Source organism: Pristiophorus japonicus, unplaced genomic scaffold, assembly GCF_044704955.1.
Source record: "Pristiophorus japonicus isolate sPriJap1 unplaced genomic scaffold, sPriJap1.hap1 HAP1_SCAFFOLD_45, whole genome shotgun sequence".
Taxonomy (NCBI): Eukaryota; Metazoa; Chordata; class Chondrichthyes; family Pristiophoridae; genus Pristiophorus; species Pristiophorus japonicus.
Window position 1 is genome coordinate 4,577,504 of NW_027254352.1, and position 72,089 is coordinate 4,649,592.

Here is a 72,089-nt window from a genome sequence, read left to right on the forward strand (position 1 = left end):
CAGATACACACTGGTCCTGGGGGATAGACTGGGGAGAAAGGTCAGAGAGAGTCCCATTGACTCAGATAAACACTGGTCCTGGTGATAGTCTGGGGAGAAAGGTCAGAGAGAGTCCCATTGACTCATATACATACTGGTCCTGGGGGACTGGGGAGAAAGGTCAGAGAGAGTCCCATTGACTCAGATACACACTGGTCCTGGGGATAGACTGGGGAGAAAGGTCAGAGAAAGTCCCATTGACTCAGAAGCACACTGGGCCTGGGGATAGCCTTGGGAGAAAGGTCAGAGAGAGTCCCATTTACTCAGATACACACTGGTCCTGGGGATAGACTGGGGAGAAAGGTAAGAGAGAGTGCCATTGACTCAGATACACACAGGTCCAGTGAATAGACTGGGGAGAAAGTCAGAGAGTGTCCCATTGACTCAGATAAACACTGGTCCTGGGGATTGATTGGGGAGAATGGTCAGAGAGTCCCATTGACTCAGATACACACTGGTCCAGGGGGTCTGGTGAGAAAGGTCAGAGAGAGTCCCATTGACTCAGATACACACTGGTCCTGGGGGACTGGGGAGAAAGGTCAGAGAGAGTCCCATTGACTCAGATAAACACTGGTCCTGGGGATAGAATGGGGAGAAAGGTCAGAGAGAGTCCCATTGACTCAGATACACACTGGTCCTGGGGGACAGGGGAGAAAGGTCAGAGAGAGTCCCATTGACTCAGATACACACTGGTCCTGGGGTTAGACTGGGGAGAAAGGTCAGAGAGTGTCCCATTGACTCAGATACACACTGGTCCTGGGGATAGACTGGGGGGAAAAGTCAGAGAATCCCACTGACTCAGATACACACTGGTCCTGGAGATAGACTGGGGAGAAAGGTCAGAGAGAGTCCCATTGACTCAGATACATACTGGTCCTGGGGATAGACTGGGGAGAAAGGTCAGAGAGAGTCCCATTGATTCCGATACACACTGGTCCTGGGGATAGAGAGGGGAGAAATGTTAGAGAGACTCCCATTCACTCAGATACACACTGGTCCTGGGGGACTGGGGAGAAAGGTCAGAGAGAGTCCCATTGACTCAGATACACACTGGTCCTGGGGATAGACTGGGGAGAAAGGTCAGAGAGAGAGTCCCATTGACTCAGATACATACTGGTCCTGGCGATATACTGGAGGGAAAGGTCAGAGAGTCCCATTGACTCAGATACACACTGGCCCTGCGGATATACTGGGGAGAAATGTTAGAGAGAGTCCCATTGACACAGATACACACTAGTCCTAAGGAAAGACTGGGGAGAAAGGTCAGAGAGAGTCCCATTGACTCAGATACACACTGGTCCTGACAATAGGCTGGGGAGAAAGGTCAGAGGGACCCATTGACTCAGATACACACTGGTCCTGGGGATAGACTGGGGAGAAAGGTCAGATAGAGTCCCATTGACTCAGTTACTCACTGGTCCTGGGGATAGACTGGGGAGAAATGTCAGTGAGAGTCCAATTGACTCAGATACACACTGGTCCTGGGGGACTGGAGTGAACGGTCAGAGAGAGTCCCATTGACTCAGATACACTCTGGTCCTGGGGGACTGGGGAGAAAGATCAGAGAGAGTCCCATTAACTCAGATACACTCTGGTCCTGGGGGACTGGGGAGAAAGGTCAGAGAGAGTCCCATTGACTCAGATACACTCTGGTCCTGGGGGACTGGGGAGAAAGGTCAGAGAGAGTCCCATTGACTCAGATACACACTGGTCCTGAGGATAGACTGGGGAGAAAGGTCAGAGAGAGTCACATTGACTCAGATACACACTGGTCCTGGGGGATAGACTGGGGAGAAAGGTCAGAGAGAGTCCCATTGACTCAGATAAACACTGGTCCTGGTGATAGTCTGGGGAGAAAGGTCAGAGAGAGTCCCATTGACTCATATACATACTGGTCCTGGGGACTGGGGAGAAAGGTCAGAGAGAGTCCCATTGACTCAGATACACACTGGTCCTGGGGATAGACTGGGGAGAAAGGTCAGAGAGAGTCCCATTGACTCAGAAGCACACTGGGCCTGGGGATAGCCTTGGGAGAAATGTCAGAGAGAGTCCCATTTACTCAGATACACACTGGTCCTGGGGATAGACTGGGGAGAAAGGTAAGAGAGAGTGCCATTGACTCAGATACACACAGGTCCAGTGAATAGACTGGGGAGAAAGGTCAGAGAGTGTCCCATTGACTCAGATAAACACTGGTCCTGGGGATTGATTGGGGAGAATGGTCAGAGAGTCCCATTGACTCAGATACACACTGGTCCAGGGGGTCTGGTGAGAAAGGTCAGAGAGAGTCCCATTGACTCAGATACACACTGGTCCTGGGGGACTGGGGAGAAAGGTCAGAGAGAGTCCCATTGACTCAGATAAACACTGGTCCTGGGGATAGAATGGGGAGAAAGGTCAGAGAGAGTCCCATTGACTCAGATACACACTGGTCCTGGGGGACAGGGGAGAAAGGTCAGAGAGAGTCCCATTGACTCAGATACACACTGGTCCTGGGGTTAGACTGGGGAGAAAGGTCAGAGAGTGTCCCATTGACTCAGATACACACTGGTCCTGGGGATAGACTGGGGGGAAAAGTCAGAGAATCCCACTGACTCAGATACACACTGGTCCTGGAGATAGACTGGGGAGAAAGGTCAGAGAGAGTCCCATTGACTCAGATACATACTGGTCCTGGGGATAGACTGGGGAGAAAGGTCAGAGAGAGTCCCATTGATTCCGATACACACTGGTCCTGGGTATAGACTGGGGAGAAAGGTCAGAGAGAGTCCCATTGACTCAGATGCACACTGGTGCAGGGTAGAGACTGGGGAGAAAGGTCAGAGAGAGTCCCATTGACTCAGATACACACTGGCCCTGGGGATAGAGAGGGGAAAAAGGTCAGAGAGAGCCCATTGACTCAGTAACACACTGGTCCTGGGGGACTGGGGAGAAAGGTCAGAGAGAGTCCCATTGACTCAGAAACACACTGGTCCTGGGGATAGACTGTGGAGAAAGGTCAGAGAGAGTCCCATTGACTCAGATACACACTGGTCCTGGGGGAGGGGGAAAAAAGTCAGAGAGAGTCCCATTGACTCAGATACACCCAGGTCCTGTGGGACTGGGGAGAAAGATCAGAGAGAGTCCCATTGACTCAGATACACACTGGACCTGGGGGACTGGGGAGAAAGGTCAGAGAGATTCACATTGACTCAGGTACACACTGGTCGTGGGGGACTGGGGAGAAAAGTCAGAGAGAGACCCATTGACACAGATAAACACTGGTCCTGGGGATAGACTGGGGAGAAAGGTCAGAGAGAGTCCCATTGACTCAGATACACACTGGTCCTGGGGATAGACAGGGGAGAAAGGTCAGAGAGAGTTCCATTGACTCAGATTCACACTGGTCCTGGGGGACTGGGGAGAAAGGTCAGAGAGAGTCCAATTGACTCAGATACACACTGGTCCTGGGGGACTGGGGTGAACGGTCAGAGAGAGTCCCATTGACTCAGATACACTCTGGTCCTGGGGGACTGGGGAGAAAGATCAGAGAGAGTCCCATTAACTCAGATACACTCTGGTCCTGGTGGACTGGGGAGAAAGGTCAGAGAGAGTCCCATTGACTCAGATACACTCTGGTCCTGGGGGACTGGGGAGAAAGGTCAGAGAGAGTCCCATTGACTCAGATACACACTGGTCCTGAGGATAGACTGGGGAGAAAGGTCAGAGAGAGTCCCATTGACTCAGATACACACTGGTCCTGGGGGATAGACTGGGGAGAAAGGTCAGAGAGAGTCCCATTGACTCAGATAAACACTGGTCTTGGTGATAGTCTGGGGAGAAAGGTCAGAGAGAGTCCCATTGACTCATATACATACTGGTCCTGGGGGACTGGGGAGAAAGGTCAGAGAGAGTCCCATTGACTCAGATACACACTGGTCCTGGGGATAGACTGGGGAGAAAGGTCAGAGAGAGTCCCATTGACTCAGAAGCACACTGGGCCTGGGGATAGCCTTGGGAGAAAGGTCAGAGAGAGTCCCATTTACTCAGATACACACTGGTCCTGGGGATAGACTGGGGAGAAAGGTAAGAGAGAGTGCCATTGACTCAGATACACACAGGTCCAGTCAATAGACTGGGGAGAAAGGTCAGAGAGTGTCCCATTGACTCAGATAAACACTGGTCCTGGGGATTGATTGGGGCGAATGGTCAGAGAGTCCCATTGACTCAGATACACACTGGTCCAGGGGGTCTGGTGAGAAAGGTCAGAGAGAGTCCCATTGACTCAGATACACACTGGTCCTGGGGGACTGGGGAGAAAGGTCAGAGAGAGTCCCATTGACTCAGATAAACACTGGTCCTGGGGATAGACTGGGGAGAAAGGTCAGAGAGAGTCCCATTGACTCAGATACACACTGGTCCTGGGGGACAGGGGAGAAAGGTCAGAGAGAGTCCCATTGACTCAGATACACACTGGTCCTGGGGTTAGACTGGGGAGAAAGGTCAGAGAGTGTCCCATTGACTCAGATACACACTGGTCCTGGGGATAGACTGGGGGGAAAAGTCAGAGAATCCCACTGACTCAGATACACACTGGTCCTGGAGATAGACTGGGGAGAAAGGTCAGAGAGAGTCCCATTGACTCAGATACATACTAGTCCTGGGGATAGACTGGGGAGAAAGGTCAGAGAGAGTCCCATTGATTCCGATACACACTGGTCCTGGGTATAGACTGGGGAGAAAGGTCAGAGAGAGTCCCATTGACTCAGATGCACACTGGTCCAGGGGAGAGACTGGGGAGAAAGGTCAGAGAGAGTCCCATTGACTCAGATACACACTGGCAATGGGGATAGAGAGGGGAAAAAGGTCAGAGAGAGCCCATTGACTCAGTAACACACTGGTCCTGGGGGACTGGGGAGAAAGGTCAGAGAGAGTCCCATTGACTCAGAAACACACTGGTCCTGGGGATAGACTGGGGAGAAAGATCAGAGAGAGTCCCATTGACTCAGATACACACTGGTCCTGGGGGAGTGGGGAAAAAAGTCAGAGAGAGTCCCATTGACTCAGATACACTCTGGTCCTGTGGGACTGGGGAGAAAGATCAGAGAGAGTCCCATTGACTCAGATACACACTGGACCTGGGTGACTGGGGAGAAAGGTCAGAGAGATTCCCATTGACTCAGGTACACACTGGTCGTGGGGGACTGGGGAGAAAAGTCAGAGAGAGACCCATTGACACAGATAAACACTGGTCCTGGGGATAGACTGGGGAGAAAGGTCAGAGAGAGTCCCATTGACTCAGATACACACTGGTCCTGGGGATAGACAGGGGAGAAAGGTCAGAGAGAGTTCCATTGACTCAGATTCACACTGGTCCTGGGGGACTGGGGAGAAAGGTCAGAGAGAGTTCCATTGACTCAGATACACACTCGTCCTGGGGAGAGACTGAGGGGGAAAGGTCAGAGAGTCCCATTGACTCAGATACACACTGGTCCTGGGGATAGACTGGGGAGAAAGGTCAGAGAGAGTCCCATTGACTCAGATACACACTGGTCCTGGGGATAGACTGGGGAGAAAGGTCAGAGAGAGTCCCATTGACTCAGATACACACTCGTCCTGGGGATAGACTGTGGAGTAATGTCAGAGAGAGTCCCATTGACTCAGATACACACTGGTCCTGGGGCTAGACTGGGGAGAAAGGTCAGAGAGAGTCCCATCGACTCAGATAAACACTGGTCCTGGGGATAGACTGTGGAGAAAGGTCAGAGAGAGTCCCATTGACTCAGATACACACTGGTCCTGGGGATAGACTGTGGAGAAAGGTCAGAGAGATTCCCATTGATTCAGATACACACTGGTCCTGGGGATAGACTGGGGAGAAAGGTCAGAGAGAGTCCCATTGACTCAGATACATACTGGTCCTGGGGATAGACTGTGCAGAAAGGTCAGAGAGAGTCCCATTGACTCAGATACACACTGGTCCTGGGGATAGACTGGGGAGAAAGGTCAGAGAGTGTCCCATTGACCTAGATAAACAATGGTCCTGGGGATAGACTGGGGAGAAAGGTCAGAGAGTCCCATTGACTCAGATACACACTGGTCCTGGGGGTCTGGGGAGAAAGGTCAGAGAGAGTCCCATTGACTCAGATACACACTGGTCCTGGGGGACTGGGGAGAAAGGTCAGAGAGAGTCCCATTGACTCAGGTACACACTGGTCCTGGGAGTCTGGGGAGAAAAATCAGAGAGAGTCCCATTGACTCAGATAAACACTGGTCCTGGGGATAGACTGGGGAGAAAGGTCAGAGAGAGTCCCATTGACTCAGATGCACACTGGTCCAGGGGTGAGACTGGGGAGAAAGGTCAGAAAGAGTCCCATTGACTCAGTACACACTGGTCCTGGGGATAGACTGGGGAAAAAGGTCAGCGAGAGTCCCATTGACTCAGATACACACTGGTCGAGGGGGCATGGGGAGAAAGATCAGAGAGTGTCCCATTGACTCAGATACACACTGGTCCTGGGGGACTGGGGAGAAAGGTTAGAGAGAGTCCCATTGACTCAGATACACACTGGTCCTGGGGGACTGGGGAGAAAGGTCAGAGAGAGTCCCATTGTCTCAGATACACACTGGTCCTGGGGGACTAGGGAGAAAGGTTAGAGAGAGTCCCATTGACTCAGATACACACTGGTCCTGTGCATAGATTGGGGGGAAAGGTCAGAGAGAGTCCCATTGATTCAGATACACACTGGTCCTGGGGGACTGGGGAGAAAGGTCAGAGAGAGTCCCATTGACTCAGATACACACTGGTCCTGGGGATAGACTGGGGAGAAAGGTCAGAGAGAGTCCCATTGACTCAGAAGCACACTGGGCCTGGGGATAGCCTTGGGAGAAAGGTCAGAGAGAGTCCCATTTACTCAGATACACACTGGTCCTGGGGATAGACTGGGGAGAAAGGTAAGAGAGAGTGCCATTGACTCAGATACACACAGGTCCAGTGAATAGACTGGGGAGAAAGGTCAGAGAGTGTCCCATTGACTCAGATAAACACTGGTCCTGGGGATTGATTGGGGAGAAAGGTCAGAGAGTCCCATTGACTCAGATACACACTGGTCCAGGGGGTCTGGTGAGAAAGGTCAGAGAGAGTCCCATTGACTCAGATAAACACTGGTCCTGGGGGACTGGGGAGAAAGGTCAGAGAGAGTCCCATTGACTCAGATAAACACTGGTCCTGGGGATAGACTGGGGAGAAAGGTCAGAGAGAGTCCCATTGACTCAGATACACACTGGTCCTGGGGGACAGGGGAGAAAGGTCAGAGAGAGTCCCATTGACTCAGATACACACTGGTCCTGGGGTTAGACTGGGGAGAAAGGTCAGAGAGTGTCCCATTGACTCAGATACACACTGGTCCTGGGGATAGACTGGGGGGGAAAGTCAGAGAATCCCACTGACTCAGATACACACTGGTCCTGGAGATAGACTGGGGAGAAAGGTCAGAGAGAGTCCCATTGACTCAGATACATACTGGTCCTGGGGATAGACTGGGGAGAAAGGTCAGAGAGAGTCCCATTGATTCCGATACACACTGGTCCTGGGTATAGACTGGGGAGAAAGGTCAGAGAGAGTCCCATTGACTCAGATGCACACTGGTCCATGGGAGAGACTGGGGAGAAAGGTCAGAGAGAGTCCCATTGACTCAGATACACACTGGCCCTGGGGATAGAGAGGGGAAAAAGGTCAGAGAGAGCCAATTGACTCAGTAACACACTGGTCCTGGGGGACTGGGGAGAAAGGTCAGAGAGAGTCCCATTGACTCAGAAACACACTGGTCCTGGGGATAGACTGGGGAGAAAGATCAGAGAGATTCCCATTGACTCAGATACACACTGGTCCTGGGGGAGTGGGGAAAAAAGTCAGAGAGAGTCCCATTGACTCAGATACACTCTGGTCCTGTGGGACTGGGGAGAAAGATCAGAGAGAGTCCCATTAACTCAGATACACTCTGATCCTGGGGGACTGGGGAGAAAGGTCAGAGTGAGTCCCATTGACTCAGATAAACACTGGTCCTGGGGATTGATTGGGGAGAAAGGTCAGAGAGTCCCATTGACTCAGATACACACTGGTCCAGGGGGTCTGGTGAGAAAGGTCAGAGAGAGTCCCATTGACTCAGATAAACACTGGTCCTGGGGGACTGGGGAGAAAGGTCAGAGAGAGTCCCATTGACTCAGATAAACACTGGTCCTGGGGATAGACTGGGGAGAAAGGTCAGAGAGAGTCCCATTGACTCAGATACACACTGGTCCTGGGTGATATACAGGGGAAAAAGGTCAGAGAGAGTCCCATTGACTCAGATACATATTGGTCGAGGGATAGACTGTGGAGAAAGGTCAGAGAGAGTCCCATTGACTCAGATACACACTGGTCCTGGGGATAGACTGGGGAGAAAGGTCAGAGAATGTCCCATTGACCTAGATGAACACTGGTCCTGGGGATAGACTGGGGAGAAAGGTCAGAGAGTCCGATTGCCTCAGATACAAACTGGTCCTGGGGATCTGGGGAGAAAGGTTAGAGAGAGTCCCATTGACTCAGATGCACACTGGTCCTGGGGGACTGGGGAGAAAGATCAGAAAGAGTCCCATTGACTCAGATAAACACTGGTCCTGGGGATAGACTGGGGAGAAAGGTCAGAGAGAGTCCCATTAACTCAGATGCACACTGGTCCAGGGGTGAGACTGGGGAGAAAGGTCAGAGATAGTCCCATTGACTCAGTACACACTGGTCCTGGGGATAGACTGGGGAAAAAGGTCAGAGAGAGTCCCATCGACTCAGCTTCACACTGGTCCTGGGGGCATGGGGAGAAAGATCAGAGAGTGTCCCATTTACTCAGATGCACACTGGTCCTGGGGGTCTGGGGAGAAAGGTCAGAGACAGTCCCATTGACTCAGATACACACTGGTCCTGGGGGACTGGGGAGAAAGGTCAGAGAGAGTCCCATTGACTCAGGTACACACTGGTCCTGGGGGCATGGGGAGAAAGATCAGAGAGTGTCCCATTGACTCAGATACACACTGGTCCTCGGGACTGGGAAGAAAGGTTGGAGAGAGTCCCATTGACTCAGATACACACTGGTCCTGGGGGACTGGGGAGAAAAGTCAGAGAGAGTCCCATTGACTCAGATACACACTGGTCCTGGGGGACTGGGGAGAAAGTTCAGAGAGAGTCCCATTGACTCAGATACACACTGGTCCTGGGGATAGATTGGGGAGAATGTCAGAGAGAGTCCCATTGACTCAGATACACACTGGTCCTGGGGATAGACTGTGTAGAAAGGTCAGAGAGAGTCCCATTAACTCAGATACACACTGGTCCTGGGGATAGACTGGGGAGAAAGGTCAGAGTGAGTCCCATTGACTCAGATACACACTGGTCCAGGGGATAGACTGGGGAGAAAGGTCAGAGATTGTCCCATTGACCTAGATAAACACTGGTCCTGGGGATAGACTGGGGAGAAATGTCAGAGAGTCCCATTGACTCAGATACACACTGGTCCTGGGGGACTGGGGAGAAAGGTCAGAGAGAGTCCCATTGACTCAGATAAACACTGGTCCTGGGGATAGACTGGGGAGAAAGATCAGAGAGAGTCTCATTGACTCAGATGCACACTGGTCCACGGGAGAGACTGGGGAGAAATATCAGAGAGAGTCCCATTGACTCAGATACACACTGGTCGAGGGGGTCTGGGGAGAAAGGTCAGAGAGAGTCCCATTGACTCAGATACACACTGGTCCTGGGGGACTGGGGAGAAAGGTCAGAGAGAGTCCCATTGACTCAGGTACACACTGGTCCTGGGGGCATGGGGAGAAAGATCAGAGGGTGTCCCATTGATTCAGATACACACTGGTCCTGGGGGACTGGGGAGAAAGGTCAGAGAGAGTCCCATTGACTCAGGAATACACTGGTCCTGGGGATAGACTGGGGAGAAAGGTCAGAGAGAGCCCCATTGACTCAGATACACACTGGTCCTGGAGATAGACTGGGGAGAAAGGTCAGAGAGAGACCCATTGACTCAGATATACACTGGTCCTGGGGGACTGGGGAGAAAGGTCAGAGAGAGACCCATTGACTCAGATACACACTTGTCCTGGGGGACTGTGGTGAAAGGTCAGAGAGAGCCCCATTGACTCAGGTGCACACTGGTCCTGGGAGACTGGGGAGAAAGATCAGAGATAGTCCCATTGACTCAGATAAAAACTGGTCCTGGGGATAGACTGGGGAGAAAAGTCAGAGAGAATCCCTTTGACTCAGATGCACACTGGTCCAGGGGTGAGACTGGGGAGAAAGATCAGAGATAGTCCCATTGACTCAGTACACACTGGTCCGGGGATAGACTGGGGAAAAAGGTCAGAGAGAGTCCCATCGACTCAGCTTCACACTGGTCCTGGGGATAGACCGTGGGGGAAAGGTCAGAGAGTCCCATTGACTCAGATACACATTGGTCGAGGGGTTCTGGGGAGAAAGGTCAGAGAGAGTCCCATTGACTCAGATACACACTGGTCCTGGGGGACTGGGGAGAAAGTTCAGAGAGAGTCCTATTGACTCAGGTACACACTGGTCCTGGGGGCATGGGGAGAAAGATCAGAGAGTGTCCCATTGACTCAGATACACACTGGTCCTAGGGGACTGGGGAGAAAGGTTAGAGAGAGTCCCATTGACTCAGATACACACTGGTCCTGGGGGACTGGGGAGAAAAGTCAGAGAGAGTCCCATTGACTCAGATACACACTGGGTCTGGGGGACTGGGGAGAAAGGTCAGAGAGAGTCCCATTGACTCAGATACATACTGGTCCTGGGGATAGACTGGGGAGAAAGGTCAGAGAGAGTTCCATTGACTCAGATAAACACTGATCCTGGGGATAGTTTGGGGAGAATGTCAGAGAGATTCCCATTGACTCAGATACACACTGGTCCTGGGGATAGACTGTGGAGAAAGGTCAGAGAGAGTCCCATTGTCTCAGATACACACTGGTCCTGGGGATAGACTGGGGAGAAAGGTCAGAGAGAGTCCCATTGACTCAGATACACACTGGTCCTGGGGGACTGGGGAGAAAGGTCAGAGAGAGTCCCATTGACTCAGGTACACACTGGTCCTGGGGGCATGGGGAGAAAGATCAGAGAGTGTCCCATTGACTCAGATACACACTGGTCCTCGGGACTGGGAAGAAAGGTTAGAGAGAGTCCCATTGACTCAGATACACACTGGTCCTGGGGGACTGGGGAGAAAAGTCAGAGAGAGTCCCATTGACTCAGATACACACTGGTCCTGGGGGACTGGGGAGAAAGGTCAGAGAGAGTCCCATTGACTCAGATACACACTGGTCCTGGGGATAGATTGGGGAGAATGTCAGAGAGAGTCCCATTGACTCAGATACACACTGGTCCTGGGGATAGACTGTGGAGAAAGGTCAGAGAGAGTCCCATTAACTCAGATACACACTGGTCCTGGGGATAGACTGGGGAGAAAGGTAAGAGAGAGTCCCATTGACTCAGATACACACTGGTCCAGGGGATAGACTGGGGAGAAAGGTCAGAGATTGTCCCATTGACCTAGATAAACACTGGTCCTGGGGATAGACTGGGGAGAAATGTCAGAGAGTCCCATTGACTCAGATACACACTGGTCCTGGGGGACTGGGGAGAAAGATCAGAGAGAGTCTCATTGACTCAGATGCACACTGGTCCACGGGAGAGACTGGGGAGAAAGATCAGAGAGAGTCCCATTGACTCAGATACACACTGGTCGAGGGGGTCTGGGGAGAAAGGTCAGAGAGAGTCCCATTGACTCAGATACACACTGGTCCTGGGGGACTGGGGAGAAAGGTCAGAGAGAGTCCCATTGACTCAGGTACACACTGGCCCTGGGGATAGATTGGGGAGAAAGATCAGAGAGTGTCCCATTGATTCAGATACACACTGGTCCTGGGGGACTGGGGAGAAAGGTCAGAGAGAGTCCCATTGACTCAGGTATACACTGGTCCTGGGGATAGACTGGGGAGAAAGGTCAGAGAGAGCCCCATTGACTCAGATACACACTGGTCCTGGGGATAGACTGGGGAGAAAGGTCAGAGAGAGACCCATTGACTCAGATATACACTGGTCCTGGGGGACTGGGGAGAAAGGTCAGAGGGAGACCCATTGACTCAGATACACACTTGTCCTGGGGGACTGTGGTGAAAGGTCAGAGAGAACCCATTGACTCAGGTACACACTGGTCCTGGGAGACTGGGGAGAAAGATCAGAGAGAGTCCCATTGACTCAGATAAAAACTGGTCCTGGGGATAGACTGGGGAGAAAAGTCAGAGAGAATCCCTTTGACTCAGATGCACACTGGTCCAGGGGTGAGACTGGGGAGAAAGATCAGAGATAGTCCCATTGACTCAGTACACACTGGTCCGGGGATAGACTGGGGAAAAAGGTCAGAGAGAAACCATCGACTCAGCTTCACACTGGTCCTGGGGATAGACTGTGGGGGAAAGGTCAGAGAGTCCCATTGACTCAGATACACATTGGTCGAGGGGTTCTGGGGAGAAAGGTCAGAGAGAGTCCCATTGACTCAGATACACACTGGTCCTGGGGGACTGGGGAGAAAGTTCAGAGAGAGTCCCATTGATTCAGATAAACACTGGACCTGGGGGCATGGGGAGAAAGATCAGAGAGTGTCCCATTGACTCAGATACACACTGGTCCTGGGGGACTGGGGAGAAAGGTTAGAGAGAGTCCCATTGACTCAGATACACACTGGTCCAGGGGACTGGGGAGAAAAGTCAGAGAGAGTCCCTATGACTCAGATACACACTGGGTCTGGGGGACTGCTGAGAAAGGTCAGAGAGAGTCCCATTGACTCAGATACACACTGGTCCTGGGGATAGACTGGGGAGAAAGGTCAGAGAGAGTTCCATTGACTCAGATAAACACTGGTCCTGGGGATAGATTGGGGAGAATGTCAGAGAGATTCCCATTGACTCAGATACACACTGGTCCTGGGGATAGACTGTGGAGAAAGGTCAGAGAGAGTCCCATTGTCTCAGATACACACTGGTCCTGGGGATAGACTGTGGAGAAAGGTCAGAGAGAGTCCCATTGACTCAGATACACACTGGTCCTTAGGATAGACTGGGGATAAAGGTCAGAGAGAGTCCCATTGACTCAGATACATACTGGTCCTGGGGACAGACTTTGTAGAAAATTCAGAGAGAGTCCCATTGACTCAGATACACACTGGTCCTGGGGATAGACTGGGAGAAAGGTCAGAGAGAGTCCCATTGACTCAGATACACACTGGTCCTGGGGATAGACTGGGGAGAAAGTTCAGAGCGAGTCCCATTGACTCAGTTACACACTGGTCCTGGGGATAGACTGGGGAGAAAGGTCAGAGAGAGTCCCATTGACTCAGATACACTCTGGTCCTTGGGGACTGGGGAGAAAGGTCAGAGAGAGTCCCATTGACTCAGATACACACTGGTCCTGGGGTTAGACTGGGGAGAAAGTTCAAAGAGAGTCCCTTTGACTCAGATACACACTGCTCCTGGGGGATAGACTGGGGAGAAAGTTCAGAGAGAGGCCCATTGACTCAGATACACAATGGTCCTGGGGATAGACTGGGGAGAAAGGTCAGAGCGAGTCCCATTGACTCAGTTACACACTGTTCCTGGGGATAGACTGGGGAGAAAGGTCAGAGAGAGTCCCATTGACTCAGATACACACTGGTCCTGGGGGACTGGGGTGAAAGGTCAGAGAAAGTGCCATTGACTCAGATACACTCTGGTCTTGGGGGACTGGGGAGAAAGATCAGATTGAGTCCCATTGACACAGATACATTCTGGTCCTGGGGGACTGGGGAGAAAGGTCAGAGAGAGTCCCATTGACTCAGGTACACTCTGGTCCTTGGGGACTGGGGAGAAAGGTGCGAGAGAGTCCCATTGACTCAGAGACACACTGGTCCTGGGGATAGACTGGGGAGAAAGTTCAGAGAGAGTCCCATTGACTAAGATACACACTGGTCCTGAGGGATAGACTGGGGAGAAAGGTCAGACAGAGTCCCATTGACTCAGATAAAAACTGGTCCTGGGGATCGACTGGGGAGAAAGGTCAGAGAGTCCCATTGACTCAGATAAACACTGGTCCTGGGGGATATACTGTGGAGCAAGGTCTGAGAGAGTCCCATTGACTCAGATACGCTCTGGTCCTGGGGGACTGGGGAGAATGGTCAGAGAGAGTCCCATTGACTCAGATACACTCTGGTCCTGGGGGACTGGGGAGAATGGTCAGAGAGAGTCCCATTGACTCAGATACACACTGGTCATGGGGATAGACTGGGGAGAAAGGTCAGAGAGAGTCCCATTGACTCAGATACACACTGGTCCTGGGGGACTGGGGATAAAGGTCAGAGAGAGTCCCATTGACTCAGATACAGACTGGTCCTGGGGATAGACTGGGGAGAAAGGTCAGAGAGAGTCCCATTGACTCAGATACACACTGGTCCTTGGGATAGACTGGGGGGAAAGGTCAGAGAGAGTCCCATTGACTCAGATACACACTGGTGCTGGGGGACTGGGGAGAAAGGTCAGAGAGAGTCCCATTGACTCAGGTACACACTGGTCCTGGAGGACTGGGGAGAAACGTCAGAGGAGACCCATTGACTCATATACACATTGGTCCTGGGGGACTGGGGAGAAAGATCAGAGAGAGTCCCATTGACTCAGATACACACTGGTCCTTGGGGACTGGGTAGAAAGGTCAGAGAGATTCCCATTGAATCAGGTACACACTGGTCCTGGGGATAGACTGGGGAGAAAGGTCAGTGAGTGCCCCATTGACTCAGATACACACTGGTCCTGGGGGACTGGGGAGAAAGGTCAGAGAGAGACCCATTGACTCAAATACACACTGGACCTGGGGGACTGGGGAGAAAGGTCAGAGAGAGTCCCATTGACTCAGATAAACAGTGGTCCTCGGGATCGACTGGGGAGAAAGGTCAGAGAGAGTCCCATAATCTCAGATACACACTGGTCCTGGGGGACTGGGGTGAAATGTCAGAGAGAGTCCCATTGACTCAGATACACACTGGTCCTGGGGATAAACTGGGGAGAAAGGTTAGAGAGAGTCCCATTGACTCAGATACACACTGGTCCTGGGGATAGACTTGGGGGAAAGATCAGAGAGTCTCATTGACTAAAATAAACACTGGTCCTGCGGATAGACTGGGGAGAAATATCAGAGAGGGTCCCATTGACTCAGATGCACACTGGTCCTAAGGATAGACTGGGGAGAAAGGTCAGAGAGAGTCCCATTGACTCAGATACATACTGGTCCTGGGCATAGACTGGGGAGAAAGGTCAGAGAGAGTCCCATTGACTCAGATACACACTGGTCCTGGGGATAGACTGGAGAGAAAGGTGAGAGAGAGTCCTATTGACTCAGATGCACACTGGTCCAGGGGAGCGACTGGGGAGAAAGGTCTGAGGGAGTCTCATTGACTCAGATACACACTGGGCCTGGGGATAGAGAGGGGAGAGAGGTCAGAGAGATTCCCATTGACTCAGATACACACTGGTCCTGGGGGACTGGGGAGAAAGGTCAGAGAGAGTCCGATTGACTCAGATACACACTGGTCCTGGGGATGACTTGGGAGAAAGGTCAGAGAGAGTCCCATTGACTCCGATACACACTGGTCCTGGGGATAGACTGGGGAGAAAGGTCAGAGAGAGTCACATTGACTCAGTTACACACTGGTCCTGGGGATAGACTGGGGAGAAAGTTCAGAGAGAGTCCCATTGACTCAGATACACACTGGTCCTAAGGATAGACTGGTGAGAAAGGTCAGAGAGAGTCCCATTGACTCAGATACATATTGGTCCTGGGGATAGACTGGGGAGAAAGGTCAGAGAGAGTCCCATTGACTCAGATGCACACTGGTCCTGGGGATAGACTGGGAGAAAGGTCAGAGAGACTCCCATTGACTCAGATACACACTGGTCCTGGGGATAGACAGGGGAGAAAGGTCAGAGAGAGTCCCATTGACTCAGTTACACACTGGTCCTGGGGATAGACTGGGGAGAAAGGTCAGAGCGAGTCCCATTGACTCAGATACACACTGGTCCTGGGGGACTGGGGAGAAAGGTAATAGAAAGTCCCATTGACTCAGATACACTCTGGTCTTGGGGGACTGGGGAGAAAGATCAGAGAGAGTCCCATTGACAGAGATACACTCTGGTCCTTGGGGACTGGGGAGAAAGGTCAGAGACAGTCCCATTGACTCAGATACACACTGGCCCTGGGGATAGACTGGGGAGAAAGGTCAGAGAGAGTCCCATTGACTCAGATACACACTGGTCCTGGGGGATAGACTGGGGAGAAAGGTCAAAGAGAGTCCCATTGACTCAGATAAAAACTGGTCCTGGGGATAGACTATGGAGAAAGGTCAGAGAGTCCCATTGACTCAGATACACACTGGTCCTGGGGGACTGGGGAGAAAGGTCATAGAGAGTCGCATTGACTCAGATACACACTGGTCCTGGGGATAGACTGGGGGGAAATGTCAGAGAGTCCCACTTACTCAGATACACAATGGTCCTTGGGCTAGACTGGGGAGAAAGGTCAGAGAGAGTCCCATTGACTCAGATACACACTGTCCCTTGGGATAGACTGGGGAGAAAGGTCAGAGAGAGTCCCATTGACTCAGATACACACTGGTCCTGGGGGACTGGGGAGAAAGGTCAGAGAGAGTCGCATTGACTCAGGTGCACACTGGTCCTGGGGGACTGGGGAGAAAGGTCAGAGAGAGACCCATTGACTCAGATACACATTGGTCCTGGGGGACTGGGGTGAAAGGTCAGAGAGAGTACCATTGATTCAGATAGACACTGGTCCTGGGGGACTGGGGAGAAAGGTCAGAGAGAGTCCCATTGACTCAGATAAACACTGGTCCTGGGGATAGTCTGGCGAGAAAGGTCAGAGAGAGTACCATTGACTCAGATGCACACTGGTCCAGGGTAGAGACTGGGGAGAAAGGTCAGAGAGAGTCCCATTGACTCAGATACACACTGGTCCTGGGGATAGAGAGGGGAGAAAGGTCAGAGAGAGTCCCATGAACTCAGATACACACTGGTCCTGGGGGACTGGGGAGAAAGGTCAGAGAGAGTCCCATTGACTCAGATACACACTGGTCCTGGGGATAGACTGGGGAGAAAGGTTAGAGAGAGTCCCATTGACTCAGATACACACTGGTCCTGGGGATAGACTTGGGGGAAAGGTCAGAGAGTCCCATTGACTCAAATACACACTTGTCCTGCGGATAGACTAGGGACAAATATCAGAGAGAGTCCCATTGACTCAGATGCACACTGTTCCTCAGGATAGACTGGGGAGAAAGGTCAGAGAGAGTCCCATTGACTCAGATACACACTGGTCCTGGGGATAGACTGGGCAGAAAGGTCAGAGAGAGTCCCATTGAGTCAGATACACACTGGTCCTGCGGATAGACTAGGGACAAATGTCAGAGAGTGTCCCTTGACTCAGATAAACACTGGTCCTGGGGATAGACTGGGGAGAAAGGTCAGAGAGAGTCCCATTGACTCAGATACACACTGGTCCTGGGGATAGACTGGGGAGAAAGGTCAGATAGAGTCCCATTGACTCAGATACACTCTGGTCCTGGGTGTCTGGGGAGAAAGGTCAGAGCTTCTCATTGACTCGGATACACACTGGTCCTGGGGATAGATTGGGGAGAAAGTTCAGAGAGATTCCCATTGACTGAGATGCACACTGGTCCTGGGGATAGACTGGAGAGAAAGGTCAGAGAGAGTCCCATTGACTCAGATACACACTGGTCCTGAGCATAGACTGGGGAGAAAGGTCAGAGAAAGTCCCATCGATTCAGATAAACACTGGTCCTAGGGGACTGGGGAGAAAGATCAGAGAGAGGCCCATTGACTCAGATACACAGTGGTCCTGGGGATAGACTGGGGTGAAAGGTCAGAGAGATTCGCATTGACTCAGATAAACACTCGTTCTGGGGGACTGGGGAGAATGTCAGAGAGAGTCCCATTTACTCAGATACACACTTGTCCTGGGGATAGACTGGGGAGAAAGGTCAGAGAGAGTCCCATTGACTCAGATACACACTGGTCCTGGGGATAGACTGGGGAGAAAGGTCAGAGAGAGTCCCATTGACTCAGATACACACTGGTTCTGGGGATAGACTGGGGAGAAAGGTAAGAGAGAGTCCCATTGACACAGATAAACACTGGTCCTGGGGATAGACTGGGGAGAAAGGTTAGAGAGTTTCCCATTGTCTCAGATACACACCGGTCCTGGGAATAGACAGGGGTGAAAGGTCAGAGAGAGTCCCATTGACTCAGAGACACACTGGTTCTGGGGATAGACTGGTAAGAAATGTCAGAGACAGTCCCATTGACTCAGATACACACTGGTCCTCGGGGTCTGGGGAGAAAGGTCAGAGAGTCCCATTGACTCAGATACACACTGGTCCTGGGGATAGACTGGGGTGAAAGGTCAGAGAGTCCCATGACTCAGGTACAATCTGGTCCTCGGGATAGACTGGGTAGAAAGGTCAGAGAGAGTCCCATTGACTCAGATACACACTGGTCCTGGGGATAGACTGGGCAGAAAGGTCAGAGAGAGTCCCATTGACTCAGATAAACACTGGTCCTGGGGATAGACTGGGGAGAAATGTCTGAGAGAATCCCATTGACTCAGATACACACTGGTCCTGGGGTACTGGGGAGAAAGGACAGAGAGAGTCCCATTAACTCAGATAAACACTGGTCCTGGGGATAGACTGGGGTGAAAGCTCAGAGGGAGTCCCATTGACTCCGATACACACTGGTCCTGGAGATAGACTGGGGAGAAAGATCAGAGAGAGTTCCATTGACTCAGATACACACTGGTCCTCAGGATAGTCTGGGGAGAAAGATCAGAGAGAGTCCCATTGATTCAGATAAACACTGGTCCTGGGGATCGACTGGGGTGAATGGTCAGAGAGAGTCCCATTGACTCAGATACAAACTGGTCCTGGGGATAGACTGAGAAGAAAGGTCAGAGAGAGTCCCATTGACTCAGATAAACACTTGTCCTGGGGATAGACTGGGGAGAAAGGTCAGAGAGAGTCCCATTGACTCAGATACACACTGGTCCTGGGGATAGACCGAGGAGAAAGGTCAGAGGGAATCCCATTGACTCAGATACACACTGGTCCTGGGGATAGACTAGGGATAAAGATCAGAGAGAGTTCCATTGACTCAGATACACACTGGTCCTGGGGGACTGGGGAGAAAGGTAATATAGAGTCCCATTGACTCAGAAACACACTGGTTCTGGGGATAGACTGGGGAGAAAGGTCAGAGAGAGTCCCATTGACTCAGATACACACTGGTCCTCGGGATAGACTGGGGAGAAAGGTCAGAGAGTGTCCCATTGATTCAGATACACAATGGTCCTGGGGGTATGGGGAGAAAGGTCAGAGAGTCCCATTGACTCAGATACAAACTGGTCCTGGGGATAGACTGGGGTGAAAGGTCAGAGAGTCTCATTGACTCAGTTACATACTGGTCCTCGGGATAGACTGGGTAGAAAGATCAGAGAGAGTCCCATTGACTCAGATAAACACTGGTCCTGGGGATCGACTGGGGAGAACGGTCAGAGGGAGTCCCATTGACTCAGATATACACTGGTCCTGGGGATAGACTGGGGAGAAAGATCAGAGAGAGTTCCATTGACTCAGATACACACTGGTCCTGGGAATAGACTGGGGAGAAAGGTCAGAGAGAGTACGATTGACTCAGATACACACTGGTCCTGGGGGACTGGGGAGAAAGGTCAGAGAGAGACCCATTGTCTCAGATACACACTGGTCCTGGGGGACTGGGGAGAAAGGTCAGAGAGAGTCCCATTGACTCAGATAAACACTGGCCCTGGGGATAGACTGGCGAGAAGGGTCAGAGAGAGTACCATTGACTCAGATGCACACTGGTCCAGGGGAGAGACTGGGGAGAAAGGTCAGAGAGAGTCCCATTGACTCAGATACACACTGGTCCTGGGGATGGAGAGGGGAGAAAGGTCAGAGAGAGTCCCATGAACTCAGATACACACTGGTCCTGGGGTACTGGGGAGAAAGGTCAGAGAGAGTCCCATTGACTCAGATACACATTGGTCCTGGGGATAGACTGGGGAGAAAGGTTAGAGAGAGTCCCATTGAATCCGATACACACTGGTCCTGTGGATAGACTTGGGGGAAAGGTCAGAGAGTCCCATTGACTCAAATACACACTGGTCCTGCGGATAGACTAGGGACAAATGTCAGAGAGAGTCCCATTGACTCAGATGCACAGTGTTCCTCAGGATAGACTGGGGAGAAAGGTCAGAGAGGGTCCCATTGACTCAGATACACACTGGTCCTGGGGACAGACTGGGCAGAAAGGTCAGAGAGAGTCCCATTGACTCAGATACACGCATTCCTGGGGATAGACTGTGGAGAAAGGTCAGAGAGAGTTCCATTGTCTCAGATACACACTGGTCCTGGGGATAGACTGGGGAGAAAGGTCAGAGAGAGTCCCATTGACTCAGATACACACTGGTCCTGCGGAACTGGGGAGAAAGGTCAGAGAGAGGTCCCATTGACTCAGATACACACTGGTCCTGCGGGACTGGGGAGAAAGGTCAGAGAGAGTCCCATTGACTCAGGTACACACTGGGCCTGGGAGACTGGGGAGAAAGATCAGAATGAGTCCCATTGACTCAGATACACACTGGTCCTGGGGGACTGGGGAGAAAGGTCAGAGAGAGTCCCATTGACTCAGATAAACACTGGTCCTGGGGATAGACTGGGGAGAAAGGTCAGAGAGAGTCCCATTGAATCAGATGCACACTGGTCCACGGGAGAGACTGGGGAGAAAGATTAGAGAGAGTCCCATTGACTCAGATACACTCTGGTCGAGGTGGTCTGGGGAGAAATGTCAGAGAGAAACCCATTGACTCAGATACACACTGGTCCTGGGGGACTGGGGAGAAAGGTCAGAGAGAGTCCAATTGACTCAGGTACACACTGGTCCTGGGGGCATGGGGAGAAAAATCAGTGAGTGTCCCATTGACTCAGATACACTGGTCCTGGGGGATTGGGGAGAAAGGTCAGAGAGAGTCCCATTGACTCAGGTACACACTGGTCCTGGGGATAGACTGGTGAGAAAGGTCAGAGAGAGCCCCATTGATTCAGATACACACTGGTCCTGGGGGACTGGGGAGAAAGTTCAGAGAGAGTCCCATTTACTCAGATACACACTGGTCCTGGGGGACTGGGGAGAAAGGTCAGAGAGAGTCCCATTGACTCAGATAAACACTGATCCTGGGGATAGACAGGGGAGAAAGGTCAGAGAGTGTCCCATTGACTCAGATACACACTGGTCCTGGGGATAGACAGGGGGGAAAAGTCAGAGAGAGTCCCATTGACTCAAATACACACTGGTCCTGGGGGACTGGGGAGAAAGGTCAGAGAGAGTTCCATTGACTCAGATACACACTGGTCCTGAGGATAGACTGGGGAGAAAGGTCAGAGAGAGTCCCATTGATCAGATACACACTGGTCCTGGGGATAGACTGAGGGGGAAAGGTCAGAGAGTCCCATTGACTCAGACACACACTTGTCCTGGGGATAGACTGGGGAGAAAGGTCAGAGAGAGTCCCATTGACTCAGATACACACTGGTCCTGGGGATAGACTGGGGAGAAATGACAGAGAGAGTCCCATTGACTCAGATGCACACTGGTCCTGGGGATAGACTGTGGAGTAATGTCAGAGAGAGTCCCATTGACTCAGATACACACTGCTCCTGGGGCGAGACTGGGGAGAAAGGTCAGAGAGAGTCCCATTGACTCAGATAAACACTGGTCCTGGGGATAGACTGTGGAGAAAGGTCAGAGAGAGTCCCATTGACTCAGATACAAACTGGGCCTGGGGATAGACTGTGGAGAAAGATCAGAGAGATTCCCATTGACTCAGATACACACTGGTCCTGGGGATAGACTGGGGAGAAAGGTCAGAGAGAGTCCCATTGACTAAGATACATATTGGTCCTGGGGATAGACTGTGGAGAAAGGTCAGAGAGAGTCCCATTGACTCAGATACACACTGGTCCTGGGGATAGACTGGGGAGAAATGTCAGAGAGTGTCCCATTAACCTAGATAAACACTGGTCCTGGGGATAGACTGGGGAGAAATGTCAGAGAGTCCGATTGCCTCAGATACAAACTGCTCCTGGGGGTCTAGGGAGAAAGGTCAGAGAGAGTCCCATTGACTCAGCTACACGCTGGTCCTGGGGGACTGGGGAGAAAGGTCAGAGAGAGTCCCATTGACTCAGGTACACATTGGTCCTGGGAGACTGGGGAGAAAGATCAGAGAGAGTCCCATTGACTCAGATAAACACTGGTCCTGGGGATAGACTGGGGAGAAAGGTCAGAGAGAGTCCCATTGACTCAGATGCACACTGGTCCAGTGGTGAGACTGGGGAGAAAGGTCAGAGATAGTCCCATTGACTCAGTACACACTGGTCCTGGGGATAGACTGGGGAAAAAGGTCAGAGAGAGTCCCATCGACTCAGCTTCACACTGGTCTTGGGGATAGACTGGGGGGAAAGGTCAGAGAGTCCCATTATCTCAGATACACACTGGTCGAGGGGGTCTGGGGAGAAAGGTCAGAGAGAGTCCCATTGACTCAGATACACACTGTTCCTGGGGGCATGGGGAGAAAGATCAGAGAGTGTCCCATTGACTCAGATACATACTGGTCCTGGGAGTCTGGGGAGAAAGGTCAGAGACAGTCCCATTGACTCAGATACACACTGGTCCTGGGGGACTGGGGAGAAAGGTCAGAGAGAGTCCCATTGACTCAGGTACACACTGGTCCTGGGGGCATGGGGAGAAGATCAGAGAGTGTCCCATTGACTCTGATATACACTGGTCCTCGGGGACTGGGAAGAAAGGTTAGAGAGAATCCCATTGACTCAGATGCAAACTGGTCCTGGGGTACTGGGGAGAAAAGTCAGAGAGAGTCCCATTGACTCAGATACACACTGGTCCTGGGGGACTGGGGAGAAAGGTCAGAGAGAGTCGCATTGACTCAGATACACACTGGTCCTGGGGATAGATTGGGGAGAATGTCAGAGAGAGTCCCATTGACTCAGAAACACACTGGTCCTGGGGAGAGACTGTGGAGAAAGGTCAGAGAGAGTCCCATTGACTCAGATACACACTGGTCCTGGGGATAGACTGGGGAGAAAGGTCATAGATTGTCCCATTGACCTAGATAAACACTGGTCCTGGGGATAGACTGGGGAGAAATGTCAGAGAGTCCCTTTGACTCAGATACACACTGGTCCTGGGGGACTGGGGAGAAAGGTCAGAGAGAGTCCCATTGACTCAGATACACACTTGTCCTGGGGGACTGGGGAGAAAGGTCAGAGAGAGTCCCATTGACTCAGATAAACACTGGTCCTGGGGATAGAAAGGGCAGAAAGATCAGAGAGAGTCCCATTGACTCAGATAAACACTGGTCCTGGGGATAGACTGTGGAGAAAGGTCAGAGAGAGTCCCATTGACTCAGATACAAACTGGGCCTGGGGATAGACTGTGGAGAAAGATCAGAGAGATTCCCATTGACTCAGATACACACTGGTCCTGGGGATAGACTGGGGAGAAAGTTCAGAGCGAGTCCCATTGACTAAGATACATATTGGTCCTGGGGATAGACTGTGGAGAAAGGTCAGAGAGAGTCCCATTGACTCAGATACACACTGGTCCTGGGGATAGACTGGGGAGAAATGTCAGAGAGTGTCCCATTAACCTAGATAAACACTGGTCCTGGGGATAGACTGGGGAGAAATGTCAGAGAGTCCGATTGCCTCAGATACAAACTGCTCCTGGGGGTCTAGGGAGAAAGGTCAGAGAGAGTCCCATTGACTCAGCTACACGCTGGTCCTGGGGGACTGGGGAGAAAGGTCAGAGAGAGTCCCATTGACTCAGGTACACATTGGTCCTGGGAGACTGGGGAGAAAGATCAGAGAGAGTCCCATTGACTCAGATAAACACTGGTCCTGGGGATAGACTGGGGAGAAAGGTCAGAGAGAGTCCCATTGACTCAGATGCACACTGGTCCAGTGGTGAGACTGGGGAGAAAGGTCAGAGATAGTCCCATTGACTCAGTACACACTGGTCCTGGGGATAGACTGGGGAAAAAGGTCAGAGAGAGTCCCATCGACTCAGCTTCACACTGGTCCTGGGGATAGACTGGGGGGAAAGGTCAGAGAGTCCCATTATCTCAGATACACACTGGTCGAGGGGGTCTGGGGAGAAAGGTCAGAGAGAGTCCCATTGACTCAGATACACACTGTTCCTGGGGGCATGGGGAGAAAGATCAGAGAGTGTCCCATTGACTCAGATACACACTGGTCCTGGGAGTCTGGGGAGAAAGGTCAGAGACAGTCCCATTGACTCAGATACACACTGGTCCTGGGGGACTGGGGAGAAAGGTCAGAGAGAGTCCCATTGACTCAGGTACACACTGGTCCTGGGGGCATGGGGAGAAGATCAGAGAGTGTCCCATTGACTCTGATATACACTGGTCCTCGGGGACTGGGAAGAAAGGTTAGAGAGAATCCCATTGACTCAGATGCAAACTGGTCCTGGGGTACTGGGGAGAAAAGTCAGAGAGAGTCCCATTGACTCAGATACACACTGGTCCTGGGGGACTGGGGAGAAAGGTCAGAGAGAGTCGCATTGACTCAGATACACACTGGTCCTGGGGATAGATTGGGGAGAATGTCAGAGAGAGTCCCATTGACTCAGAAACACACTGGTCCTGGGGAGAGACTGTGGAGAAAGGTCAGAGAGAGTCCCATTGACTCAGATACACACTGGTCCTGGGGATAGACTGGGGAGAAAGGTCATAGATTGTCCCATTGACCTAGATAAACACTGGTCCTGGAGTTAGACTGGGGAGAAATGTCAGAGAGTCCCTTTGACTCAGATACACACTGGTCCTGGGGGACTGGGGAGAAAGGTCAGAGAGAGTCCCATTGACTCAGATACACACTTGTCCTGGGGGACTGGGGAGAAAGGTCAGAGAGAGTCCCATTGACTCAGATAAACACTGGTTCTGGGGATAGAAAGGGCAGAAAGATCAGAGAGAGTCCCATTGACTCAGATACACACTGGTCGAGGGGGTCTGGGGTGAAAGGTCAGAGAGAGTCCCATTGACTCAGATACACACTGGTCCTGGGGGACTGGGGAGAAAGGTCAGAGAGAGTCCCATTGACTCAGGTACACACTGGTCCTGGGGGCATGGGGAGAAAGATCAGAGAGTGTCCCATTGACTCAGATACACACTGGTCCTGGGGGACTGGGGAGAAAGGTCAGAGAGAGTCCCATTGACTCAGGTACACACTGGTCCTGGGGATAGACTGGGGAGAAAGGTCAGAGAGAGCCCCATTGACTCAGATACACACTGGTCCTAGAGGACTGGGGAGAAAGGTCAGAGAGAGACCCATTGACTCAGATACACACTTGTCCTGGGGGACTGTGATGAAAGGTCAGAGAGAGCCCCATTGACTCAGGTACACACTGGTCCTGGGAGACTGGGGAGAAAGATCAGAGAGAGTCCCATTGACTCAGATAAAAACTGGACCTGGGGATAGACTGGGGAGAAAAGTCAGAGAGAATCCCTTTGACTCAGATGCACACTGGTCCAGGGGTGAGACTGGGGAGAAAGATCGGAGATAGTCCCATTGACTCAGAACACACTGGTCCGGGGATAGACTGGGGAAAAAGGTCAGAGAGAGTCCCATCGACTCAGCTTCACACTGGTCCTGGGGATAGACTGGGGGGGAAATGTCAGAGAGTCCCATTGACTCAGATACACATTGGTCGAGCGGTTCTGGGGAGAAAGGTCAGAGAGAGTCCCATTGACTCAGATACACACTGGTCCTGGGGGACTGGGGAGAAAGGTCAGAGAGAGTCCCATTGACTCAGGTACACACTGGTCCTGGGGGCATGGGGAGAAAGATCAGAGAGTGTCCCATTGACTCAGATACACACTGGTCCTGGGGGACTGGAGAGAAAGGTTAAAGAGGGTCCCATTGACTCAGATACACACTGGTCCTGGGGGACTGGGGAGAAAAGTCAGAGAGAGTCCCATTGACTCAGATACACACTGGTCCTGGGGGACTGGGGAGAAAGGAAAGAGAGAGTCCCATTGACTCAGATACACTCTGGTCCTGGGGATATTCTGGGGAGAAAGGTCAGAGAGAGTTCCATTGACTCAGATACACACTGGTCCTGGGGATAGATTGGGGAGAATGTCAGAGAGAGTCCCATTGACTCAGATACACACTGGTCCTGGGGATAGACTGTAGAGAAAGGTCAGAGAGAGTCCCATTGTCTCAGATACACAATGGTCCTTGGGATAGACTGGGGAGAAAGGTCAGAGAGAGTCCCATTGACTCAGATACACACTGGTCCTGGGGATAGACTGGGGAGAAATGTCAGAGAGTGTCCCATTGACCTAGATAAACACTGGTCCTGGGGGACTGGGGAAAAATGTCAGAGAGTCCCATTGACTCAGATACACCCTGGTCCTGGGGGACTGGGGAGAAAGGTCAGAGAGAGTCCCATTGACTCAGATAAACACTGGTCCTGGGGATAGACTGGGGAGAAAGGTCAAAGAGAGTCCCATTGACACAGATGCACACTGGTCCAGGGGATAGACTGGGGAGAAAGGTCAGAGAGAGTCCCATTGACTCAGTACACACTGGTCCTGGGGATAGACTGGGGAAAAAGGTCAGCGAGAGTCCCATTGACTCAGATACACACTGGTCGAGGGGGTCTGGGGAGAAAGGTCAGAGAGAGTCCCATTGACTCAGATACACACTGGTCCTGGGGGACTGGGGAGAAAGGTCAGAGAGAGTCCCATTGACTCAGGTACACACTGGTCCTTGGGGGCATGGGGAGAAAGATCAGAGAGTGTCCCATTGACTCAGATACACACTGGTCCTGGGGGACTGGGGAGAAAGGTTAGAGAGAGTCCCATTGACTCAGATACACACTGGTCCTGGGGGACTGGGGAGAAAGGTCAGAGAGAGTCCCATTGTCTCAGATACACACTGGTCCTGGGGGACTGGGGACAAAGGTTAGAGAGAGTCCCATTGACTCAGATACACACTGGTCCTGTGCATAGATTGGGGGGAAAGGTCAGAGAGAGTCCCATTGATTCAGATACACACTGGTCCTGGGAATAGACTTGGGAGAAATGTCAGAGAGAGTCCCATTTACTCAGATACACACAGGTCCTGGGGATAGACTGGGGAGAAAGGTAAGAGAGAGTCCCATTGACTCAGATACACACTGGTCTTGGGGATAGACTGGGGAGAAAGGACAGAGAGTGTCCCATTGACTCAGATAAACACTGGTCCTGGGGATAGACTGGGGAGAAAGGTCTGAGAGTCCCATTGACTCAGATACACACTGGTCCAGGGGGTCTGGGGAGAAAGGTCAGAGAGAGTCGCATTGACTCAGATCCACACTGGTCCTGGGGGACTGGGGAGAAAGGTCAGAGAGAGTCCCATTGACTCAGGTACACACTGGTCCTGGGGGCATGCGGAGAAAGATGAGACAGAGTCCCATTGACTCAGATACACACTGGTCCTGGGGGACTGGGGAAAAAAGTCAGAGAGAGTCCCATTGACTCAAATACACACTGGGCCTGGGGGACTGGGGAGAAAGGTCAGGGAGAGTCCCATTGATTCAGGTACACACTGGTCCTGGGGGCATGGGGAGAAAAATCAGACAGAGTCCCATTGACTCAGATACACACTGGTCCTGGGGGACTGGGGAGAAAAGTCAGAGAGAGTCCCATTGACTCAGATACACACTGGTCCTGGGGATAGACTGGGGAGAAAGGTCAGAGAGTGTCCCATTGACCTAGATAAACACTGGTCCTGGGGATAGACTGGGGAGAAAGGTCAGAGAGAGTCCCATTGACTCAGGTACACACTGGTCCTGGGGGCATGGGGAGAAGATCAGAGAGTGTCCCATTGACTCTGATATACACTGGTCCTCGGGGACTGGGAAGAAAGGTTAGAGAGAATCCCATTGACTCAGATGCAAACTGGTCCTGGGGTACTGGGGAGAAAAGTCAGAGAGAGTCCCATTGACTCAGATACACACTGGTCCTGGGGGACTGGGGAGAAAGGTCAGAGAGAGTCGCATTGACTCAGATACACACTGGTCCTGGGGATAGATTGGGGAGAATGTCAGAGAGAGTCCCATTGACTCAGAAACACACTGGTCCTGGGGAGAGACTGTGGAGAAAGGTCAGAGAGAGTCCCATTGACTCAGATACACACTGGTCCTGGGGATAGACTGGGGAGAAAGGTCATAGATTGTCCCATTGACCTAGATAAACACTGGTCCTGGGGATAGACTGGGGAGAAATGTCAGAGAGTCCCTTTGACTCAGATACACACTGGTCCTGGGGGACTGGGGAGAAAGGTCAGAGAGAGTCCCATTGACTCAGATACACACTTGTCCTGGGGGACTGGGGAGAAAGGTCAGAGAGAGTCCCATTGACTCAGATAAACACTGGTTCTGGGGATAGAAAGGGCAGAAAGATCAGAGAGAGTCCCATTGACTCAGATACACACTGGTCGAGGGGGTCTGGGGTGAAAGGTCAGAGAGAGTCCCATTGACTCAGATACACACTGGTCCTGGGGGACTGGGGAGAAAGGTCAGAGAGAGTCCCATTGACTCAGGTACACACTGGTCCTGGGGGCATGGGGAGAAAGATCAGAGAGTGTCCCATTGACTCAGATACACACTGGTCCTGGGGGACTGGGGAGAAAGGTCAGAGAGAGTCCCATTGACTCAGGTACACACTGGTCCTGGGGATAGACTGGGGAGAAAGGTCAGAGAGAGCCCCATTGACTCAGATACACACTGGTCCTAGAGGACTGGGGAGAAAGGTCAGAGAGAGACCCATTGACTCAGATACACACTTGTCCTGGGGGACTGTGATGAAAGGTCAGAGAGAGCCCCATTGACTCAGGTACACACTGGTCCTGGGAGACTGGGGAGAAAGATCAGAGAGAGTCCCATTGACTCAGATAAAAACTGGACCTGGGGATAGACTGGGGAGAAAAGTCAGAGAGAATCCCTTTGACTCAGATGCACACTGGTCCAGGGGTGAGACTGGGGAGAAAGATCGGAGATAGTCCCATTGACTCAGAACACACTGGTCCGGGGATAGACTGGGGAAAAAGGTCAGAGAGAGTCCCATCGACTCAGCTTCACACTGGTCCTGGGGATAGACTGGGGGGGAAATGTCAGAGAGTCCCATTGACTCAGATACACATTGGTCGAGCGGTTCTGGGGAGAAAGGTCAGAGAGAGTCCCATTGACTCAGATACACACTGGTCCTGGGGGACTGGGGAGAAAGGTCAGAGAGAGTCCCATTGACTCAGGTACACACTGGTCCTGGGGGCATGGGGAGAAAGATCAGAGAGTGTCCCATTGACTCAGATACACACTGGTCCTGGGGGACTGGAGAGAAAGGTTAAAGAGGGTCCCATTGACTCAGATACACACTGGTCCTGGGGGACTGGGGAGAAAAGTCAGAGAGAGTCCCATTGACTCAGATACACACTGGTCCTGGGGGACTGGGGAGAAAGGAAAGAGAGAGTCCCATTGACTCAGATACACTCTGGTCCTGGGGATATTCTGGGGAGAAAGGTCAGAGAGAGTTCCATTGACTCAGATACACACTGGTCCTGGGGATAGATTGGGGAGAATGTCAGAGAGAGTCCCATTGACTCAGATACACACTGGTCCTGGGGATAGACTGTAGAGAAAGGTCAGAGAGAGTCCCATTGTCTCAGATACACAATGGTCCTTGGGATAGACTGGGGAGAAAGGTCAGAGAGAGTCCCATTGACTCAGATACACACTGGTCCTGGGGATAGACTGGGGAGAAATGTCAGAGAGTGTCCCATTGACCTAGATAAACACTGGTCCTGGGGGACTGGGGAAAAATGTCAGAGAGTCCCATTGACTCAGATACACCCTGGTCCTGGGGGACTGGGGAGAAAGGTCAGAGAGAGTCCCATTGACTCAGATAAACACTGGTCCTGGGGATAGACTGGGGAGAAAGGTCAAAGAGAGTCCCATTGACTCAGATGCACACTGGTCCAGGGGATAGACTGGGGAGAAAGGTCAGAGAGAGTCCCATTGACTCAGTACACACTGGTCCTGGGGATAGACTGGGGAAAAAGGTCAGCGAGAGTCCCATTGACTCAGATACACACTGGTCGAGGGGGTCTGGGGAGAAAGGTCAGAGAGAGTCCCATTGACTCAGATACACACTGGTCCTGGGGGACTGGGGAGAAAGGTCAGAGAGAGTCCCATTGACTCAGGTACACACTGGTCCTTGGGGGCATGGGGAGAAAGATCAGAGAGTGTCCCATTGACTCAGATACACACTGGTCCTGGGGGACTGGGGAGAAAGGTTAGAGAGAGTCCCATTGACTCAGATACACACTGGTCCTGGGGGACTGGGTAGAAAGGTCAGAGAGAGTCCCATTGTCTCAGATACACACTGGTCCTGGGGGACTGGGGACAAAGGTTAGAGAGAGTCCCATTGACTCAGATACACACTGGTCCTGTGCATAGATTGGGGGGAAAGGTCAGAGAGAGTCCCATTGATTCAGATACACACTGGTCCTGGGAATAGACTTGGGAGAAATGTCAGAGAGAGTCCCATTTACTCAGATACACACTGGTCCTGGGGATAGACTGGGGAGAAAGGACAGAGAGTGTCCCATTGACTCAGATAAACACTGGTCCTGGGGATAGACTGGGGAGAAAGGTCTGAGAGTCCCATTGACTCAGATACACACTGGTCCAGGGGGTCTGGGGAGAAAGGTCAGAGAGAGTCGCATTGACTCAGATCCACACTGGTCCTGGGGGACTGGGGAGAAAGGTCAGAGAGAGTCCCATTGACTCAGGTACACACTGGTCCTGGGGGCATGCGGAGAAAGATGAGACAGAGTCCCATTGACTCAGATACACACTGGTCCTGGGGGACTGGGGAGAAAAGTCAGAGAGAGTCCCATTGACTCAAATACACACTGGGCCTGGGGGACTGGGGAGAAAGGTCAGGGAGAGTCCCATTGATTCAGGTACACACTGGTCCTGGGGGCATGGGGAGAAAAATCAGACAGAGTCCCATTGACTCAGATACACACTGGTCCTGGGGGACTGGGGAGAAAAGTCAGAGAGAGTCCCATTGACTCAGATACACACTGGTCCTGGGGATAGACTGGGGAGAAAGGTCAGAGAGTGTCCCATTGACCTAGATAAACACTGGTCCTGGGTATAGACTGGGGAGAAAGGTCAGAGAGTCCCATTGACTCAGATACACACTGGTCCTGATGGTCTGGGGAGAAAGGTCAGAGAGAGTCCCATTGACTCAGATACACACTGGTCCTGGGGGACTGGGGAGAAAGGTCAGAGAGAGTCCCATTGACTCAGGTACACACTGGTCCTGGGAGACTGGGGAGAAAGATCAGAGAGAGTCCCATTGACTCAGATCAACACTGATCCTGGGGATAGACTGGGGAGAAAGGTCAGAGAGAGTCCCATTTACTAAGATACACACTGGTCGGGGGGGTCTGGGGAGAAAGGTCAGAGAGAGTCCCATTGACTCAGATACACACTGCTCCTGGGGATAGACTGGGGAGAAAGGTCAGAGAGTGTCCCATTGACCTAGATAAACACTGGTCCTGGGGATAGACTGGGGAGAAAGGTCAGAGAGTCCAATTGACTCAGATACACACTGGTCCTGGGGGTCTGGGGAGAAAGGTCAGAGAGAGTCCCATTGACTCAGATACACACTGGTCCTGGGGGACTGGGGAGAAAGGTCAGAGAGAGTCCCATTGACTCAGGTACACACTGGTCCTGGGAGACTGGGGAGAAAGATCAGAGAGAGTCCCATTGACTCAGATCAACACTGGTCCTTGGGTTAGACTGGGGAGAAAGGTCAGAGAGAGTCCCATTGACTCAGGTGCACACTGGTCCAGGGGTGAGACTGGGAAGAAAGGTCAGAGAGAGTCCCATTGACTCAGTAAACACTGGTCCTGGGGATAGACTGGGGAAAAAGGTCAGCGAGAGTCCCATTGACTCAGATACACACTGGTCGAGGGGGTCTGGGGAGAAAGGTCAGAGAGAGTCCCATTGACTCAGATACACACTGGTCCTGGGGGACTGGGGAGAAAGGTCAGAGAGAGTCCCATTGACTCAGGTACACACTGGTCCTGGGGGCATGGGGAGAAAATCAGAGAGTGTCCCATTGACTCAGATACACACTGGTCCTGGGGGACTGGGGAGAAAGGTTAGAGAGAGCCCCTTTGACTCAGATACACACTGGTCCTGGGGGACTGGGGAGAAAGATCAGAAAGTGTCCCATTGACTCAGATACACACTGGTCCTGGGGGACTGGGGAGAAACGTCAGAGAGAGTCCCATTGTCTCAGATACACACTGGTCCTGGGGGACTGGGGAGAAAGGTCAGAGAGAGTCCCATTGTCTCAGATACACACTGGTCCTGGGGATAGACTGGGGAGAAAGGTCAGAGAGAGTTCCATTGACTATGATAAACACTGTTCCTGGGGATAGATTGGGGAGAATGTCAGAGAGAGTCCCATTGACTCAGATACACACTGGTCCTGGGGATAGACTGTGGAGAAAGGTCAGAGAGAGTCCCATTGTCTCAGATACACACTGGTCCTGGGGATAGACTGGGGAGAAAGGTCAGAGAGAGTCCCTTTGACTCAGATAAACACTGGTCCTTGGGATAGACTGGGGAGAAAGGTCAGAGAGTCCCATTGACTCAGATACACACTGGTCCTGGGGGACTGGGGAGAAAGGTCAGAGAGAGTCCCATTGTCTCAGATACACACTGGTCCTGGGGGACTGGGGAGAAAGGTTAGAGAGAGTCCCATTGACTCAGATACACACTGGTCCTGTGCATAGATTGGGGGGAAAGGTCAGAGAGAGTCCCATTGATTCAGATACACACTGGTCCTGGGGATAGACTTGGGAGAAATGTCAGAGAGAGTCCCATTTACTCAGATACACACAGGTCCTGGGGATAGACTGGGGAGAAAGGTACGAGAGAGTCCCATTGACTCAGATACACACTGGTCCTGGGGATAGACTGGGGAGAAAGGACAGAGAGTGTCCCATTGACTCAGATAAACACTGGTCCTGGGGATAGACTGGGGAGAAAGGTCAGAGAGTCCCATTGACTCAGATACACACTGGTCCAGGGGGTCTGGGGAGAAAGGTCAGAGAGAGACGCATTGACTCAGATCCACACTGGTCCTGGGGGACTGGGGAGAAAGGTCAGAGAGAGTCCCATTGATTTAGGTACACACTGGTCCTGGGGGCATGGGGAGAAAGATCAGACAGAGTCCCATTGACTCAGATACACACTGGTCCTGGGGGACTGGAGAGAAAAGTCAGAGAGAGTCCAATTGACTCAGATACACACTGGTCCTGGGGGACTGGGGAGAAAGGTCAGAGAGAGTCCCATTGACTCAGATACACACTGGTCCTGGGGATAGACTGGGGAGAAAGGTCAGAGAGAGTTCCATTGACTCAGATAAACACTGGTCCTGGGGATAGACTGTGGAGAAAGGTCAGAGAGAGTCCCATTGACTCAGATCAACACTGGTCCTGGGGATAGACTGGGGAGAAAGGTCAGAGAGAGTCCCATTGACTCAGATGCACACTGGTCCAGGGGTGAGACTGGGGAGAAAGGTCAGAGAGAGTCCCATTGACTCAGTAAACACTGGTCCTGGGGATAGACTGGGGAAAAAGGTCAGCGAGAGTCCCATTGACTCAGATGCACACTGGTCGAGGGGGTCTGGGGAGAAAGGTCAGAGATAGTCCCATTGACTCAGATACACACAGGTCCTGGGGATAGACTGGGGAGAAAGGGAAGAGAGAGTCCCATTGACTCAGATACACACTGGTCCTGGGGATAGACTGGGGAGAAAGGACAGAGAGAGTCCCATTGACTCAGATCAACACTGGTCCTGGGGATAGACTGGGGAGAAAGGTCAGAGAGTCCCATTGACTCAGATACACACTGGTCCAGGGGGTCTGGGGAGAAAGGTCAGAGAGAGTCGCATTGACTCAGATCCACACTGGTCCTGGGGGACTGGGGAGAAAGGTCAGAGAGAGTCCCATTGACTCAGATACACACTGGTCCTGGGGGCATGGGGAGAAAGATCAGACAGAGTCCCATTGACTCAGATATACACTGGTCCTGGGTGACTGGGGAGAAAAGTCAGAGAGAGTCCCATTGACTCAGATACACACTGGTCCTGGGGGACTGGGGAGAAAGGTCAGAGAGAGTCCCATTGACTCAGATACACACTGGTCCTGGGGATAGACTGGGGAGAAAGGTCAGAGAGAGTTCCATTGACTCAGATAAACACTGGTCCTGGGGATAGATTGGGGAGAATGTCAGAGAGTGTCCCATTGACTCAGATACACACTGGTCCTGGGGATAGACTGTGGAGAAAGGTCAGAGAGAGTCCCATTGTCTCAGATACACACTGGTCCTGGGGATAGACTGGGGAGAAATGTCAGAGAGAGTCCCATTGACTCAGATACACACTGGTCCTGGGGATAGACTGGGGAGAAAGGTCAGAGTGTGTCCCATTGACCTAGGTAAACACTGGTCCTGGGGATAGACTGGGGAGAAATGTCAGAGAGTCCCATTGACTCAGATACACACTGGTCCTGGGGGACTGGGGAGAAATGTCAGAGAGAGTCCCATTGACTCAGGTACACACTGGTCCTGGGGATAGACTGGTGATAAAGGTCAGAGAGAGCCCGATTGACTCAGATACACACTGGTCCGGGGGGACTGGGGAGAAAGGTCAGAGAGAGTCCCATTTACTCAGATACACACTGGTCCTGGGGGACTGGGGAGAAAAGTCAGAGAGAGTCCCATTGACTCAGATAAACACTGCTCCTGGGGATAGACAGGGGAGAAAGATCAGAGAGAGTCCCATTGACTCAGATACACACTGGCCCTGGGGATAGACAGGGGAGAAAGGTCAGAGAGAGTCCCATTGACTTAGATACACACTGGTCCTGGGGGACTGGGGAGAAAGGTCAGAGACAGTTCCATTGACTCAGGTACACACTGATCCTGAGGATAGACTGGGGAGAAAGGTCAGAGAGAGTCCCATTGATCAGATACACACTGGTCCTGGGGATAGACTGAGTGCGAAAGGTCAGAGAGTCCCATTGACTCAGATACACAATGGTCCTGGGGATAGACTGGGGAGAAAGGTCAGAGAGAGTCCCATTGACTCAGATACACACTGGTCCTGGGGATAGACTGGGGAAAAAGGTCAGCGAGAGTCCCATTGACTCAGATACACATTGGTCGAGGGGGTCTGGGGAGAAAGGTCAGAGAGAGTCCCATTGACTCAGATACACACTGGTCCTGGGGGACTGGGGAGAAAGGTCAGAGAGAGTCCCATTGACTCAGGTACACACTGGTCCTGGGGGCATGGGGAGAAAGATCAGAGAGTGTCCCATTGACTCAGATAAACACTGGTCCTGGGGGACTGGGGAGAAAGGTTAGAGAGAGTCCCATTGACTCAGATACACACTGGTCCTGGGGGACTGGGGAGAAAGGTCAGAGAGAGTCCCATTGTCTCAGATACACACTGGTCCTGGGGGACTGGGGACAAAGGTTAGAGAGAGTCCCATTGACTCAGATACACACTGGTCCTGTGCATAGATTGGGGGGAAAGGTCAGAGAGAGTCCCATTGATTCAGATACACACTGGTCCTGGGAATAGACTTGGGAGAAATGTCAGAGAGAGTCCCATTTACTCAGATACACACAGGTCCTGGGGATAGACTGGGGAGAAAGGTAAGAGAGAGTCCCATTGACTCAGATACACACTGGTCCTGGGGATAGACTGGGGAGAAAGGACAGAGAGTGTCCCATTGACTCAGATAAACACTGGTCCTGGAGATAGACTGGGGAGAAAGGTCTGAGAGTCCCATTGACTCAGATACACACTGGTCCAGGGGGTCTGGGGAGAAAGGTCAGAGAGAGTCGCATTGACTCAGATCCACACTGGTCCTGGGGGACTGGGGAGAAAGGTCAGAGAGAGTCCCATTAACTCAGGTACACACTGGTCCTGGGGGCATGGGGAGAAAGATCAGACAGAGTCCCATTGACTCAGATACACACTGGTCCTGGGGGACTGGGGAGAAAAGTCAGAGAGAGTCCCATTGACTCAGATACACACTGGGCCTGGGGGACTGGGGAGAAAGGTCAGGGAGAGTCCCATTGACTCAGATACACACTGGTCCTGGGGATAGACTGGGGAGAAAGGTCAGAGAGAGTTCCATTGACTCAGATAAACACTGGTCCTGGGGATAGATTGGGGAGAATGTCAGAGAGAGTCCCATTGACTCAGATACACACTGGTCCTGGGGATAGACTGTGGAGAAAGGTCAGAGAGAGTCCCATTGTCTCAGATACACACTGGTCCTGGGGATAGACTGGGGAGAAATGTCAGAGAGTCCCATTGACTCAGATACACACTGGTCCTGGGGGACTGGGGAGAAAGGTCAGAGAGAGTCCCATTGACTCAGGTACACACTGGTCCTGGGGATAGACTGGTGATAAAGGTCAGAGAGAGCCCCATTGACTCAGATACACACTGGTCCGGGGGGACTGGGGAGAAAGGTCAGAGAGAGTCCCATTTACTCAGATACACACTGGTCCTGGTAGACTGGGGAGAAAAGTCAGAGAGAGTCCCATTGACTCAGATAAACACTGCTCCTGGGGATAGACAGGGGAGAAAGGTCAGAGAGAGTCCCATTGACTCAGATACACACTGGTCCTGGGGATAGACAGGGGAGAAAGGTCAGAGAGAGTCCCATTGACTCAGATACACACTGGTCCTGGGGGACTGGGGCGAAAGGACAGAGAGAGTTCCATTGACTCAGATACACACTGGTCCTGAGGATAGACTGGGGAGAAAGGTCAGAGAGAGTCCCATTGATCAGATACACACTGGTCCTGGGTATAGACTGAGGGGAAAGGTCAGAGAGTCCCATTGACTCAGATATACACTGGTCCTGGGGATAGACTGGGGAGAAAAGTCAGAGAGAGTCCCTTTGACTCAGATACACACTGGTCCTGGGGATAGACTGGGGAGAAAGGTCAGAGAGAGTCCCATTGACTCAGATACACACGGCTCCTGGGGATAGACTGTGGAGTAATGTCAGAGAGAGTCCCATTGAATCAGATACACACTGGTCCTGGGGCTAGACTGGGGAGAAAGGTCAGAGAGAGTCCCATTGACTCAGATAAACACTGGTCCTGGGGATAGACTGTGGAGTAAGGTAAGAGAGTCCCATTGACTCAGATACACACTGGTCCTGGGGATAGACTGTGGAGAAAGGTCAGAGAGATTCCCATTGACTCAGATACACACTGGTGCTGGGGATAGACTGGGGAGAAAGGTCAGAGAGAGTCCCATTGACTACAGATCATACTGGTCCTGGGGATAGACTGTGGAGAAAGGTCAGAGAGAGTCCCATTCACTCAGATACACACTGGTCCTGGGGATAGACTGGGGAGAAAGGTCAGAGAGTGTCCCATTGACCTAGATAAACACTGGTCCTGGGGATAGACTGGGGAGAAAGGTCAGAGAGTCCCATTGACTCAGATACACACTGGTCCTGGGGGTCTGGGGAGAAAGGTCAGAGAGAGTCCCATTGACTCAGATACACACTGGTCCTGGGGGACTGGGGAGAAAGGTCAGAGAGAGTCCCATTGACTCAGGTACACACTGGTCCTGGGAGACTGGGGAGAAAGATCAGAGAGAGTCCCATTGACTCAGATCAACACTGGTCCTTCGGATAGACTGGGGAGAAAGGTCAGAGAGAGTCCCATTGACTCAGATGCACACTGGTCCAGGGGTGAGACTGGGAAGAAAGGTCAGAGAGAGTCCCATTGACTCAGTAAACACTGGTCCTGGGGATAGACTGGGGAAAAAGGTCAGCGAGAGTACCATTGACTCAGATACACACTGGTCGAGGGGGTCTGGGGAGAAAGGTCAGAGAGAGTCCCATTGACTCAGATACACACTGGTCCTGGGGGACTGGGGAGAAAGGTCAGAGAGAGTCCCATTGACTCAGGTACACACTGGTCCTGGGGGCATGGGGAGAAAGATCAGAGAGTGTCCCATTGACTCAGATACACACTGGTCCTGGGGGACTGGGGAGAAAGGTTAAAGAGAGTCCCTTTGACTCAGATACACACTGGTCCTGGGGGACTGGGGAGAAAGGTCAGAGAGAGTCCCATTGTCTCAGATACACACTGGTCCTGGGGTACTGGGGAGAAAGGTTAGAGAGAGTCCCATTGACTCAGATACACACTGGTCCTGTGCATAGATTGGGGGGAAAGGTCAGAGAGAGTCCCATTGATTCAGATACACACTGGTCCTGGGGATAGACTTGGGAGAAATGTCAGAGAGAGTCCCATTTACTCAGATACACACTGGTCCTGGGGATAGACTGGGGAGAAAGGACAGAGAGTGTCCCATTGACTCAGATAAACACTGGTCCTGGGGATAGACTGGGGAGAAAGGTCAGAGAGTCCCATTGACTCAGATACACACTGGTCCAGGGGGTCAGGGGAGAAAGGTCAGAGAGAGTCGCATTGACTCAGATCCACACTGGTCCTTGGGGACTGGGGAGAAAGGTCAGAGAGAGTCCCATTTATTCAGGTACACACTGGTCCTGGGGGCATGGGGAGAAAAATCAGTCAGAGTCCCATTGACTCAGATACACACTGGTCCTGGGGGACTGGGGAGAAAAGTCAGAGAGAGTCCCATTGACTCAGATACACACTGGTCCTGGGGATAGACTGGGGAGAAAGGTCAGAGAGTGTCCCATTGACCTAGATAAACACTGGTCCTGGGGATAGACTGGGGAGAAAGGTCAGAGAGTCCCATTGACTCAGATACACACTGGTCCTGAGGGTCTGGGGAGAAAGGTCAGAGAGAGTCCCATTGACTCAGATACACACTGGTCCTGGGGGACTGGGGAGAAAGGTCAGAGAGAGTCCCATTGACTCAGGTACACACTGGTCCTGGGAGACTGGGGAGAAAGATCAGAGAGAGTCCCATTGACTCAGATCAACACTGATCCTGGGGATAGACTGGGGAGAAAGGTCAGAGAGAGTCCCATTGACTAAGATACACACTGGTCGAGGGGGTCTGGGGAGAAAGGTCAGAGAGAGTCCCATTGACTCAGATACACACTGCTCCTGGGGATAGACTGGGGAGAAAGGTCAGAGAGTGTCCCATTGACCTAGATAAACACTGGTCCTGGGGATAGACTGGGGAGAAAGGTCAGAGAGTCCAATTGACTCAGATACACACTGGTCCTGGGGGTCTGGGGAGAAAGGTCAGAGAGAGTCCCATTGACTCAGATACACACTGGTCCTGGGGGACTGGGGAGAAAGGTCAGAGAGAGTCCCATTGACTCAGGTACACACTGGTCCTGGGAGACTGGGGAGAAAGATGAGAGAGAGTCCCATTGACTCAGATCAACACTGGTCCTTGGGTTAGACTGGGGAGAAAGGTCAGAGAGAGTCCCAGTGACTCAGGTGCACACTGGTCCTGGGGATAGACTGGGGGGAAAGGTCAGAGAGTCCCATTGACTCAGATACACACTGGTCGAGGGGGTCTGGGGAGAAAGGTCAGAGAGAGTCCCATTGACTCAGAGACAAACTGGTCGTGGGGGACTGGGGAGCAAGGTCAAAGAGAGTCCCATTGACTCAGATACACACTGGTCCTTAGGGACTGGGGAGAAATGTTAGAGAGAGTCCCATTGACTCAGATACACACTGGTCCTGGGGGACTGGGAGAAAGGTCAGAGAGAGTCCCATTGACTCAGGTACACACTGGTCCTGGGGATAGACAGCGGCTAAAGGTCAGAGAGAGCCCCATTGACTCAGATACATACTGGTCCTGGGGGACTTGGGATAAAGGTCAGACAGAGACCCATTGACTCAGATACACACTTGTCCTGGGGGACTGTGGTGAAATGTCAGAGAGAGCCCCATTGACTCAGATAAACACTGGTCCTGGGGATAGACTGAGGAGAAAGGTCAGAGAGATTCCCATTGACTCAGATACACACTGGTCCTCGTGATGGACAGGGGAGAAAGTTCAGAGAAAGTCCCATTGACTCAGATACACTCTGGTCCTGGGGATAGACTGGGGAGAAAGGTAAGAGAGAGTCCCATTGACTCAGATACAGACTGGTCCTGGGGGACTGGGGAGAAAGGTCAGAGAGAGTCCCATTGACTCAGGTACACACTGGTCCAGGGGGCATGGGGAGAAAGATCAGAGAGAGTCCCATTGCATCAGATACACACTGGTCCTGGGGGACTGAGGAGAAAGGTCAAGAGAGTCCCATTGATTCAGGTACACACTTGTCCTGGGGATAGACTGGTGAGAAAGGTCAGAGAGAGCCCCTTTGACTCAGATACACACTGGTCCTGGGGATAGACTGGGGAGAAAGGTAAGAGAGAGTCCCATTGACTCAGATACAGACTGGTCCTGGGGGACTGGGGAGAAAGGTCAGAGAGAGTCCCATTGACTCAGATACCCACTGGTCCTGGGGGACTGAGGAGAAAGGTCAAGAGAGTCCCATTGATTCAGGTACACACTGGTCCTGGGGATAGACTGGTGAGAAAGGTCAGAGAGAGCCCCATTGACTCAGATACACACTGGTCCTGGGGGACTGGGGAGAAAGTTCAGAGAGAGTCCCATTTACTCAGATACACATCGGTCCTGGGGACTGGGGAGAAAGTTCAGAGAGAGTCCCATTGACTCAGATAAACACTGCTTCTGGGGATAGACAGGGGAGAAAGGTCAGAGAGAGTCCCATTGACTCAGATACACACTGGTCCTGGGGATAGACAGGGGAGAAAGGTCAGAGAGAGCCCCATTGACTCAGATACACACTGGTCCTGGGGATAGACTGGGGAGAAAGGACAGAGAGTGTCCCATTGACTCAGATAAACACTGGTCCTGGGGATAGACTGGGGAGAAAGGTCAGAGAGTCCCATTGACTCAGATACACACTGGTCCAGGGGGTCAGGGGAGAAAGGTCAGAGAGAGTCGCATTGACTCAGATCCACACTGGTCCTTGGGGACTGGGGAGAAAGGTCAGAGAGAGTCCCATTTATTCAGGTACACACTGGTCCTGGGGGCATGGGGAGAAAAATCAGTCAGAGTCCCATTGACTCAGATACACACTGGTCCTGGGGGACTGGGGAGAAAAGTCAGAGACAGTCCCATTGACTCAGATACACACTGGTCCTGGGGATAGACTGGGGAGAAAGGTCAGAGAGTGTCCCATTGACCTAGATAAACACTGGTCCTGGGGATAGACTGGGGAGAAAGGTCAGAGAGTCCCATTGACTCAGATACACACTGGTCCTGAGGGTCTGGGGAGAAAGGTCAGAGAGAGTCCCATTGACTCAGATACACACTGGTCCTGGGGGACTGGGGAGAAAGGTCAGAGAGAGTCCCATTGACTCAGGTACACACTGGTCCTGGGAGACTGGGGAGAAAGATCAGAGAGAGTCCCATTGACTCAGATCAACACTGATCCTGGGGATAGACTGGGGAGAAAGGTCAGAGAGAGTCCCATTGACTAAGATACACACTGGTCGAGGGGGTCTGGGGAGAAAGGTCAGAGAGAGTCCCATTGACTCAGATACACACTGCTCCTGGGGATAGACTGGGGAGAAAGGTCAGAGAGTGTCCCATTGACCTAGATAAACACTGGTCCTGGGGATAGACTGGGGAGAAAGGTCAGAGAGTCCAATTGACTCAGATACACACTGGTCCTGGGGGTCTGGGGAGAAAGTTCAGAGAGAGTCCCATTGACTCAGATACACACTGGTCCTGGGGGACTGGGGAGAAAGGTCAGAGAGAGTCCCATTGACTCAGGTACACACTGGTCCTGGGAGACTGGGGAGAAAGATCAGAGAGAGTCCCATTGACTCAGATCAACACTGGTCCTTGGGTTAGACTGGGGAGAAAGGTCAGAGAGAGTCCCAGTGACTCAGGTGCACACTGGTCCTGGGGATAGACTGGGGGGAAAGGTCAGAGAGTCCCATTGACTCAGATACACACTGGTCGAGGGGGTCTGGGGAGAAAGGTCAGAGAGAGTCCCATTGACTCAGGTACAAACTGGTCCTGGGGGCATGGGGAGAAAGATCAGAGAGTGTCCCATTGACTCAGATACACACTGGTCCTGGGGGACTGGGGAGAAAGGTTAGAGAGCGTCCCATTGACTCAGATACACACTGGTCGTGGGGGACTGGGGAGAAAGGTCAGAGAGAGTCCAATTGACTCAGATACACACTGGTCCTGGGGGACTGGGGAGAAAGGTTAGAGAGAGTCCCATTGACTCAGATACACACTGGTCCTGGGGGACTGGGAGAAAGGTCAGAGAGAGTCCCATTGACTCAGGTACACACTGGTCCTGGGGATAGACAGCGGCTAAAGGTCAGAGAGAGCCCCATTGACTCAGATACACACTGGTCCTGGGGGACTTGGGATAAAGGTCAGACAGAGACCCATTGACTCAGATACACACTTGTCCTGGGGGACTGTGGTGAAATGTCAGAGAGAGCCCCATTGACTCAGATAAACACTGGTCCTGGGGATAGACTGAGGAGAAAGGTCAGAGAGATTCCCATTGACTCAGATACACACTGGTCCTCGTGATAGACAGGGGAGAAAGTTCAGAGACAGTCCCATTGACTCAGATACACACTGGTCCTAGGGATAGACTGGGGAGAAAGGTAAGAGAGAGTCCCATTGACTCAGATACAGACTGGTCCTGGGGGACTGGGGAGAAAGGTCAGAGAGAGTCCCATTGACTCAGGTACACACTGGTCCAGGGGGCATGGGGAGAAAGATCAGAGAGAGTCCCATTGACTCAGATACACACTGGTCCTGGGGGACTGAGGAGAAAGGTCAAGAGAGTCCCATTGATTCAGGTACACACTTGTCCTGGGGATAGACTGGTGAGAAAGGTCAGAGAGAGCCCCTTTGACTCAGATACACACTGGTCCTGGGGATAGACTGGGGAGAAAGGTAAGAGAGAGTCCCATTGACTCAGATACAGACTGGTCCTGGGGGACTGGGGAGAAAGGTCAGAGAGAGTCCCATTGACTCAGATACACACTGGTCCTGGGGGACTGAGGAGAAAGGTCAAGAGAGTCCCATTGATTCAGGTACACACTGGTCCTGGGGATAGACTGGTGAGAAAGGTCAGAGAGAGCCCCATTGACTCAGATACACACTGGTCCTGGGGGACTGGGGAGAAAGGTCAGAGAGAGTCCCATTTACTCAGATACACATCGGTCCTGGGGACTGGGGAGAAAGTTCAGAGAGAGTCCCATTGACTCAGATAAACACTGCTTCTGGGGATAGACAGGGGAGAAAGGTCAGAGAGAGTCCCATTGACTCAGATACACACTGGTCCTGGGGATAGACAGGGGAGAAAGGTCAGAGAGAGCCCCATTGACTCAGATACACACTGGTCCTGGGGGACTGGGGAGAAAGGTGAGAGAGAGTTCCATTGACTCAGATGCACACTGGTCCTGGGGTTAGACTGGGGAGAAAGGTCAGAGAGAGTCCCATTGACTCAGATACACACAGGTCATGGGGATAGAATGGGGGGGAAAGGTCAGAGAGTCCCACTGACTCAGATACACACTGGTCCTGGGGATAGACTGTGGAGAAAGGTCAGAGAGAGTCCCATTGACTCAGATACACACTGGTCGAGGGGGTCTGGGGAGAAAGGTCAGAGAGAGTCCCATTGACTCAGATACACACTGGTCCTGGGGGACTGGGGAGAAAGGTCAGAGAGAGTCCCATTGACTCAGGTACACACTGGTCCTGGGGGCATGGGGAGAAAGATCAGAGAGTGTCCCATTGACTCAGATACACACTGGTCCTGGGGGACTGGGAGAAAGGTCAGAGAGAGTCCCATTGACTCAGGTACACACTGGTCCTGCGGATAGACTGCGGAGAAAGGTCAGAGAGAGCCCCATTGACTCAGATACACACTGGTCCTGGGGGACTTGGGATAAAGGTCAGAGAGAGACCCATTGACTCAGATACACAATTGTCCTGGGGGACTGTGGTGAAATGTCAGAGAGAGCCCCATTGATTCAGATAAACACTGGTCCTGGGGATAGACTGAGGAGAAAGGTCAGAGAGATTCCCATTGACTCAGATACACACTGGTCCTCGTGACAGACAGGGGAGAAAGTTCAGAGAAAGTCCCATTGACTCAGATACACACTGGTCCTGGGGGACTGGGGAGAAATGTCAGAGAGAGTTCCATTGACTCAGATACACACTGGTCCTGGGGTTAGACTGGGGAGAAAGGTCAGAGAGAGTCCCATTGACTCAGATACACACTGGTCATGGGGATAGACTGGGGGGGAAAGGTCAGAGAGTCCCACTGACTCAGATACACACTGGTCCTGGCGATAGACTGTGGAGAAAGGTCAGAGAGAGTCCCATTGACTCAGATACACACTGGTCCTGGGGGACTGGGGAGAAAGTTCAGAGAGAGTCCCATTGACTCAGGTACACACTGGTCCTGGGGGCATGGGGAGAAAGATCAGAGAGTGTCCCATTGACTCAGATACACACTGGTCCTGGGGGACTGGGAGAAAGGTCAGAGAGAGTCCCATTGACTCAGGTACACACTGGTCCTGCGGATAGACTGCGGAGAAAGGTCAGAGAGAGCCCCATTGACTCAGATACACACTGGTCCTTGGGGACTTGGGATAAAGGTCAGAGAGAGACCCATTGACTCAGATACACAATTGTCCTGGGGGACTGTGGTGAAATGTCAGAGAGAGCCCCATTGACTCAGATAAACACTGGTCCTGGGGATAGACTGAGGAGAAAGGTCAGAGAGATTCCCATTGACTCAGATACACACTGGTCCTCGTGACAGACAGGGGAGAAAGTTCAGAGAAAGTCCCATTGACTCAGATACACACTGGTCCTGGGGATAGACTGGGGAGAAAGGTAAGAGAGAGTCCCATTGACTCAGATACACACTGGTCCTGGGGGACTGGGGAGAAAGGTCAGAGAGAGTCCCATTGACTCAGGTACACACTGGTCCAGGGGGCATGGTGAGAAAGATCAGAGAGAGTCCCATTGACTCAGATACACACTGGTCCTGGGGGACTGAGGAGAAAGGTCAGAGAGAGTCCCATTGATTCAGATACACACTGGTCCTGGGGATAGACTGGTGAGAAAGGTCAGAGAGAGCCCCATTGACTCAGATACACACTGGTCCTGGGGGACTGGAGAGAAAGGTCAGAGAGAGTCCCATTTACTCAGATACACACTGGTCCTGGGGACTGGGGAGAAAGTTAAGAGAGAGTCCCATTGACTCAGACAAACACTGCTTCTGGGGATAGACAGGGGAGAAAGGTCAGAGAGAGTCCCATTGACTCAGATACACACTGGTCCTGGGGATAGACAGGGGAGAAAGGTCAGAGAGAGTCCCATTGACTCAGATACACACTGGTCCTGGGGGACTGGGGAGAAATGTCAGAGAGAGTTCCATTGACTCAGACACACACTGGTCCTGGGGTTAGACTGGGGAGAAAGGTCAGAGAGAGTCCCATTGACTCAGATACACACTGGTCATGGGGATAGACTGGGGGGGAAAGGTCAGAGAGTCCCACTGACTCAGATACACACTGGTCCTGGGGATAGACTGTGGAGAAAGGTCAGAGAGAGTCCCATTGACTCAGATACACACTGGTCCTGGGGATAGACTGGGGAGAAAGGTCAGAGAGAGTCCCATTGACTCAGATACACACTGGTCCTGGGGATAGACTGTGGTGAAAGGTCAGAGAGAGTCCCATTGACTCAGATACACACTGGTCCTGGGGATAGACTGGGGAGAAAGGTCAGCGAGAGTCCCATTGACTCAGATACACACTGGTCCTGGGGATAGACTGTGGAGTAAGGTCAGAGAGAGTCCCATTGACTCAGATAGACACTGGTCCTGGTGATAGACTGGGGAGAAAGGTCAGCGAGTCCCATTGACTCAGATACACACTGGTCCTGCGGATAGACTGGGGAAAAAGTTCAGAGAGAGTCCCATTGACTCAGATACACACTGGTCCTGGGGATAGACTGGGGAGAAAGGTCAGCGAGAGTCCCATTGACTCAGACACACACTGGTCCTGGGGCCTGACTGGGGAGAATTGTCACAGAGAGCCCCTTTGACTCAGATAAACACTGGTCCTGGGGTTAGACTGGGGAGAAAGGTCAGAGAGAGTCCCATTGACTCAGATACACACTGGTCCTGGGGAGAGACTGTGCAGAAAGGTCAGAGAGATTCCCATTGACTCAGATACACACTGGTCCTGGGGATAGACTGGGGAGAAAGGTCAGAGAGAGTCCCTTTGACTCAGATACATACTGGCCCTTGGGATAGACTGTGGAGAAAGGTCAGAAAGAGTCCCATTGACTCAGATACACACTGGACCTGGGGATCGACTGGGGATTTTGGTCAGAAAGTGTCCCATTGACCTAGATAAACTCTGGTCCTGGGGATAGACTGGGGAGAAAGGTCAGAGAGAGTCCCATTGACTCAGATACACACTGGTCCTGGGGGACTGGGGAGAAAGGTCAGAGAGAGTCCAATTGACTCAGGTACACACTGGTCCAGGGAGACTGGGGAGAAAGATCAGAGAGAGTCCCATTGACTCAGATAAACACTGGTCCTTGGGATAGACTGGGGAGAAAGGTCAGAGAGAGTCCCATTGACTCAGATGCACACTGGTCCTGGGGATAGACTGGGGAGAAAGGTCAGAGAGAGTCCCATTGACTCAGATAAACACTGCTCTTGGTGATAGTCTGGGGAGAAAGGTCAGAGAGAGTCCCATTGACTCATATACATACTGGTCCTGGGGGACTGGGGAGAAAGGTCAGAGAGAGTCCCATTGACTCAGATACACACTGGTCCTGGGGATAGACTGGGGAGAAAGGTCAGAGAGAGTCCCATTGACGCAGACACACACTGGTCCTGGGGTTAGACTGGGGAGAAAGGTCAGAGAGAGTCCCATTGACTCAGATACACACTGGTCATGGGGATAGACTGGGGGGGAAAGGTCAGAGAGTCCCACTGACTCAGATACACACTGGTCCTGGGGATAGACTGTGGAGAAAGGTCAGAGAGAGTCCCATTGACTCAGATACACACTGGTCCTGGGGATAGACTGGGGAGAAAGGTCAGAGAGAGTCCCATTGACTCAGATACACACTGGTCCTGGGGATAGACTGTGGTGAAAGGTCAGAGAGAGTCCCATTGACTCAGATACACACTGGTCCTGGGGATAGACTGGGGAGAAAGGTCAGCGAGAGTCCCATTGACTCAGATACACACTGGTCCTGGGGATAGACTGTGGAGTAAGGTCAGAGAGAGTCCCATTGACTCAGATAGACACTGGTCCTGGTGATAGACTGGGGAGAAAGGTCAGCGAGTCCCATTGACTCAGATACACACTGGTCCTGCGGATAGACTGGGGAAAAAGGTCAGAGAGAGTCCCATTGACTCAGATACACACTGGTCCTGGGGATAGACTGGGGAGAAAGGTCAGCGAGAGTCCCATTGACTCAGACACACACTGGTCCTGGGGCCTGACTGGGGAGAATTGTCACAGAGAGCCCCTTTGACTCAGATAAACACTGGTCCTGGGGTTAGACTGGGGAGAAAGGTCAGAGAGAGTCCCATTGACTCAGATACACACTGGTCCTGGGGATAGACTGGGGAGAAAGGTCAGAGAGAGTCCCTTTGACTCAGATACATACTGGCCCTTGGGATAGACTGTGGAGAAAGGTCAGAAAGAGTCCCATTGACTCAGATACACACTGGACCTGGGGATCGACTGGGGATTTTGGTCAGAAAGTGTCCCATTGACCTAGATAAACACTGGTCCTGGGGATAGACTGGGGAGAAAGGTCAGAGAGAGTCCCATTGACTCAGATACACACTGGTCCTGGGGGACTGGGGAGAAAGGTCAGAGAGAGTCCAATTGACTCAGGTACACACTGGTCCAGGGAGACTGGGGAGAAAGATCAGAGAGAGTCCCATTGACTCAGATAAACACTGGTCCTGGGGATAGACTGGGGAGAAAGGTCAGAGAGAGTCCCATTGACTCAGATGCACACTGGTCCTGGGGATAGACTGGGGAAAAAGGTCAGAGAGAGTCCCATCGACTCAGATTCACACTGGTCCTGGGGATAGACTGGGGGGAAAGGTCAGAGAGTCCCATTGACTCAGATACACACTGGTCCTGGGGATAGACTGGGGAGAAAGGTCAGCGAGAGTCCCATTGACTCAGATACACACTGGTCCTGGGGATAGACTGTGGAGTAAGGTCAGAGAGAGTCCCATTGACTCAGATAGACACTGGTCCTGGTGATAGACTAGGGAGAAAGGTCAGCGAGTCCCATTGACTCAGATACACACTGGTCCTGCGGATAGACTGGGGAAAAAGTTCAGAGAGAGTCCCATTGACTCAGATACACACTGGTCCTGGGGATAGACTGGGGAGAAAGGTCAGCGAGAGTCCCATTGACTCAGACACACACTGGTCCTGGGGCCTGACTGGGGAGAATTGTCACAGAGAGCCCCTTTGACTCAGATAAACACTGGTCCTGGGGTTAGACTGGGGAGAAAGGTCAGAGAGAGTCCCATTGACTCAGATACACACTGGTCCTGGGGAGAGACTGTGCAGAAAGGTCAGAGAGATTCCCATTGACTCAGATACACACTGGTCCTGGGGATAGACTGGGGAGAAAGGTCAGAGAGAGTCCCTTTGACTCAGATACATACTGGCCCTTGGGATAGACTGTGGAGAAAGGTCAGAAAGAGTCCCATTGACTCAGATACACACTGGACCTGGGGATCGACTGGGGATTTTGGTCAGAAAGTGTCCCATTGACCTAGATAAACTCTGGTCCTGGGGATAGACTGGGGAGAAAGGTCAGAGAGAGTCCCATTGACTCAGATACACACTGGTCCTGGGGGACTGGGGAGAAAGGTCAGAGAGAGTCCAATTGACTCAGGTACACACTGGTCCAGGGAGACTGGGGAGAAAGATCAGAGAGAGTCCCATTGACTCAGATAAACACTGGTCCTTGGGATAGACTGGGGAGAAAGGTCAGAGAGAGTCCCATTGACTCAGATGCACACTGGTCCTGGGGATAGACTGGGGAGAAAGGTCAGAGAGAGTCCCATTGACTCAGATAAACACTGCTCTTGGTGATAGTCTGGGGAGAAAGGTCAGAGAGAGTCCCATTGACTCATATACATACTGGTCCTGGGGGACTGGGGAGAAAGGTCAGAGAGAGTCCCATTGACTCAGATACACACTGGTCCTGGGGATAGACTGGGGAGAAAGGTCAGAGAGAGTCCCATTGACTCAGACACACACTGGTCCTGGGGTTAGACTGGGGAGAAAGGTCAGAGAGAGTCCCATTGACTCAGATACACACTGGTCATGGGGATAGACTGGGGGGGAAAGGTCAGAGAGTCCCACTGACTCAGATACACACTGGTCCTGGGGATAGACTGTGGAGAAAGGTCAGAGAGAGTCCCATTGACTCAGATACACACTGGTCCTGGGGATAGACTGGGGAGAAAGGTCAGAGAGAGTCCCATTGACTCAGATACACACTGGTCCTGGGGATAGACTGTGGTGAAAGGTCAGAGAGAGTCCCATTGACTCAGATACACACTGGTCCTGGGGATAGACTGGGGAGAAAGGTCAGCGAGAGTCCCATTGACTCAGATACACACTGGTCCTGGGGATAGACTGTGGAGTAAGGTCAGAGAGAGTCCCATTGACTCAGATAGACACTGGTCCTGGTGATAGACTGGGGAGAAAGGTCAGCGAGTCCCATTGACTCAGATACACACTGGTCCTGCGGATAGACTGGGGAAAAAGGTCAGAGAGAGTCCCATTGACTCAGATACACACTGGTCCTGGGGATAGACTGGGGAGAAAGGTCAGCGAGAGTCCCATTGACTCAGACACACACTGGTCCTGGGGCCTGACTGGGGAGAATTGTCACAGAGAGCCCCTTTGACTCAGATAAACACTGGTCCTGGGGTTAGACTGGGGAGAAAGGTCAGAGAGAGTCCCATTGACTCAGATACACACTGGTCCTGGGGATAGACTGGGGAGAAAGGTCAGAGAGAGTCCCTTTGACTCAGATACATACTGGCCCTTGGGATAGACTGTGGAGAAAGGTCAGAAAGAGTCCCATTGACTCAGATACACACTGGACCTGGGGATCGACTGGGGATTTTGGTCAGAAAGTGTCCCATTGACCTAGATAAACACTGGTCCTGGGGATAGACTGGGGAGAAAGGTCAGAGAGAGTCCCATTGACTCAGATACACACTGGTCCTGGGGGACTGGGGAGAAAGGTCAGAGAGAGTCCAATTGACTCAGGTACACACTGGTCCAGGGAGACTGGGGAGAAAGATCAGAGAGAGTCCCATTGACTCAGATAAACACTGGTCCTGGGGATAGACTGGGGAGAAAGGTCAGAGAGAGTCCCATTGACTCAGATGCACACTGGTCCTGGGGATAGACTGGGGAAAAAGGTCAGAGAGAGTCCCATCGACTCAGATTCACACTGGTCCTGGGGATAGACTGGGGGGAAAGGTCAGAGAGTCCCATTGACTCAGATACACACTGGTCGAGGGGGTCTGGGGAGAAAGGTCAGAGAGAGTCCCATTGACTCAGGTACACACTGGTCCTGGGGGTATGGGGAGAAAGATCAGAGAGTGTCCCATTGACTCAGATACACACTGGTCCTGGGGGACTGGGGAGAAAGGTTAGAGAGCGTCCCATTGACTCAGATACAAACTGGTCGTGGGGGACTGGGGAGCAAGTTCAGAGAGAGTCCCATTGACTCAGATACACACTGGTCCTTAGGGACTGGGGAGAAAGGTTAGAGAGAGTCCCATTGACTCAGATACACACTGGTCCTGGGGGACTGGGGAGAAAGTTCAGATAGAGTCCCAATGACTCAGATACACACTGGTCCTGTGGATAGACTGGGGGGAAAGGTCAGAGAGAGTTCCATTGACTCAGATACACACTGGTCCTGGTGGACTGGGGAGAAGGGTAAGAGAGAGTCCCATTGACTCAGATACACACTGGTCCTGGGAGACTGGGAAGAAAGGTCAGAGAGAGTCCCATTGATTCAGATACACACTAGTCCTGGGGATAGACTGGGGAGAAAGGTCAGAGAGAGTCCCATTGATTCAGGTACACATTGGTCCTGGGAATTGACTGGGGGGAAAGGTCAGAGAGTCCCATTGACTCAGATACACACTGGTCCTGGGGGACTGGGGAGAAAGGTCAGAGAGAGTCCCATTGACTCAGATACACACTTTTCCTGGGGGACTGGGGAGAAAGGTCAGAGAGAGTCCCATTGACTCAGGTACACACTGGTCCTGGGGGCATGGGGAGAAAGATCAGAGAGTGTCCCATTGACTCAGATACACACTGGTCCTGGGGGACTGGGAGAAAGGTCAGAGAGAGTCCCATTGACTCAGGTACACACTGGTCCTGCGGATAGACTGCGGAGAAAGGTCAGAGAGAGCCCCATTGATTCAGATACACACTGGTCCTGGGGGACTTGGGATAAAGGTCAGAGAGAGACCCATTGACTCAGATACACAATTGTCCTGGGGGACTGTGGTGAAATGTCAGAGAGAGCCCCATTGACTCAGATAAACACTGGTCCTGGGGATAGCCTGAGGAGAAAGGTCAGAGAGATTCCCATTGACTCAGATACACACTGGTCCTCGTGACAGACAGGGGAGAAAGTTCAGAGAAAGTCCCATTGACTCAGATACACACTGGTCCTGGGGATAGACTGGGGAGAAAGGTAAGAGAGAGTCCCATTGACTCAGATACACACTGGTCCTGGGGGACTGGGGAGAAAGGTCAGAGAGAGTCCCATTGACTCAGGTACACACTGGTCCAGGGGGCATGGTGAGAAAGATCAGAGAGAGTCGCATTGACTCAGATACACACTGGTCCTGGGGGACTGAGGAGAAAGGTCAGAGAGAGTCCCATTGATTCAGATACACACTGGTCCTGGGGATAGACTGGTGAGAAAGGTCAGAGAGAGCCCCATTGACTCAGATACACACTGGTCCTGGGGGACTGGAGAGAAAGGTCAGAGAGAGTCCCATTTACTCAGATACACACTGGTCCTGGGGACTGGGGAGAAAGTTAAGAGAGAGTCCCAATGACTCAGATAAACACTGCTTCTGGGGATAGACAGGGGAGAAAGGTCAGAGAGAGTCCCATTGACTCAGATACACACTGGTCCTGGGGATAGACAGGGGAGAAAGGTCAGAGAGAGTCCCATTGACTCAGATACACACTGGTCCTGGGGGACTGGGGAGAAATGTCAGAGAGAGTTCCATTGACTCAGATACACACTGGTCCTGGGGTTAGACTGGGGAGAAAGGTCAGAGAGAGTCCCATTGACTCAGATACACACTGGTCATGGGGATAGACTGGGGGGGAAAGGTCAGAGAGTCCCACTGACTCAGATACACACTGGTCCTGGGGATAGACTGTGGAGAAAGGTCAGAGAGAGTCCCATTGACTCAGATACACACTGGTCCTGGGGATAGACTGGGGAGAAAGGTCAGAGAGAGTCCCATTGACTCAGATACACACTGGTCCTGGGGATAGACTGTGGTGAATTGTCAGAGAGAGTCCCATTGACTCAGATACACACTGGTCCTGGGGATAGACTGGGGAGAAAGGTCAGCGAGAGTCCCATTGACTCAGATACACACTGGTCCTGGGGATAGACTGTGGAGTAAGGTCAGAGAGAGTCCCATTGACTCAGATAGACACTGGTCCTGGTGATAGACTGGGGAGAAAGGTCAGCGAGTCCCATTGACTCAGATACACACTGGTCCTGCGGATAGACTGGGGAAAAAGGTCAGAGAGAGTCCCATTGACTCAGATACACACTGGTCCTGGGGATAGACTGGGGAGAAAGGTCAGCGAGAGTCCCATTGACTCAGACACACACTGGTCCTGGGGCTTGACTGGGGAGAATTGTCAGAGAGAGCCCCATTGACTCAGATAAACACTGGTCCTGGGGTTAGACTGGGGAGAAAGGTCAGAGAGAGTCCCATTGACTCAGATACACACTGGTCCTGGGGAGAGACTGCGCAGGAAGTTCAGAGAGATTCCCATTGACTCAGATACACACTGGTCCTGGGGATAGACTGGGGAGAAAGGTCACAGAGAGTCCCTTTGACTCAGATACATACTGGCCCTGGGGATAGACTGTGGAGAAAGGTCAGAAAGAGTCCCATTGACTCAGATACACACTGGACCTGGGGATCGACTGGGGATTTTGGTCAGAATGTGTCCCATTGACCTAGATAAACACTGGTCCTGGGGATAGACTGGGGAGAAAGGTCAGAGAGAGTCCCATTGACTCAGATACACACTGGTCCTGGGGGACTGGGGAGAAAGGTCAGAGAGAGTCCAATTGACTCAGGTACACACTGGTCCAGGGAGACTGGGGTGAAAGATCAGAGAGAGTCCCATTGACTCAGATAAACACTGGTCCTGGGGATAGACTGGGGAGAAAGGTCAGAGAGAGTCCCATTGACTCAGATGCACACTGGTCCTGGGGATAGACTGGGGAAAAAGGTCAGAGAGAGTCCCATCGACTCAGATTCACACTGGTCCTGGGGATAGACTGGGGGGAAAGGTCAGAGAGTCCCATTGACTCAGATACACACTGGTCGAGGGGGTCTGGGGAGAAAGGTCAGAGAGAGTCCCATTGACTCAGGTACACACTGGTCCTGGGGGTATGGGGAGAAAGATCAGAGAGTGTCCCATTGACTCAGATACACACTGGTCCTGGGGGACTGGGGAGAAAGGTTAGAGAGCGTCCCATTGACTCAGATACAAACTGGTCGTGGGGGACTGGGGAGCAAGGTCAAAGAGAGTCCCATTGACTCAGATACACACTGGTCCTTAGGGACTGGGGAGAAAGGTTAGAGAGAGTCCCATTGACTCAGATACACACTGGTCCTGGGGGACTGGGGAGAAAGTTCAGATAGAGTCCCAATGACTCAGATACACACTGGTCCTGTGGATAGACTGGGGGGAAAGGTCAGAGAGAGTTCCATTGACTCAGATACACACTGGTCCTGGTGGACTGGGGAGAAGGGTAAGAGAGAGTCCCATTGACTCAGATACACACTGGTCCTGGGAGACTGGGAAGAAAGGTCAGAGAGAGTCCCATTGATTCAGATACACACTAGTCCTGGGGATAGACTGGGGAGAAAGGTCAGAGAGAGTCCCATTGATTCAGGTACACATTGGTCCTGGGAATTGACTGGGGGGAAAGGTCAGAGAGTCCCATTGACTCAGATACACACTGGTCCTGGGGGACTGGGGAGAAAGGTCAGAGAGTGTCCCATTGACTCAGATACACACTGGTCCTGGGGGACTGGGGAGAAAGGTTAGAGAGCGTCCCATTGACTCAGATACACACTGGTCGTGGGGGACTGGGGAGAAAGGTCAGAGAGCGTCCCATTGACTCAGATACACACTGGTCCTGGGGGACTGGGGAGAAAGGTTAGAGAGAGTCCCATTGACTCAGATACACACTTGTCCTGGGGGACTGGGAGAAAGGTCAGAGAGAGTCCCATTGACACAGGTACAAACTGGTCCTGGGGGCATGGGGAGAAAGATCAGAGAGTGTCCCATTGACTCAGATACACACTGGTCCTGGGGGACTGGGGAGAAAGGTTAGAGAGCGTCCCATTGACTCAGATACACACTGGTCGTGGGGGACTGGGGAGAAAGGTCAGAGAGAGTCCAATTGACTCAGATACACACTGGTCCTGGGGGACTGGGGAGAAAGGTTAGAGAGAGTCCCATTGACTCAGATACACACTGGTCCTGGGGGACTGGGAGAAAGGTCAGAGAGAGTCCCATTGACTCAGGTACACACTGGTCCTGGGGATAGACTGCGGATAAAGGTCAGAGAGAGCCCCATTGACTCAGATACACACTGGTCCTGGGGGACTTGGGATAAAGGTCAGAGAGAGACCCATTGACTCAGATACACACTTGTCCTGGGGGACTGTGGTGAAATGTCAGAGAGAGCCGAATTGACTCAGATAAACACTGGTCCTGGGGATAGACTGAGGAGAAAGGTCAGAGAGATTCCCATTGACTCAGATACACACTGGTCCTCGTGATAGACAGGGGAGAAAGTTCAGAGAAAGTCCCATTGACTCAGATACACACTGGTCCTGGGGATAGACTGGGGAGAAAGGTAAGAAAGAGTCCCATTGACTCAGATACAGACTGGTCCTGGGGGACTGGGGAGAAAGGTCAGAGAGAGTCCCATTGACTCAGGTACACACTTGTCCAGGGGGCATGGGGAGAAAGATCAGAGAGAGTCCCATTGACTCAGATACACACTGGTCCTGGGGGACTGAGGGGAAATGTCAAGAGAGTCCCATTGATTCAGGTACACACTGGTCCTGGGGATAGACTGGTGAGAAAGGTCAGAGAGAGCCCCATTGACTCAGATACACACTGGTCCTGGGGGACTGGGGAGAAAGGTCAGAGAGAGTTCCATTTACTCAGATACACACTGGTTTTGGGGACTGGGGAGAAAGTTAAGAGAGAGTCCCATTGACTCAGATAAACACTGCTTCTGGGGATAGACAGGGGAGAAAGGTCAGAGAGAGTCCCATTGACTCAGATACACACTGGTCCTGGGGATAGACAGGGGAGAAAGGTCAGAGAGAGCCCCATTGACTCAGATACACACTGGTCCTGGGGGACTGGGGAGAAAGGTCAGAGAGAGTTCCATTGACTCAGATACACACTGGTCCTGGGGTTAGACTGGGGAGAAAGGTCAGAGAGAGTCCCATTGACTCAGATACACACAGGTCATGGGGATAGACTGGGGGGGAAAGGTCAGAGAGTCCCACTGACTCAGATACACACTGGTCCTGGGGATAGACTGTGGAGAAAGGTCAGAGAGAGTCCCATTGACTCAGATACACACTGGTCGAGGGGGTCTGGGGAGAAAGGTCAGAGAGAGTCCCATTGACTCAGATACACACTGGTCCAGGGGGACTGGGGAGAAAGGTCAGAGAGAGTCCCATTGACTCAGGTACACACTGGTCCTGGGGGCATGGGGAGAAAGATCAGAGAGTGTCCCATTGACTTAGATACACACTGGTCCTGGGGGACTGGGAGAAAGGTCAGAGAGAGTCCCATTGACTCAGGTACACACTGGTCCTGCGGATAGACTGCGGAGAAAGGTCAGAGAGAGCCCCATTGACTCAGATACACACTGGTCCTGGGGGACTTGGGATAAAGGTCAGAGAGAGACCCATTGACTCAGATACACAATTGTACTGGGGGACTGTGGTGAAATGTCAGAGAGAGCCCCATTGACTCAGATAAACACTGGTCCTGGGGATAGACTGAGGAGAAAGGTCAGAGAGATTCCCATTGACTCAGATACACACTGGTCCTCGTGACAGACAGGGGAGAAAGTTCAGAGAAAGTCCCATTGACTCAGATACACACTGGTCCTGGGGATAGACTGGGGAGAAAGGTAAGAGAGAGTCCCATTGACTCAGATACACACTGGTCCTGGGGGACTGGGGAGAAAGGTCAGAGAGAGTCCCATTGACTCAGGTACACACTGGTCCAGGTGGCATGGTGAGAAAGATCAGAGAGAGTCCCATTGACTCAGATACACACTGGTCCTGGGGGACTGAGGAGAAAGGTCAGAGAGATTCCCATTGATTCAGGTACACACTGGTCCTGGGGATAGACTGGTGAGAAAGGTCAGAGAGAGCCCCATTGACTCATATACACACTGGTCCTGGGGGACTGGAGAGAAAGTTCAGAGAGAGTCCCATTTACTCAGATACACACTGGTCCTGGGGACTGGGGAGAAAGTTAAGAGAGAGTCCCATTGACTCAGATAAACACTGCTTCTAGGGATAGACAGGGGAGAAAGGTCAGAGAGAGTCCCATTGACTCAGATACACACTGGTCCTGGGGATAGACAGGGGAGAAAGGTCAGAGAGAGTCCCATTGACTCAGATACACACTGGTCCTGGGGGACTGGGGAGAAATGTCAGAGAGAGTTCCATTGACTCAGATACACACTGGTCCTGGGGTTAGACTGGGGAGAAAGGTCAGAGAGAGTCCCATTGACTCAGATACACACTGGTCATGGGGATAGACTGGGGGGGAAAGGTCAGAGAGTCCCACTGACTCAGATACACACTGGTCCTGGGGATAGACTGTGGAGAAAGGTCAGAGAGAGTCCCATTGACTCAGATACACACTGGTCCTGGGGATAGACTGGGGAGAAAGGTCAGAGAGAGTCCCATTGACTCAGATACACACTGGTCCTGGGGATAGACTGTGGAGAAAGGTCAGAGAGAGTCCCATTGACTCAGATACACACTGGTCCTGGGGATAGACTGGGGAGAAAGGTCAGCGAGAGTCCCATTGACTCAGATACACACTGGTCCTGGGGATAGACTGTGGAGTAAGGGCAGAGAGAGTCCCATTGACTCAGATAGACACTGGTTCTGGTGATAGACTGGGGAGAAAGGTCAGCGAGTCCCATTGACTCAGATACACACTGGTCCTGCGGATAGACTGGGGAAAAAGGTCAGAGAGAGTCCCATTGACTCAGATACACTCTGGTCCTGGGGACTGGGGAGAAAGGTAAGAGAGAGTCCCATTGACTCAGATACACACTGGTCCTGGGGCTTGACTGGGGAGAATTGTCAGAGAGAGCCCCATTGACTCAGATAAACACTGGTCCTGGGGTTAGACTGGGGAGAAAGGTCAGAGAGAGTCCCATTGACTCAGATACACACTGGTCCTGGGGAGAGACTGTGCAGAAAGGTCAGAGAGATTCCCATTGACTCAGATACACACTGGTCCTGGGGATAGACTGGGGAGAAAGGTCAGAGAGAGTCCCTTTGACTCAGATACATACTGGCCCTGGGGATAGACTGTGGAGAAAGGTCAGAAAGAGTCCCATTGACTCAGATACACACTGGACCTGGGGATCGACTGGGGATTTTGGTCAGAAAGTGTCCCATTGACCTAGATAAACACTGGTCCTGGGGATAGACTGGGGAGAAAGGTCAGAGAGTCCCATTGACTCAGATACACACTGGTCCTGGGGGTCTGGGGAGAAAGGTCAGAGAGAGTCCCATTGACTCAGATACACACTGGTCCTGGGGGACTGGGGAGAAAGGTCAGAGAGAGTCCAATTGACTCAGGTACACACTGGTCCAGGGAGACTGGGGAGAAAGATCAGAGAGAGTACCATTAACTCAGATAAACACTGGTCCTGGGGATAGACTGGGGAGAAAGGTCAGAGAGAGTCCCATTGACTCAGATGCACACTGGTCCTGGGGATAGACTGGGATAAAAGGTCAGAGAGAGTCCCATCGACTCAGATTCACACTGGTCCTGGGGATAGACTGGGGGGAAAGGTCAGAGAGTCCCATTGACTCAGATACACACTGGTCGAGGGGGTCTGGGGAGAAAGGTCAGAGAGAGTCCCATTGACTCAGGTACACACTGGTCCTGGGGGTATGGGGAGAAAGATCAGAGAGTGTCCCATTGACTCAGATACACTCCTGGGGGACTGGGGAGAAAGGTTAGAGAGCGTCCCATTGACTCAGATACAAACTGGTCGTGGGGGACTGGGGAGAAAGGTCAGAGAGAGTCCCATTGACTCAGATACACACTGGCCCTTAGGGACTGGGGAGAAAGGTTAGAGAGAGTCCCATTGACTCAGATACACACTGGTCCTGGGGGACTGGGGAGAAAGTTCAGATAGAGTCCCAATGACTCAGATACACACTGGTCCTGGGAGACTGGGAAGAAAGGTCAGAGAGAGTCCCATTGATTCAGATACACACTTGTCCTGGGGATAGACTGGAGAGAAAGGTCAGAGAGAGTCCCATTGATTCAGGTACACATTGGTCCTGGTAATTGACTGGGGGGAAAGGTCAGAGAGTCCCATTGACTCAGATACAAACTGGTCCTGGGGGAATGGGGAGAAAGGTCAGAGAGTGTCCCATTGACTCAGATACACACTGGTCCTGGGGGACTGGGGAGAAAGGTTAGAGAGCGTCCCATTGACTCAGATACACACTGGTCGTGGGGGACTGGGGAGAAAGGTCAGAGAGAGTCCCATTGACTCAGATACACACTGGTCCTGGGGGACTGGGGAGAAAGGTTAGAGAGAGTCCCATTGACTCAGATACACACTGGTCCTGGGGGACTGGGAGAAAGGCCAGAGAGAGTCCCATTGACTCAGGTACACACTGGTCCTGGGGATAGACTGCGGATAAAGGTCAGAGAGAGCCCCATTGACTCAGATACACACTGGTCCTGGGGGACTTGGGATAAAGGTCAGAGAGAGACCCATTGACTCAGATACACACTTGTCCTGGGGGACTGTGGTGAAATGTCAGAGAGAGCCCCATTGACTCAGATAAACACTGGTCCTGGGGATAGACTGAGGAGAAAGGTCAGAGAGATTCCCATTGACTCAGATACACACTGGTCCTCCTGATAGACAGGGGAGTAAGTTCAGAGAAAGTCCCATTGACTCAGATACACACTGGTCCTGGGGATAGACTGGGGAGAAAGGTAAGAGCGAGTCCCATTGACTCAGATACAGACTGGTCCTGGGGGACTGGGGAGAAAGGTCAGAGAGAGTCCCATTGACTCAGGTACACACTGGTCCAGGGGGCATGGGGAGAAAGATCAGAGAGAGTCCCATTGACTCAGATACACACTGGTCCTGGGGGACTGAGGAGAAAGGTCAAGAGAGTCCCATTGATTCAGGTACACACTGGTCCTGGGGATAGACTGGTGAGAAAGGTCAGAGAGAGCCCCATTGACTCAGATACACACTGGTCCTGGGGGACTGGGGAGAAAGGTCAGAGAGAGTCCCATTTTCTCAGATACACACTGGTCCTGGGGACTGGGGAGAAAGTTAAGAGAGAGTCCCATTGACTCAGATAAACACTGCTTCTGGGGATAGACAGGGGAGAAAGGTCAGAGAGAGCCCCATTGACTCAGATACACACTGGTCCTGGGGGACTGGGGAGAAAGGTCAGAGAGAGTTCCATTGACTCAGATACACACTGGTCCTGGGGTTAGACTGGGGAGAAAGGTCAGAGAGAGTCCCATTGACTCAGATACACACTGGTCATGGGGATAGACTGGGGGGGGGAAATGTCAGAGAGTCCCACTGACTCAGATACACACTGGTCCTGGGGATAGACTGTGGAGAAATGTCAGAGAGTGTCCCATTGACTCAGATACACACTGGTCGAGGGGGTCTGGGGAGAAAGGTCAGAGAGAGTCCCATTGACTCAGATACACACTGGTCCTGGGGGACTGGGGAGAAAGGTCAGAGAGAGTCCCATTGACTCAGGTACACACTGGTCCTGGGGGCATGGGGAGAAAGATCAGAGAGTGTCCCATTGACTCAGATACACACTGGTCCTGGGGGACTGGGAGAAAGGTCAGAGAGAGTCCCATTGACTCAGGTACACAATGGTCCTGGGGATAGACTGCGGAGAAAGGTCAGAGAGAGCCCCATTGACTCAGATACACACTGGTCCTGGGGGACTTGGGATAAAGGTCAGAGAGAGACCCATTGACTCAGATACACACTTGTCCTGGGGGACTGTGGTGAAATGTCAGAGAGAGCCCCATTGACTCAGATAAACACTGGTCCTGGGGATAGACTGGGGAGAAAGGTAAGAGAGGGTCCCATTAACTCAGATACACACTGGTCCTGGGGGACTGGGGAGAAAGGTCAGAGAGAGTCCCATTGACTCAGGTACACACTGGTCCAGGGGGCATGTGGAGAAAGATCAGAGAGAGTCCCATTGACTCAGATACACACTGGTCCTGTGGGACTGAGGAGAAAGGTCAGAGAGTGTTCCATTGATTCAGGTACACACTGGTCCTGGGGATAGACTGGTGAGAAAGGTCAGAGAGAGCCCCATTGACTCAGATACACACTGGTCCTGGGGGACTGGGGGGAAAGGTCAGAGAGAGTCCCATTTACTCAGATACACACTGGTCCTGGGGACTGGGTAGAAAGTTAAGAGAGAGTCCCATTGACTCAGATACACACTGGTCCTGTGGATCGACTGGGGATTTTGGTCAGAAAGTGTCCCATTGACCTAGATAAACACTGGTCCTGGGGATAGACTGGGGAGAAAGGTCAGAGAGTCCCATTGACTCAGATACACACTGGTCCTGGGGGTCTGGGGAGAAAAGTCAGAGAGAGTCCCATTGACTCAGATACACACTGGTCCTGGGGGACTGGGGAGAAAGGTCAGAGAGAGTCCAATTGACTCAGGTACACACTGGTCCTGGGAGACTGGGGAGAAAGATCAGAGAGCGTCCCATTGACTCAGATATACACTGGTCCTGGGGATAGACTGGGGAGAAAGGTCAGAGAGAGTCCCATTGACTCAGATGCACACTGGTCCTGGGGATAGACTGGGGAAAAAGGTCAGAGAGAGTCCCATCGACTCAGATTCACACTAGTCCTGGGGATAGACTGGGGGGAAAGGTCAGAGAGTCCCATTGACTCAGATACACACTGGTCGAGGGGGTCTGGGGAGAAAGGTCAGAGAGAGTCCCATTGACTCAGGTACAAACTGGTCCTGGGGGCATGGGGAGAAAGATCAGAGAGTGTCCCATTGACTCAGATACACACTGGTCCTGGGGGACTGGGGAGAAAGGTTAGAGAGCGTCCCATTGACTCAGATACACACTGGTCGTGGGGGACTGGGGAGAAAGGTCAGAGAGAGACCAATTGACTCAGATACACACTGGTCCTGGGGGACTGGGGAGAAAGGTTAGAGAGAGTCCCATTGACTCAGATACACACTGGTCCTGGGGGACTGGGAGAAAGGTCAGAGAGAGTCCCATTGACTCAGGTACACACTTGTCCTGGGGTTAGACTGCGGATAAAGGTCAGAGAGAGCCCCATTGACTCAGATACACACTGGTCCTGGGGGACTTGGGATAAAGGTCAGAGAGAGACCCATTGACTCAGATACACACTTGTCCTGGGGGACTGTGGTGAAATGTCAGAGAGAGCCCCATTGACTCAGATAAACACTGGTCCTGGGGATAGACTGAGGAGAAAGGTCAGAGAGATTCCCATTGACTCAGATACACACTGGTCCTCGTGATAGACAGGGGACAAAGTTCAGAGAAAGTCCCATTGACTCAGATACACACTGGTCCTGGGGATAGACTGGGGAGAAAGGTAAGAAAGAGTCCCATTGACTCAGATACAGACTGGTCCTGGGGGACTGGGGAGAAAGGTCAGAGAGAGTCCCATTGACTCAGGTACACACTGGTCCAGTGGGCATGGGGAGAAAGATCAGAGAGAGTCCCATTGACTCAGATACACACTGGTCCTGGGGGACTGAGGAGAAAGGTCAAGAGAGTCCCATTGATTCAGGTACACACTGGTCCTGGGGATAGACTGGTGAGAAAGGTCAGAGAGAGCCCCATTGACTCAGATACACACTGGTCCTGGGGGACTGGGGAGAAAGGTCAGAGAGAGTCCCATTTACTCAGATACACACTGGTCCTGGGGACTGGGGAGAAAGTTAAGAGAGAGTCCCATTGACTCAGATAAACACTGCTTCTGGGGATAGACAGGGGAGAAAGGTCAGAGAGAGTCCCATTGACTCAGATACACACTGGTCCTGGGGATAGACAGGGGAGAAAGGTCAGAGAGAGCCCCATTGACTCAGATACACACTGGTCCTGGGGGACTGGGGAGAAAGGTCAGAGAGAGTTCCATTGACTCAGATACACACTGGTCCTGGGGTTAGACTGGGGAGAAAGGTCAGAGAGAGTCCCATTGACTCAGATACACACAGGTCATGGGGATAGACTGGGGGGGAAAGGTCAGAGAGTCCCACTGACTCAGATACACACTGGTCCTGGGGATAGACTGTGGAGAAAGGTCAGAGAGAGTCCCATTGACTCAGATACACACTGGTCGAGGGGGTCTGGGGAGAAAGGTCAGAGAGAGTCCCATTGACTCAGATACACACTGGTCCTGGGGGACTGGGGAGAAAGGTCAGAGAGAGTCCCATTGACTCAGGTACACACTGGTCCTGGGGGCATGGGGAGAAAGATCAGAGAGTGTCCCATTGACTCAGATACACACTGGTCCTGGGGGACTGGGAGAAAGGTCAGAGAGAGTCCCATTGACTCAGGTACACACTGGTCCTGCGGATAGACTGCGGAGAAAGGTCAGAGAGAGCCCCATTGACTCAGATACACACTGGTCCTGGGGGACTTGGGATAAAGGTCAGAGAGAGACCCATTGACTCAGATACACAATTGTCCTGGGGGACTGTGGTGAAATGTCAGAGAGAGCCCCATTGACTCAGATAAACACTGGTCCTGGGGATAGACTGAGGAGAAAGGTCAGAGAGATTCCCATTGACTCAGATACACACTGGTCCTCGTGACAGACAGGGGGGAAAGTTCAGAGAAAGTCCCATTGACTCAGATACACACTGGTCCTGGGGATAGACTGGGGAGAAAGGTAAGAGAGAGTCCCATTGACTCAGATACACACTGGCCCTGGGGATAGACTGTGGAGTAAGGTCAGAGAGAGTCCCATTGACTCAGATAGACACTGGTCCTGGTGATAGACTGGGGAGAAAGGTCAGCGAGTCCCATTGACTCAGAAACACACTGGTCCTGCGGATAGACTGGGGAAAAAGGTCAGAGAGAGTCCCATTGACTCAGATACACTCTGGTCCTGGGGGACTGGGGAGAAAGGTAAGAGAGAGTCCCATTGACTCAGATACACACTGGTCCTGGGGCTTGACTGGGGAGAATTGTCAGAGAGAGCCCCATTGACTCAGATAAACACTGGTCCTGGGGTTAGACTGGGGAGAAAGTTCAGAGAGAGTCCCATTGACTCAGATACACACTGGTCCTGGGGAGAGACTGTGCAGAAAGGTCAGAGAGATTCCCATTGACTCAGATACACACTGGTCCTGGGGATAGACTGGGGAGAAAGGTGAGAGAGAGTCCCTTTGACTCAGATACATACTGGCCCTGGGGATAGACTGTGGAGAAAGGTCAGAAAGAGTCCCATTGACTCAGATACACACTGGACCTGGGGATCGACTGGGGATTTTGGTCAGAAAGTGTCCCATTGACCTAGATAAACACTGGTCCTGGGGATAGACTGGGGAGAAAGGTCAGAGAGTCCCATTGACTCAGATACACACTGGTCCTGGGGGTCTGGGGAGAAAGGTCAGAGAGAGTCCCATTGACTCAGATACACACTGGTCCTGAGGGACTGGGGAGAAAGGTCAGAGAGAGTCCAATTGACTCAGATAAACACTGGTCCTGGGGATAGACTGGGGAGAAAGGTCAGAGAGAGTCCCATTGACTCAGATGCACACTGGTCCTGGGGATAGACTGGGGAAAAAGGTCAGAGAGAGTCCCATCGACTCAGATTCACACTGGTCCTGGGGATAGACTGGGGGGAAAGGTCAGAGAGTCCCATTGACTCAGATACACACTGGTCGAGGGGGTCTGGGGAGAAAGGTCAGAGAGAGTCCCATTGACTCAGGTACACACTGGTCCTGGGGGTATGGGGAGAAAGATCAGAGAGTGTCCCATTGACTCAGATACACACTGGTCCTGGGGGACTGGGGAGAAAGGTTAGAGAGCGTCCCATTGACTCAGATACAAACTGGTCGTGGGGGACTGGGGAGAAAGGTCAGAGAGAGTCCCATTGACTCAGATACACACTGGTCCTTAGGGACTGGGGAGAAAGGTTAGAGGGAGTCCCATTGACTCAGATACACACTGGTCCTGGGGGACTGGGGAGAAAGGTCAGATAGAGTCCCATTGACTCAGATACACACTGGTCCTGTGGATAGACTGGGGGGAAAGGTCAGAGAGAGTTCCATTGACTCAGATACACACTGGTCCTGGTGGACTGGGGAGAAAGGTAAGAGAGAGTCCCATTGACTCAGATACACACTGGTCCTGGGAGACTGGGAAGAACGGTCAGAGAGAGTCCCATTGACTCAGATACACACTAGTCCTGCGGATAGACTGGGGAGAAAGGTCAGAGAGAGTCCCATTGATTCAGGTACACATTGGTCCTGGGGATTGACTGGGGGGAAAGGTCAGAGAGTCCCATTGACTCAGATACACACTGGTCCTGGGGGACTGGGGAGAAAGGTCAGTGAGTGTCCCATTGACTCAGATACACACTGGTCCTGGGGGACTGGGGAGAAAGTTTAGAGAGCGTCCCATTGACTCAGATACACACTGGTCGTGGGGGACTGGGGAGAAAGGTCAGAGAGAGTCCCATTGAATCAGATACACACTGGTCCTGGGGGACTGGGGAGAAAGGTTAGAGAGAGTCCCATTGACTCAGATACACACTGGTCCTGGGGGACTGGGAGAAAGGTCAGAGAGAGTCCCATTGACTCAGGTACACACTGGTCCTGGGGGACTGGGGAGAAAGGTTAGAGAGAGTCCCATTGACTCAGATACACACTGGTCCTGGGGGACTGGGAGAAAGGTCAGAGAGAGTCCCATTGACTCAGATACACACTGGTCCTGGGGATAGACAGGGGAGAAAGGTCAGAGAGAGTCCCATTGACTCAGATACACACTGGTCATGGAGATAGACTGGGGGGGAAAGGTCAGAGAGTCCCACTGACTCAGATACACACTGGTCCTGGGGATAGACTGTGGAGAAAGGTCAGAGAGAGTCCCATTGACTCAGATACACACTGGTCCTGGGGATAGACTGAGGAGAAAGGTCAGAGAGAGTCCCATTGACTCAGATACACACTGGTCCTGGGGATAGACTGTGGAGAAAGGTCAGAGAAAGTCCCATTGACTCAGATACACACTGGTCCTGGGGATAGACTTGGGAGAAAGGTCAGAGAGAGTCCCATTGACTCAGATACACACTGGTCCTGGGGATAGACTGTGGAGAAAGGTCAGAGAGAGTCCCATTGACTCAGATACACACTGGTCCTGGGGATAGACTGGGGAGAAAGGTCAGCGAGAGTCCCATTGACTCAGATACACACTGGTCCTGGGGATAGACTGTGGAGTAAGGTCAGAGAGAGTCCCATTGACTCAGATAGACACTGGTCCTGGTGATAGACTGGGGAGAAAGGTCAGCGAGTCCCATTGACTCAGATACACACTGGTCCTGGGGAGAGACTGTGCAGAAAGGTCAGAGAGATTCCCATTGACTCAGATACACACTGGTCCTGGGGATAGACTGGGGAGAAAGGTCAGAGAGAGTCCCTTTGACTCAGATACATACTGGCCCTGGGGATAGACTGTGGAGAAAGGTCAGAAAGAGTCCCATTGACTCAGATACACACTGGACCTGGGGATCGACTGGGGATTTTGGTCAGAAAGTGTCCCATTGACCTAGATAAACACTGGTCCTGGGGATAGACTGGGGAGAAAGGTCAGAGAGTCCCATTGACTCAGATACACACTGGTCCTGGGGGTCTGGGGAGAAAGGTCAGAGAGAGTCCCATTGACTCATATACACACTGGTCCTGGGGGACTGGGGAGAAAGATCAGAGAGAGTCCCATTGACTCAGATAAACACTGGTCCTGGGGATAGACTGGGGAGAAAGGTCAGAGAGAGTCCCATTGACTCAGATGCACACTGGTCCTGGGGATAGACTGGGGAAAAAGGTCAGAGAGAGTCCCATCGACTCAGATTCACACTGGTCCTGGGGATAGACTGGGGGGAAAGGTCAGAGAGTCCCATTGACTCAGATACACACTGGTCGAGGGGGTCTGGGGAGAAAGGTCAGAGAGAGTCCCATTGACTCAGGTACACACTGGTCCTGGGTGTATGGGGAGAAAGAACAGAGAGTGTCCCATTGACTCAGATACACACTGGTCCTGGGGGACTGGGGAGAAAGGTTAGAGAGCGTCCCATTGACTCAGATACACACTGGTCCTTAGGGACTGGGGAGAAAGGTTAGAGAGAGTCCCATTGACTCAGATACACACTGGTCCTGGGGGACTGGGGAGAAAGGTCAGATAGAGTCCCATTGACTCAGATACACACTGGTCCTGTGGATAGACTGGGGGGAAAGGTCAGAGAGAGTTCCATTTACTCAGATACACACTGGTCCTGGTGGACTGGGGAGAAAGGTAAGAGAGAGTCCCATTGACTCAGATACACACTGGTCCTGGGAGACTGGGAAGAAAGGTCAGAGAGAGTCCCATTGACTCAGATACACACTAGTCCTGGGGATAGACTGGGGAGAAAGGTCAGAGAGAGTCCCATTGATTCAGGTACACATTGGTCCTGGGGATTGACTGGGGGGAAAGGTCAGAGAGTCCCATTGACTCAGATACACACTGGTCCTGGGGGACTGGGGAGAAAGGTCAGAGGGTGTCCCATTGACTCAGATACCCACTGGTCCTGGGGGACTGGGGAGAAAGGTTAGAGAGCGTCCCATTGACTCAGATACACACTGGTCGTGGGGGACTGGGGAGAAAGGTCAGAGAGAGTCCCATTGACTCAGATACACACTGGTCCTGGGGGACTGGGGAGAAAGGTTAGAGAGAGTCCCATTGACTCAGATACACACTGGTCCTGGGGGACTGGGAGAAAGGTCAGAGAGAGTCCCATTGACTCAGGTACACACTGGTCCTGGGGATAGAATGCGGATAAAGGTCAGAGAGAGCCCCATTGACTCAGATACACACTGGTCCTGGGGGACTTGGGATAAAGGTCAGAGAGAGACCCATTGACTCAGATACACACTTGTCCTGGGGGACTGTGGTGAAATGTCAGAGAGAGCCCCAATGACTCAGATAAACACTGGTCCTGGGGATAGACTGAGGAGAAAGGTCAGAGAGATTCCCATTGACTCAGATACACACTGGTCCTCCTGATAGACAGGGGAGAAAGTTCAGAGAAAGTCCCATTGACTCAGATACACACTGGTCCTGGGGATAGACTGGGGAGAAAGGTAAGAGAGAGTCCCATTGACTCAGATACAGACTGGTCCTGGGGGACTGGGGAGAAAGGTCAGAGAGAGTCCCATTGACTCAGGTACACACTGGTCCAGGGGGCATGGGGAGAAAGATCAGAGAGAGTCCCATTGACTCAGATACACACTGGTCCTGGGGGACTGAGGAGAAAGGTCAAGAGAGTCCAATTGATTCAGGTACACACTGGTCCTGGGGATAGACTGGTGAGAAAGGTCAGAGAGAGCCCCATTGACTCAGATACACACTGGTCCTGGGGGACTGGGGAGAAAGGTCAGAGAGAGTCCCATTTTCTCAGATACACACTGGTCCTGGGGACTGGGGAGAAAGTTAAGAGAGAGTCCCATTGACTCAGATAAATACTGCTTCTTGGGATAGACAGGGGAGAAAGGACAGAGAGAGTCCCATTGACTCAGATACACACTGGTCCTGGGGATAGACAGGGGATAAAGGTCAGAGAGAGCCCCATTGACTCAGATACACACTGGTCCTGGGGGACTGGGGAGAAAGGTCAGAGAGAGTTCCATTGACTCAGATACACACTGGTCCTGGGGTTAGACTGGGGAGAAAGGTCAGAGAGAGTCCCATTGACTCAGATACACACTGGTCATGGGGATAGACTGGGGGGGAAAGGTCAGAGAGTCCCACTGACTCAGATACACACTGGTCCTGGGGATAGATTGTGGAGAAATGTAAGAGAGAGTCCCATTGACTCAGATACACACTGGTCGAGGGGGTCTGGGGAGAAAGGTCAAAGAGAGTCCCATTGACTCAGATACACACTGGTCCTGGGGGACTGGGGAGAAAGGTCAGAGAGAGTCCCATTGACTCAGGTACACACTGGTCCTGGGGGCATGGGGAGAAAGATCAGAGAGTGTCCCATTGACTCAGATACACACTGGTCCTGGGGGACTGGGAGAAAGGTCAGAGAGAGTGCCATTGACTCAGGTACACACTGGTCCTGGGGATAGACTGCGGAGAAAGGTCAGAGAGAGCCCCATTGACTCAGATACACACTGGTCCTGGGGGACTTGGGATAAAGGTCAGAGAGAGACTCATTGACTCAGATACACACTTGTCCTGGGGGACTGTGGTGAAATGTCAGAGAGAGCCCCATTGACTCAGATAAACACTGGTCCTGGGGATAGACTGGGGAGAAAGGTAAGAGAGGATCCCATTGACTCAGATACACACTGGTCCTGGGGGACTGGGGAGAAAGGTTAGAGAGCGTCCCATTGACTCAGATACACACTGGTCGTGGGGGACTGGATAGAAAGGTCAGAGAGAGTCCCATTGACTCAGATACACACTGGTCCTGGGGGACTGGGGAGAAAGGTTAGAGAGAGTCGCATTGACTCAGATACACACTGGTCCTGGGGGACTGGGAGAAAGGTCAGAGAGAGTCCCATTGACTCAGGTACACACTGGTCCTGGGGATAGAATGCGGATAAAGGTCAGAGAGAGCCCCATTGACTCAGATACACACTGGTCCTGGGGGACTTGGGATAAAGTTCAGAGAGAGACCCATTGACTCAGATACACACTTGTCCTGGGGGACTGTGGTGAAATGTCAGAGAGAGCCCCATTGACTCAGATAAACACTGGTCCTGGGGATAGACTGAGGAGAAAGGTCAGAGAGATTCCCATTGACTCAGATACACACTGGTCCTCCTGATAGACAGGGGAGAAAGTTCAGAGAAAGTCCCATTGACTCAGATACACACTGGTCCTGGGGGTAGACTGGGGAGAAAGGTAAGAGAGAGTCCCATTGACTCAGATACAGACTGGTCCTGGGGGACTGGGGAGAAAGGTCAGAGAGAGTCCCATTGACTCAGGTACACACTGGTCCAGGGGGCATGGGGAGAAAGATCAGAGAGAGTCCCATTGACTCAGATACACACTGGTCCTGGGGGACTGAGGAGAAAGGTCAAGAGAGTCCCATTGATTCAGGTACACACTGGTCCTGGGGATAGACTGGTGAGAAAGGTCAGAGAGAGCCCCATTGACTCAGATACACACTGGTCCTGGGGGACTGGGGAGAAAGGTCAGAGAGCGTCCCATTGACTCAGATACACACTGGTCCTGGGGGTCTGGGTAGAAAGGTCAGAGAGAGTCCCATTGACTCAGGTACACACTGGTCCTGGGGGACTGGGGAGAAAGGTTAGAGAGAGTCCCATTGACTCAGATACACACTGGTCCTGGGGGACTGGGAGAAAGGTCAGAGAGAGTCCCATTGACTCAGATACACACTGGTCCTGGGGATAGACAGGGGAGAAAGGTCAGAGAGAGTCCCATTGACTCAGATACTCACTGGTCATGGAGATAGACTGGGGGGGAAAGGTCAGAGAGTCCCACTGACTCAGATACACACTGGTCCTGGGGATAGACTGTGGAGAAAGGTCAGAGAGAGTCCCATTGACTCAGATACACACTGGTCCTGGTGATAGACTGGGGAGAAAGGTCAGAGAGAGTCCCATTGACTCAGATACACACTGGTCCTGGGGATAGACTGTGGAGAAAGGTCAGAGAGAGTCCCATTGACTCAGATACACACTGGTCCTGGGGATAGACTTGGGAGAAAGGTCAGAGAGAGTCCCATTGACTCAGATACACACTGGTCCTGGGGATAGACTGTGGAGAAAGGTCAGAGAGAGTCCCATTGACTCAGATACACACTGGTCCTGGGGATAGACTGGGGAGAAAGGTCAGCGAGAGTCCCATTGACTCAGATACACACTGGTCCTGGGGATAGACTGGGGAGAAAGGTCAGAGAGAGTCCCTTTGACTCAGATACATACTGGCCCTGGGGATAGACTGTGGAGAAAGGTCAGAAAGAGTCCCATTGACTCAGATACACACTGGACCTGGGGATCGACTGGGGATTTTGGTCAGAAAGTGTCCCATTGACCTAGATAAACACTGGTCCTGGGGATAGACTGGGGAGAAAGGTCAGAGAGTCCCATTGACTCAGATACACACTGGTCCTGGGGGTCTGGGGAGAAAGGTCAGAGAGAGTCCCATTGACTCATATACACACTGGTCCTGGGGGACTGGGGAGAAAGGTCAGAGAGAGTCCAATTGACTCAGGTACACACTGGTCCTGGGAGACTGGGGAGAAAGATCAGAGAGAGTCCCATTGACTCAGATAAACACTGGTCCTGGGGATAGACTGGGGAGAAAGGTCAGAGAGAGTCCCATTGACTCAGATGCACACTGGTCCTGGGGATAGACTGGGGAAAAAGGTCAGAGAGAGTCCCATCGACTCAGATTCACACTGGTCCTGGGGATAGACTGGGGGGAAAGGTCAGAGAGTCCCATTGACTCAGATACACACTGGTCGAGGGGGTCTGGGGAGAAAGGTCAGAGAGAGTCCCATTGACTCTGGTACACACTGGTCCTGGGTGTATGGGGAGAAAGAACAGAGAGTGTCCCATTGACTCAGATACACACTGGTCCTGGGGGACTGGGGAGAAAGGTTAGAGAGCGTCCCATTGACTCAGATACACACTGGTCCTTAGGGACTGGGGAGAAAGGTTAGAGAGAGTCCCATTGACTCAGATACACACTGGTCCTGGGGGACTGGGGAGAAAGGTCAGATAGAGTCCCATTGA